Source organism: Simochromis diagramma, unplaced genomic scaffold (assembly GCF_900408965.1).
Source record: "Simochromis diagramma unplaced genomic scaffold, fSimDia1.1 OVJJ01000291.1, whole genome shotgun sequence".
Lineage (NCBI taxonomy): Eukaryota > Metazoa > Chordata > Actinopteri > Cichliformes > Cichlidae > Simochromis > Simochromis diagramma.
This window is the reverse complement of record NW_024386805.1, coordinates 1-72,089: the sequence shown is the minus strand read 5'-3', so window position 1 is coordinate 72,089 and position 72,089 is coordinate 1. Positions and strand designations below refer to the sequence as shown.

Sequence of the window (72,089 nt, the reverse complement as noted above, 5' to 3'; positions counted from 1 at the left end):
ACATGATAGCGTGGGGCTAGATCTCACAATGGGTTCACCCAAAACCTTGGCTGATTGAGACCCACACCCGTTTTCACGGAGGAGGAGGAGTTTCACATCCTGAACATGTGACAGCCTGGTTTAAAGGGACCAAAAGTAACTGGACACCTGATTCAGTTCAGGTTTATTCATCCGCTCCAAACCACAGCAGCAGTCACCTCCAGGGAACCAGCTGATCCATGTAACTGGGGACAGACCACAGCCCAGAGCACTGGTTCATGATGTGTTTGTGGACTGTAGGTTGTTTGGATAGAGATGAGATGTACACAGCAGTCTGTCTCTAATGTTTAATGAAATGTTCTGAAGATGATAATAACTTGTGATTTTCTTTTGAATGAATCTTTAATCGTGTTGTAGGGCCTCTGACTCTCATGAAGATTTTCACATCAATGTGCTTTTCACAAAGATATTAACAATGAAAATGACGTGCAGCCCTGAACTACTCATGCGTTAACTCAGCGGTTCCCAACCCCCGGGTCACGGACCGGTCCGTGAGTCATTTGGTACCGGGCCGTGAGAGTCGAGGCTCGGTGTGAAATTGATGGTTGATAGGTTTGTAGCATAAACCTGTTCGCTGGATCGTTCAATACAATCACACACACCTTGTGTATTGTGATTGTGTGTGTGTGTGTGTGTGTGTGTGTGTGTGTGTGTGTGTGTGTGTGTGTGTGTGGAGTCAGAGTGTGACCCCATAAACGACTTCCCTAAACCTGCTGGTCTGGAAGTCCAGCAGTTCATCTAAACAAAAGGCACTTAGACTAAAACAGACATCCTACCACAAAACAATAAGAAGGTAGCACCTCTCCCATGATCCCAGGACGTGGGTGTGAATGCCAGAAGACTCTGGAGTCACACAAAGTCTTTAAAGACTACTATCATTACACAATTGGTTATACACCTCTGAGCATATATGGTTAGATATTCCCCAATAACAATGACAATGATAAAATATAAATCCAACAATGGTTTTCAGGGTTTTTATCGTTACCTTCGTTTCCCTGGGTCTTTTCCCGTGTTGTAGTCGTGTGTCTTATTTTGAAAGAAATGTTTACGCGTTACCATAGCGACCAGAGAGCATTAAGGGAGCAGACAGGTGCATCCAACCAACATTTTATTTTCCCTTATTTGATTTATGGACCTAACTGCATGAACTGGACTTTGGCTTTAATGCTGCTCCTCTTCATCATTGCTGTGTTGCATTTCCATCATTCTGCTGCTGGATTCACTGCAGGCTTTAACAAACACTCCTTTGGGTCCAGGCCCAGCCACGTGTTTGTAAGCTGCTGTGCTCCTCACAAATAAAGCCTGAAGCAGCTCAGACTGTTAGAACCAGCACTGAGCCCTGTTACAGTTATAGTGTTAGAGCAGCGGCTGCAGCCTACAGCATTTAAACTAGCTGACAGTAAACACATCAGTCCAGATGTTACCACATTACTTTGTGATGCTGAGAGTTAAAGGAGACTGGCTGATTAAAATCCCATTCCTTACATCACCGTCCTCTGCTCTGACTGGTTTCATTTAATCACAATCAGAATACTTTTTGATCCCAGGGGAAATTATTTAGGTTACAGTGCTGCAGCACAAACAGGAACAAAGACACAACACACTAAGTAAGAAATAGCACAACATACACAATATATACATGCATATATATACATATGAGTCACCTATAAGTAATATGTGAGTGCTGGGGTCTATGACAGCAGGCAGGTCTGTATTTATATCCAGGCTGACATGAACAGCTAGTAGTTCAGGGTTCAACACTCAGGAAAGTGTGTGACCTTCCACACTGACAGAAGATGCTAAACATGACTTTAAACTGTTGTTTGTTAAAGCCTCACAGATCTGAGAGCAGGGCTCAGTGGGTACATGAGCCTTTATACATGAAGGGTTTCTGTTTCCAGGAGAGGAAACATGTGATCCAGCTGTGTTTGGTCACATGGATCTGCTCTGCATGGATCACCTGACTAAAACATGTTGTTATTATTGTTCTTACAGTCTTAAATCGGTACATCAGGCGGGTCACATGACACCCGGGGGTGACAGCAGCATCTTTCCTCTTTAGAAAGCTGCTCTCTGTCCCAGGAGCTGTTGTCACAGTAACAGCAGGAACAGGAAGTCACATGCTCTCTGCTCTGTGATTGGCTGCTTCTTATCTCAGCTTCCTGTGGAGGTCTGGGTGGAGGTCTGCTGATAACGCACACCAACAGAAGTGTGACTTTCACTTCCTGTTTATTGCTGTTGTTCTTAAAGCTCTCAGACGATGCTGCAGCGCCCCCTGCTGACACAAACTCCTCCCTCTGTCTCAGAGGTCACAGGTCAGCCTGCTGCAGAGGGTCTGCCTGTTCATGGACTTCCTGAGACAGACCCGAGGCTCAGTGTCAAAGCTGGTTTCTGATTGGGTCAGCATGTGCAGGCTGCCATGGTGTTGGTGTCACCACTACAGACAGCTCAGGTTCTTCTGGTTCTTCTTTGATTTGCTTCTATAGCACAAAGGTTGACACCAGTCTGGTCCAGTTAGCATCTGAATCCATAAACGTGTGAGCTCGTCCCACCAGAGGACGTCAGCATCATGGGGATAATGTCTACAGCAGGAAAACACAGGGACAGTTGGGTTTGCTGCACATCTGGAACACACAGTTAGCTCAGATATGTTCATGTCGCTAACACCAATACAGTGACTGAGTGCTCTATAGCAGCTAATGCTAACAACTGTAACACTGCTGTTTGTCATGGTTTTCAGACCAAATGATAACAAAACGTTGGGAAAAGTGAAATATTGGAACATGAAGTCATAAATTATTACATTTAAACAACAATAATACAGCTAAATTTCCCCTGTTGGCTCATAAGCTGCTCACCTGGATGCTACATCAGTGCAGTCCTCTCTGAACATTAGATAATCAACACACACACACTTATTGTTGAGAGGCTGACTTCACTAAACTCACAGAAACTCTTAAGAAGCTCCTCAAATGATGACTTTGGAGTTTTGTGTCACTGTCAGTGTATAAAAGCTAGAAAAGGAAGAAAAGCAGGAGAAATGATCAAAGTGCTGCTGTGTGCAGGAAGAACTACAACATGTTAGTGAGAAACACAAACAGGGTGTGAAACACACTCCAGAGGAAACGCTGTGTGCAGGCTGTCTGTGACTTCCTGTATCTCTGCCACAGACTGGGACAGACACCAGTGAAACCAGTCACTGTGGTCATGTGCTTGTAGCCAACAGCCTGTGATGTGAGGCTGCTTGAGTCAGTCGTCTGCTTCCACCATGTAAACCTTGGTGTCTCCTACATGCACAGATGTTTCCTACAGACTGTGCTGCTCCAGCTGTCACACAGATGTTGAATCAGCAATATCTGTGTCACGTCCTGATGCAAAGCAACAGAAGAGCAACGTGAGCCACAGTAAGTGATGGAGGATGAACTGGTCCTGTCTCTGTTGGTGGGCTCGTATACTGGCAGGAAGGAAGCTTCTCTGGGATTTCTCCCTCAGCACCAGTGAAGCCTCTGTTTCTGTCACTATTGTCTCTTTGAACTGTGATTATTTTGTGCTTTCACAGCATTTTCCTGTTTCATGGTGTTTTAGAAGCAGCAGTGTGTGTGAGCTCTCAGGGCCACCGTCCATCCTGTATACTTGTTGTTTGTAGTGTCACCAGTGCAGTGATGACCACAGGGTGGCGCTGTGCTGCATCACAGGCAGCCTGAGCTGGGCCTGTTCCATATAACATATATATCAGATGATGATATGAAACATCGTTTGTTTCATGGTGTAAAATATGTTACATGGTTGTGATGCTCACTGTAGTGTCTGTATTAAAGTTCTCTCTTTCTCTTATATTTAATATAACCACACTACGGACGCTCGTTAGCAACAACGCCGGTAAAACCATCGCGTGGCTCCGCCGTCCGCTTCTTTATTTTCCACAAAAACCTTTCACAATAAAGCTCAAGATCCTATTGAGACTTTTCAAAATAAAACGAATGACATGAAAGAGCATGCAGAGAGTTTAGGGATGAAAAGCCAAAAAGAGCCGTCAGGGGCTAAAACATGAATGTCACAACAGGCTTTTCCCCGCAGCACGCCGTGTGATAAATACTCACAAATACTCACAAACGTGTCGTTTCATGCGTCGGTCAAACACTCGACGCCCAGCTGGAAACACTTCAGGGAAGTTCATCTGCCCGAGATTCAGAAAAGTCACAGAAAATGTCAAATTGTTGTGATATAGATGTTTATCAAATCAAATCACTTTTATTGTCACATCACATGTGCAGGTACACTGGTACAGCACATGTGAGTGAAATTCTTGTGTGCGAGCTTCACAAGCAACAGAGGTGTGCAGGATGATAGGATATGAGATCATGGTCACAGCGCAGCCCCAGTGATGTTAAACACAGAAGGTTCAAACCTGTCGTTGCTTCATCAGTGTGGACGTTTAACAATGGATGTAACCATTTAATTATGGTTACATAATTAATTATGTAATTAATTATGCAAAATGCAAAACGCTCAGCTGTGTCTCCAATCAAAGCTCTGTAACTTCAGAGGTGATGTTCATATGTTGACTAATGGTTTTCTTTCATTTTTGATGTACTGCAGAATATTTGTATAAAATCCAGGCCAGGAAAATCTCCTTCATGTGTTTCTGTGTTTTGTCTTCAGCTACGTTGACACAAAGGCCTCTGCTGTGACGCTCACACCTTTGATAAAGTCTGGAGAGTGTCAGCTTCCTGTTTATAGATACAAAAATATGTAATGTTGTGAACTCTGGCCGCAGCGGCGCAAGAAAAAGGAGAATTACGGGAAGCACTCACAACAGGTAAAATGTCTGTGAAGGTTCTCAGTCATCCAGGTCATCGTAGTCAAAGGAGCTTGCAAAGAAAAGCGTCTGGACTTCTTTAAGTTCACAATGAACACACCCGAAACTCTGGCTGATTGGGTCCCAAACCCAATTTCACACCTTGGCTCAGGTGATTAGAGGATCATCAGGGGGTCCTTTTGTCCCTCTGTGGGGGTCACTCACACTAGGTTTATATCTGGGACTCTCCACCATTTGACCTTAGAACTGAAGAAGCTTCTCGGATGAGAGGTGAAACGTCTTCAAGCAACTTAAAGAAGTCCAGACACTTTTCTTTGCAAGCTCCTTTGACAACAGGTAAAATCAAAATAACAAAGTAAAGTAGGATAAAATAAAAACCAACAAAAGAACAACACAATATACTTCCCCGTACTGTTACTGCTAACCTCTGTTAACCTAGTAACTCTTACCTTCTAACTGACAGCTGGTCAATAAACGAGCTCCATAAACGCTCCATATTCACCTTTACATGGAATATAAAGGGAAAAGAAGAAACACAGTGCTGTGTCAGCGTTAGACATATAGATATATCCTTGCTTTTAATACATTTGAAGGTGGGTGGGAGAGGTGCTTCTCCGCGTAGTCTACGGTCTCTTTGGGATCGGTAAAGCTTTTCCTCACATCACCATGGGTCACTAACAGCTTTGCAGGGTATAGCAGTCTGTACCTGACGCCGGTCATCCCACGTAGTCTTCCTCTCATATTTGCAAATGCGGCTCTGCGTTTCCAACAGAGGGAGGGAAATCTGGGAGGATTTTTATTTTAAAAACCCTTATACATCAGGTTCTTGTTCTCTGCAGCTTTCAGCAGAATTTCCTCACCAATGTGGTAGTAGTGCAATCTCAAGATGATGGGCCGAGGAAGATGACTTTGTTTGGGACGCTGGCGAGTCGCTCTATGTGCTCGATCGATGAGTGGCTTCTCCTCGAGAGATAGCGCCTCCGCCAACAGGTGTGAACCAACTCAGTCATCTTGGGTCCCTCTGTGCCTTCTCCTGCAGTTCTTAAATTATTCCTCCTGGAGTGTCTCAAGAGCTCCACATCTCTCATCTAACTTCTTTACCTCCGCAGACAAACGCTCCACAGTGGCCTGGAGAGTGGCGATGGTGTCAGAGTGGTTCGAGGCACAGTCCTGCAGTTCAGTCAAAGTGTTATCATGCCTGGCCACGTCGCTTTTTATGTCCGAAATTGAGGGCTGGATGCTCTGGTTCAAGGATGATATCTCGCCTCCTATGGTGGTAGAAATCTCTAATATGCAAGTGTCCAGTGCTAGTTAGTTAGTTCTAGTTCTAGTGGTTAGTGGGGCTTTATTTGATGATTCTAGTGTGTGTTACATTGTTGTCATATTGTTGAGTCGCAGAGCTGCACAGTGTTACAGTTTCTGTAGAGTCTGGTATAAGGAACTCAGATCCCTCTGTGAATAATGTTCACTGAAACTGATCTGTAGTTAATGAACTAGTCAGGATTTACACTAGAGAACGTTTCTGCCATTACATGGCCTGTATTTGTAGAGCGCTTTACTCGTCCCTAAGGACCCCAAAGTGCTTTTTTGCCCAAGGACACAACGACCGAGACTGTCCAAGCCGGGGCTCGAACCGGCAACCTTCCGATTACAAGACGAGCTGCCAACTCTTGAGCCACGATCGCCCCACATATTGTTGTCTTTTGTTGCAGACACCAAGTGTTGAGATCCTGTCTCAACCTCCTACATTCTTCCAGCAGGTTACACATTATTTTTGTATTTGGAATCAAATATATGTGTCAGTTGGGCCTAGTGCAGGGGTCAGCAACCTTTAACACCCAAAGAGCCTTTTGGACCCGGTTTCCACGCAAAGGGTCAGGGTTCGGGAAAACACTGGGAGCCGCAAATACTTTGTGACATCTAAAATGAAGATAACACTGTGTATATTGTTTTTACCTTTATGCTTTGTGTGAACAACTACAGTGTGTTGCTTATGAAATCCATGAAGTGCTACAGAGAAAATTACATTTGATTTATGTAATGAACACATTTTGAGCTCTTAAAGAAACATAACAAAAGAAAGCTGAACTACAATGATCCATGTAGCAAACACAAACTGTTATATCGCCTTTGGGCTTTTGGAGCCTTGATCCTGACTTTTAAAAAAAGCGCGTTCATGCAAACATCGTCGGGTCTGCCGTGATATGTTTACAACGGGACTTCTGCTCCTGAACCTCTGCGCACAGCGTCTGCAGGTAAGGTAACTTTATTTATACCCAAAGGCAAGGTAAATTTGCTTTACAGAAAAATGACAGCATTTGACATCCCTTTAAAAACACACATACCTAGTAAATATATAAAACTCACTGTGACACATACTTTAATATTTCGAATCAAAAACAGTTCTTATTTAATTCAGTGACAGCAACGGGGACAAAGCTATTTTTATAACGCTTTGTCCTGCATCTCGGAAATAGAAACCTCCGTCCTGAGGGAAGAAGCTGAAATTCACCCCTTAGAGGATGGGAACCATTTTTAAGGATTGATAAAGCCATCCTCTGTACCTGCTCAGAGTACAGGGAGGCTAAACAAGACTGTGGCTCACCTATCAGACGACTGGACCATCTCACTCTCTGATTCAGAGAGTTTTTCTCTGTGACAGAGGTCTGACCGAACCATGCCACCAACCAAAAGGATAAACCAGACTCAATGAAAGAACGAGAAAACAAAGATAAAATGTTTTGGTCAATGTGGAAATGAACAAGTTTCCTAAGGCAATAAAGGTGCTGGTGACCCTTTTTACAAACTGATTTGCAATTTTGATCAAAGTTCAGTTTTTCATTGATTATGGTCCCAAGATATTTATATGATTGTACTTGCTCTATTTTCTGACCTTTAATTAAAGTGACTCCGTGCCCATTTTGTTGCTTCCTAAAATCAACAACCATGTCTTTTGTTTTAGATATGTTCAGCTGGAGATAAGACTCCTCCCACCACTGAACAAAGTCATCAATGACTGGGCCGTGGTTAGTTTCACCCTCTTTCAGTAAGCTGACAATAACAGAGTCATCTGCATATTTAATAATGACCCTGTTTTCATGTCTGCCCTGACACATGTTTGTATAGAGAGTGAATAATAAGGGCGATAGGACGCAGCCTTGAGGAGAACCTGTGGAGGAGAACACTGGGTCAGACAGAACCCCATTTATTCTCACTCTTTGTGACCTGTCAGTTAGAAAATCTAAAATCCAGCCCAGCAGGTTTTTCCTGATTTCAAACTGTTCTAAAAGTCTTTTAATTAAAATATGGGGCTGTGTTGTATTAAAAGCCGAAGAAAAATCAATGAAAAGAAGTCTTGCAAAAGTCCCTTTACTCTCTACATGTTTAAGAATCAGATTTAGTAAAGTCAAAAGTGCGTCCTCCACTCCTCTGTTGGGCCTGTATGCAAACTGCATTGGATCCAGCTGACCTTCAGTCTCTTCATAATCACATTTCTGAGGATTTTTTCAAAGACTTTCATGACAACTGAAGTGAGGGCAACAGGCCTGAAGTCGTTTAGATTTAGGGACAGGAACCACGACTGCTTCTTTGCAAAGAGAGGGCACATGTTGTGTTTGCAAGGATTTGTTAAAAATAACCTGAAATATAGGACTGAGTTCATCAGCACAAGATTTAATTAGGCGGCCACTAATATTATCAGGACCCTGGCTCTTGTTCACATTGACTGTATGAAAGGCCTTTTTAACATCGCTGAGTTCAATGATAAAGTGCTGAGTATCTCTCAGTTTCTGTTTCAGTTCCCAAATATCCTCGCTGAAATCAGAAGAACTAAAACGAGCATAAAACACGTTTAAAGCATTTGAAAATCTCTGTCTGAATTAAAACCATCTAAAATGACCTGACTGCTGCTCTGGGGATTTTGAAACCCTGCTATGGTTTTCATACAAGTCCAGGCAGACCCAAAAGTTTTTGCAGCAAATTTGCTTTCAAGAAGGTTTTTGTAGCTCTGTTTTGCTTTCAACATCTCGATTTTCATTTCCTTGGTAGCTGTCTGAAAATCGGTAACAGCCCCTCTTTAAAGGCCTGTCTCTTTTTCCTTAAACAGGATTTGACACTTTTAGTGACCCATGGCTTATTGTTAGCGTAAATTTTAACGCGCTTACGGGGTATAATCATGTCTTTACAAAATACTGCACAGGAGCTAGTAACATCCACCAAAGCGTCGAGATCATCTCCACAAGACTGAAGACGGGGCTGTACGAAGTCACTTTATCTCTACAGGACTGTAAGCTGTCGTCTGTGAGGCGTGAGCGTGTTTGTTTGAACACAGTTCACGGTGGAGCTGCTGACATAATGTGGATCCGAAGATCCATAACTGGCCTACCTGGGGCTGAAAGTCTCCATAAATGCAGGCGTTTCGGCGGCTACACCGGCTTCCACGAGTGTGACGCTTATTTTGAGAAAATAATAGAATATAAATTTATTTTTATATTTCAATATCACAATAATCTTCCAATGTAGAACTACAAGTTAAAAAAGAACTAACATAAATCAAATACACTTCAGCTAAATACTTCTCATTTATTTCCATCTTACATGCTGTGACTGCAGCCATTCCCACATCTCTGTGAATGGGACTCATGGACATGGATCAGTGGTTGTTGATCAATGGTCCTGAGAATCTGCATAATTAAGATGAAGGAACGGAGCTCCCAGCCCATCGTTCCTGCAGCTGCTTTCAGTCTTTATGCAAATGTCCTGTTTGTAAGACTGAAACCTGCAGCTGAGACTGAAGACGTCACCTGATGATGACGACACGTTTCTCCCACAAAACGCTGCGTCCAGATGAACAGAACCAACAGACTCACTTTCCTGGATGATTGAGATGCATCAAGACTTCATTGTGTGTTACTTCTCATTCAGCACAGACACATTATTCCTGTTAGGTCATGTCAGCTGTCACTCAGTACAAGCACAACTGTGAACAACACAAACTTCTCTTCAATGTGTCACAGAAACACTAAGTGTGAGAGCCTGTATGACACACAGGACAGACTGTAAGCTCTGCTGGCTGCACAGCACTTTGTAGCAGTTTTCCAACATGTCCTCCACCCGTGATGTCAGTGGTGGGACCCCAGTCACAGCACTCAGCACCACCTCCTTTAAATGTATTTTATAGCAGTTACTCCCGTTACTCGGTGCAACGCTTCTTAAATGTGTTTTTGCAGGATAAAACACAGCAGGTGGTGTAGAGAGGACGTCAGCTGACGGAGCAGAGGGAGGCAGACTGTGGATAAATGACAGAGTGAGAGGAGAGCAACCATGACAGAAGCACAGGTGTGGCAGATAGAAGTGGCTTTATAGACACTTATTGTCAGTCCTCGTGCATGCTGTGGAAATAAGTGTCTGTGTCATGAGGTGACATGTGAGCTTATCTTTGGTCAATAAAGCTGAACGACCAGTTTTCACTTTGCTTGTTACGCTTGTTTAGTGACGTCTGGGTTTCTGTGGAGCCCGAATTTTGATGAGTTCTGGTGAAATCATCTGAGATCATCTGAGCATCGGTGAAGAGTCAGCAGAGAAAGTGTGGGACAGAAGTTTGCTTTGGACACATGGACTGAAATCAAAAACTAACAAACAGGATTTCCAATGGACAGTATGGAGAAGTGAAAGTACACAAAGGCTGTGCTGGAACACGTGTGTTACACTTTTTGACAGCTGAGAACAAAACACAATATTTTGCATCATCTCTGCAGTGTCTCTTCTTTCCTCTGCTGTTGTGCTTTTAGCTCCAAACTGTTTCAAATGGTTTGTCAGCAAGCTGACCTCTGACCTCTGCAGTACTAACTCCTGACCCGTACAAAGAGCGGGCGTTTCTGACCTTTGACCTGCAGCTGTATGTCTCTCAGTCTCAGTTCTTCTCTCCGTCACTGATGGAGCAGGTGTAGTTGCTGCTGACAGTCAGTGGTTTGTTTTCTCAGAGTGAGGCTGAAGTCTGAACTGTTCAGAGCATCAGGTCTCATCAACGTGCGCTGCTGTAACGCCGCTTTGTCCTCTGAGATCACCAGGTATGAAACCTGAGTGCTGACAGAGCAGCATGTTCCCCCTCATTCACCTCCACCACCACAGCCAAGGCATGCTGGGAAACTGAGGACACACAGACGGAGAACTGAAGTGTCTGCTGTGTGTTCATCTCAGAGTCCTCACAGGTGACACATTAGCTCCAGAACACCAAGCCAGGTGTTTGAAGCCTGACAGGGATTCTTCCCATCCAGAGGGAGGATTTAGCTGCACAACAATGAACATTAGTGTGTAGTTTAGAAACACAGACTGTGCCTGCACTGCATCTAGTGAAGAAAACTGTTACTGCGAGAGAACGAGGCTCCTTTAAAGCAGCTGATATTAAGGTTGAAAAATCAACAATAAGCTGATGTAATCAACGTTTCACAAAATGGTCAGCAGCTAAAATCTGGAGCCGTTCTTTGGTGGTAATTAACAGTTTGTTTTTGTTAGCTAATTATGTAATTAAAGGTAGCAGCAGAAGCCTTGTGTTGAAAGCCCATTCACTCACACATTCACACAGTATGTGTGTGTCTGTGTTACACTGTGGACATCCCTTCTGTTGGAGCGCCATCTTGTGGCAGGTTTAAGAAATGTTATTCAAAGTCAAAGTCAAAGTCAACTTTATTGTCAATTCTGCCACATGTACAGGACATACAGAGAATAGAAACTTCGTTACTCTCAATCCCTAGATAAAATAGAAAATGAACATTTAAATATAAGAGTGATTAAAAATGCAAGTAAAATATTTTAAAGTAAAAAAATTAAATAATATAATACAATTTTACATATAACAAGAAAGCTATACAATATACAATATAAGGGTAAATGACATTGAGTGCAAACCAGGCAGAGTAGTGCAAATAGGCAAATAGTGCAAATGGAGATTTGGTAATGTACGGTATGAGATAGTGTAACACAAAGTCTTATGAGGTAATGGCAGTCCAATGCTCCACAAAGTGACTGGTAACTGGTGCAGGCCAGTGAGTGAGTCAGAGAGTGTGTGTGTGTGAGTGTGTGTGACAGAGTTCAGTGAGACCGTGGAGGAGAGAGGGGAGAGGGGGCAGAATCGGGAGGGAGTTAAGCTTCCTGACAGCCTGATGGATGAAGCTGTCCTTCAGCCTGCTGGTCCTGGCCTGGAGACTCCGCAGTCTCCTCCCCGACGGCAGCAGCTTGAAGAAGCTTTGCATTGGGTGCGTGGGATCAGCTGCTATGCTATTCTTGTAAATCCAAACTGATGCACCTCCATAGCAGACTGTGGAGGCTTTCAGTGACATGAAGACTTGATTTATACTGTCATATTCTCCTGTTACACAAAGCACAGCACGCTGAACATGGATGAACTGAAACTCCCAGCATCTGACTGAGGAAAAGCACAAATCATTCTCACACTGACTCCTGCTTGATTTTAGATTTGCTTTCAAATCCTCACACTTTCATATGAAGCACTAAATGGGCTCCAGACTGTTTATCTCAGCTTCCTGTCAAACACACTGCTGCTCACACCGAGGCTCAGTTTACTCCTCCAGCCTGGCTTAACCTGCTGTCTGTTAAAAACAGTCCCACACTCCTCTGTTTAATCCTTCTGATCAGACTCTTTGATTTTGTATTGTTTTTACCTGAAGTTGTGTTTTTGACATGGTTCTGTCTGTGAAATAAAGCTCACACACACACTGCTACAGTCCTTCATACACTTAGAAACGAAGCTGCTCCTTTCCTCAGTGCTGACACATAAAGAAGAGTTGGTTTTATATCCAACACGTCTCTGTTCCAGAAAACAGCTTCAGCAGCCTCTGAGTCTGAACTTGGAGTTGGTTATAAGCCACAGGCCTGTGTGCACAGCAATGAGGAAATATAATGCAGTAAGTGAAACATGGATGTGTGTAACAGATTATCCCAAAGGTTGATTCTGTTCATCTGGACGTTCTCAGTGAAACATTTCGTCTCTCGGTCAGGTGACTCCTTTAGTCTCAGCTGACTGCAGGTTTCCAAACCTTTGTCACTGGATCACTCACTTCATCTCCAACGTGTCCCTGACACAGACAGCTGGAGCCGTTACAGCAAAATCATTGATCATCGTTTTTAGAACATTAGCTGGTGTTGGTGGGCAGGCTAGCAGTGCTAATTGTTAGCACTAGTTCTGCTGCTCTCCCTTTGTCTCTGTTATTGTTGGTCTTTAGTGAACAATATAAAGTGTCTTCATGAGACTGTTGCCTAATGTTCAAATGTAGATAACACCACCTGCACCAACCTGTTACACAGCACAACCCTCTGGTGTAGCTTTGGCTGGAGCACATATTGGCAGCTCCAGTGACATCACCACTCCATGGTGACATCATCTCTACAGACTGTGGCTGTTACATATCCTCACCTGGTAATAATAAGACTGTCCTCAGCTGCACACAGCTCCAAGATGAACAAACTGAAGTAAATACAAATTAGAGTTACGATAGATTGAAATCTTGTAATCAGAGCTAATTCTTAGTGAAACTCTCACAACATCATATCATGATCCTGGGTTAGTGTCTCGGTCTCAGATCACAACATCAGCACAGGCTTGGCTTGGGTGAGGTATTGAGTGGTTCTTGTCCATGACAGCTGCAGGTACAGTGCCATCAGCCATGCTGCACCACATGTCTGCCCAGGAACATTAGTGTGGCTGAGTCTCATGTAAACATTGTGCTAAAGTGGTGGGAAAGTGGCTGCAAGCTGGCTGCACTGTGTCCAATACTCTCAGTATGATATCCACAAACCTCTGAGTGTCACAGAGTGGGCCTGTGCTCAGCTCACTGTGCCCCATTCAATTCTACTTGCATAGTTTTACAAGTAAAATTAAATATACAAGTTGCTCAATGATAAGTTATTGTAGTAACAACTAAGTCCATGGTTATTATTTGTTAATAGTAGCTTAAAGCTTCTGCACCAATCATGGAGCAGCAGGTTTAGAGCATGTGGATCTACAAAAGTAAGTCCCAGTAAGATGGGCTGAGCCTTACATACTAGAAGAAACATGTCATTCCCAGCAGATGAAGCGCCCTTTAAAGCAGGATCTCACTTTAAACCTAAAGAACTTGCTATGAGCATGCAGTGCATTCATGGTTATTATTCATACGATTGTGGGGAGCTAATAAAGTGCAACTATCACATTACATTTTATTATTAAATTGTTGTTAACAATCCCTTCACTTCTGCTTATCTAATTCATGGTTGCAGGGTGGCTGACAGCTTCCATTAGGCAGGAGGTAATGTCCATTCTGGCCACAGTGCAACCCACAATGTGTAACTGACACTATTATATTGCATTATGTCACATTGTTACATCTTTTTAATAAATGATGACAGTCAGCTGAATTTGCTGCCCCCTTGGTGGAGGACATCAGGATCAGCAGCTGCTGCTCCATCACAAACACCACAGAAGAAGAACAACACTGGATCAGATTATCTGGACGTGTTTGACAGGGACAGTGTTCATGTTCATGGACATCAGGACAAAAACAGACGATGGAAACCTGCCAGATTTGAGCTAAACTGCTCATTTCCATGTGTAGTCCCTGGGAGGTTACATGACCAACAAAGACACACAAGCTGTGTCCCAAAACGTCGGCTGCATCCTCCGGAGGCCGCATTTCAAGGCCGATGACGTCACAGACAGGCGACGAAGGCTGTCCTGATTCCTCGACTCCTTCAAATGCGTCCTTCATTTCCCCGAGTTTGAAGGATGGGTCGGGTGTGTCCTTCGTGGCCCACCATATCCCAGAATTCATAGCGCGGCCCAGCCAAATTTCAGCTGCCAACAATGGCGGCCGCTACTAAGTTTTAAAATTTAACGAGGGAGTACTACTTACTTACAATGAATTCCTTACACTATATAATTTTCCCGTCAGTGTTGGGGAATTCTCAATGGTGCTTGGTGCCATACCCTCAGGGACTTTAATGTTATATAAAAACACTGACAGCTCAATATCTGCCTCAGTCACTCTCCCTGATCCAGCTGAGTCAGCAGTGGGAAAAATCTGCTTTTCACAGGAACTTGGTAACAGCAATAAGAGAATACGTAGTTTATTCCAAGAAGATATCATGTCTCTCCCATATATAGAATATCTTACTGGAACCGACATGTTCCAGATATCACCTGGAAGACAGTCTGGATGATCCCATAAATATCTAATTGTGAACAAGGTGAAGGAAATCTCATATAAAATTCTTCATAAATGTTACCCAGCCAGTCACTATATGGTGACATTTAAAAGAGACATAAATACTAATTGAACTTTCTGTGGGGATCATCCAGAAACTGTGGCACATCTCTTTTGGTTCCTCTACACAGAGATTCTGGAAGAATTTAGCAGTTTTGTTATTGTCCATATTTTAAGGGAGTTTTTTACGATGGAAAATGTTTTATTCTTTTTCTTTAAGTTCCCCAGGAAGAATGATAAATGTCTTTTTATAAAATATTTGTTAATACTTTTAGCTATTTTATATCCATAAATGTAAGTTTATTAATAAAACACCATATTTCTGCCGTTTTATAAGGATATGAATTGTACATACAATCAATTTCAGACTCAACCAACAAAAAGCCTCTCAGAACAATATTTATATGTTGATTTTTTTCGCCTACTCATATCATAATTTTTTTACTCCTGGTTCTGTATGTTCATGTTCTGTTCTTTTGTAAACTTCATCTGTTTGTATGTTGTATAGGGCTTTGGAGCGTGATGTCACGGGGGTGGGCGTGGAAAGGATTTTGGCCCGATCCGCCATTTTGGGGTTCGTATTTGCTGTGTGGTCGGCTGCAATGTTCGATCGCACGACCAGCAAGAAAATAAGCTTGAAAATGGTTTATCTTTTCATTCTTTCCCAACCTGGAAGCAACATGAGGCAGCTCGTGTATCGATGTTACCAAACGAAGGCGTCCAGCCTGGATAGCAGCTGTGAGACGAGCTGACGTGCAGTTCTCTTCCATCTCCAAATATCTTGGTGCTCCAGACAGTTTCATTCCGGTAAGTTCTAAATATGTTCATATCACTCTTTATAGCCTATTAGTTTTATTTTCTATGCGCTCTGAGGTCATAGCAAATTAGAACAAACATCCTACTGAGTGATTTTGCAGAACTACCTTCTATTTATAGAGTTGCTAATTATTTGGCATTATTGCAGCAAACCAGCCTATGAAATGGATGAAACACATCGTGACTGAGTTCCAGCGCTACACGAGGGACCTGCTTCAAACATACCACCATGCCAATCAGATTACTACCTCCATGTGAGGGTGAAGAGGTGACCCTCCTGGATAAGATGGTGAAGGTTTGCTGCGTTTTGGTGAACAGTGTGATAATAAAACCCGGGAAAATGAAACCTGCTCCTGTTAAATATTCTTAAGTATTGTGCTGTTAAAATTGCTGTATTTTTTCAAAAGATACAGTAAATAATGTTAGTAGTGGGTGATATCATGTAAACACTCATGATTTTGTGTAAACATTTTGTCATTTGTAAACTATAAATGACATGGATTCTACATGTAACTGATGTGATGTTCTATAAGGTGGTTTTAATAAAATAAAAAAGAGGCAAAAATTAGTTTGTTTCTTTATTCAACGTTTGAACAGTGGGACTCAGTCAGTACATATTCAGTAAATGCAAATTATTTACACCGCAGTGCACTACAGGCATAAATCTAGACCCCTAGAAAAAACATTATGGCATTATAGCAGTGACAACTCCTCCACAGTAGCAGGTCGGAGTTTTCTGTTTTGAGGACGGCTCCTTTTACCTGTCACTACGGATGGTCTGTTTATGCTTTGATCAAGAGCCTTTTTTTGGGCAGCTAAAGAGGAGAAGTCTATCTTATGGCCAACCTCTGGCTGTATCTTGGTCACATTACCCAGCAAAACCCAGTATGCAGGTTCATCTGTAACAGTCCTTGTGCCACAGATCAACACTTGCTTCTACATTAACCCTTTAAGACCTACCATAGAACCAAGTCCGCCAGAGCTTATATTATATTTTTACATGCTGTGGAGCCATTTTTGGGAGCATTTCAAGTTGCTATACATCAATACAACCATTATAGCCCAAACTTTAATAATATGTCTGCATTAGGTTCATAGTAATTACATAAATTGCAAAAAAGTGCAATAAAGTACAAAAAAATTGAAAATCGTTTTTGTTTTTTTTAACATATATTTCTAGTTAGAGAAATTTAAGAGGCTTATCCCTCAAAACTGTAAATACAAAAAAGTTGCACAAAATAGTTTCCCACCACAGGAAATTTATTTTGAGTGCCTTCATAGTTTTATTTTTGAAATACACCAATTTTCATATACTGCAGGAAAAACGAAAATAAATATTATAATGCAAATTTGCAAAAAAGCAGCATATGCATCAAAATAAACTATTTCCAGCAGTGCAATATGAGTCCTAAGCATCCCAGAAACGACACAGAAAGTCATAACCTGAAACATAACTTTTAAAAACACAAGTATAGGCTCATAAGGCCCCGATCGTAAAAAACTAAATTTCCGCAAAATGACGTCACTTCCGGTTTCGGCCAGTTCATGGCGGACATGCGATAGTTCACGCTGATGGACGTAGGAAGTGTTACAAACAGCTGATCGGATCGGCAAAGCGTGTTTCTGGAATATTATGTTTTTGTTGCTGCAAGTGCTTTTTATGCAGTTTTTGCAAAGCTGTATGTGGAAGGAAACTGTGACCGAGGACAAGCTGATGGCATAAGATGTAAGTACAACTCCTCCGGTTTCATATGCAAAAAAAATTATTGCGCTAGCTTACGTGGTTGCAGTGCTACCGGGATTTAAAAATAGTTACGCAAAATGGAGCGTGTCAGCTCCAATCGGCTTTAAAGGGTTAAACAGAAGAGCAGCGACATGGCTGCAGGTCTCTGCGACTCCGGCCATACAGCTGCAGTGGGCGACTTCAACCTTCCCTGTGATGCTCACAGTGACCCATGGCTGCAACGCTGGTTCATTCAGTCTTTTAACAGTGCAGGACCTGAAACACACACAGACAAAGTTCATTTAAAGACAAGAACTAATGAGCCAAGGCCGACACAAATGTGTTTCATCTACTTTATCATAAATGTAACAAAGTGTTTAGAAAGTTAGCACATACATGTAATTTTTCATTTCTTTATGTGTCCATCTATAGAACGCTGCATGTTATAGTGTAAATCTGCCTGTTCTGTCAGAAACCTGCCTGCAGAAAATGAACCTAAAGTATGTAATGCAAGGATGTCATCACTTTCAAGATGGAGAAAGCATAAAGTGACAATTATGAATCACTTAATATGATAAGAAGATTCTGCAGGTCATTAATCAATGTATAAAACTAAAATAAAATGTATTTTTAGTGACGCAAGATACAAACATGGAAGCAAGATGCACTGTAAACCCAAACAAGTTGACTGAACTTAAAACTTTTGTGGAAACTGATTACCTCAAAAGATTTAAGTACACAAACTCATATCTTCTAAGTATGGGGGTACTCAAAATTTGTATTTATTGTTAACCTAAAAATTTTAAATTATATTTTATATTTTATTATTTGAGCTTTACTCAAAGACTGTATACTTTAAGTTCAATATTTTTGTGTTTCTTGTAGTTTATTATTTTGATGCAACACAATGCAATTATATTACAACCTAAACTCAAATTATCTGATTATTAATTAAAAGATATTTATGTTTCAATGTTTGAGTGTAGACTACTAAAAAAAAAAAGTACGGTAAACTGATGGAGTTAAATCCACCCAAAGCCTGTAGTAAACTTAAAGTGCTTAAAGTGCTTCAAACAAAGTGCTCAGTAACAGAGTGCATGTCCTAACAAACATTGCCTTATATTCCTTAAGAGCATGTAGGCAGGGGTTTCAGGGGTTTGCCGTCATCAAGCCCCATGAAGATATTTTGGACAAAGGCAAATGTGTGAACCAGCTTCCTGGGGTAGTCTAAATGCAGAGCATAGATCAAGCCAAACAATAAAGCAAATGCATTTGCAAATCTGGGAATATCACGCATCACCTAGTCGCCTTTCACCACAACAGCCATGCTTGAGGAAGTAAAATGGACTGGACTGGGAAGCGCTGTCGGTAACCACAGTGAGAAGGGCAACTGAAGTGTCAATGAGGGTCGACTCATCCAATGCGTCCGCCTGGAATAGACACAGTATCAATGGTAAATGGCCTGTATTTGTATAGCGCTTTACACATTCAGTCATCCACAAATTCACACACTGGTGAATGCAGCTACATTGTAGCCACAGCCACCCTGGGGCGCACTGACAGAGGCGAGGCTGCCGGACACTGGCACCAGCGGGCCCTCTGACCACCACCAGTAGGCAACGGGTGAAGTGTCTTGCCCAAGGACACAAGACAAACTGCCAACTCTTGAGCCACGATTTCCCCAATTAAATAAGTAAGGTTGGTTTGAGAGAATGTGACAAGCATGACCTGTAATCTAGCAAAACATTCAGCAGTGTAGTGGGTTACTTTGTAACGAGTTAGGGTACTCTACTTTTTTTGAAAAATGTACATTAACGTGTTAGCTTCTTGCATTACATAATTTGTATTTTTGTTATTTTTCTAAAAAAAAGTAATTTTTTATTTCATGACTTTATCTCAAAAAGAAACTAAATCTTGACTTCAGCCTGGTTTTTGGGCCACCTGCAGCATAGCCATAGTGCTGTGATACGCCTGTGCCCTGCTCCTGACCTGTGTGTGTTTGTGTGTGAGGGTTTTCTAAAGAGAGGGTATTTTGTTTGTACAATTTGGTAGCTGCTAGGGTATTAAATTGTATTTTAAAAAAATCCATAGCATTTTATCTTACTGGCAGAATTTAAGTAATGCAAAAATACACTTACATTACATGTCTAAAAGAATTCTGGGTCCTCCTCCCACAGGTATACAGGAAGGGCACGAAGTACTGCAATGCGTTTCACGTTGATATCAGGCGCCTCCTAAAAAGGGAAAAGAAAAGTTCATTTAACGCAAAGTTTTCAGGTGTCATTCTTTGGGGAGAATACATGTTTATGAAACTGCATGACATCAGACTCTACTAAATTTTGGAGACTTTTCTTTTAAGATACAACCTTTCTGTCTCTTGTGACAGAGAGTCTGTTTCTTAATCATTTGACAAAACCCCTACACAGTATTTTAAAATAGTGTTCTCCAGATCAGAGCTGTAATCTATATAGAACATGGGGTTCAAAGCAAGGAAAAATTGTGTGTTTATCAGTGAAACTTTTAATTTGTGTTAATTTTATCATTATCAATATATGAAATCTTCACCTTAAGGGACTTAATGAATGGTTTCTTCTAAAAATTAGAAATGATTGAGTCATTTCACATCATATGAAAATATTAATTTTTAATACAAATTTGGCCCTATAAAAATGGAAACTCAGTAACAAAGATAATGGAGATTCTCTAAACACGAGCGAATATCACAGTAAAATTGTTGATTGTGATTTACACATTGGATGTATCCTCAGTGATTTGGTACAATTATACAACATTTTATAAGAACTGAACAACTGATGAAACAACTTACTTATGTGACCACATATGAAGTGTTATAACTTACCACAAAAGGTGAACTGTGCCACTGACCCTTGGTAGATCTGCACATGATAAAAAAAAAATGCATTATAAATACTAACACAGCTATTAATAATTAGGGGTACATTTAAGATGTTAATGTCACAAAATAAAATAGACTGGTAGAAAGAAGTACAAGGAAATGGTAATGGGGGGAGCCATGATTCAGTGTGACAAAGCCAGGGCATGATTTAAAAAAAAAAAAAAACAGGTTGTCACGGTCCTGGGTCAGTGACCCAGTGTTTTGAGTTTCTTGTGCCTCTGAGTTTTTTGTATTATGTTCTTAGTTCTCTTTGTTGTCCCAGCATATTCTTTAGTAGCTGCCCTCTGTGCTTCTTAGTTGCTCTGTCTCCCCTAGTCTAGTTTGCATCTGTGCTAATTCCTGTTTTACTTTGAAGGTCTGTGTCTCATGTGAGTGTATCCTACTTTGCTCCCTTGTCTCGTCAGTTCTGATTTCTCCCAGCTGTGCTCTCCTTCTGTGTCTCATTCCCCTCATGTTTCTCTGAGTCAGTGCTGTGTCGTCCCTCGAGCTATGTGTTTCCTCGTGTGCCTCTCTGCAAGGTGTGAGTTTATATTTTCCCAGTTTAGTTTTGTATGCTCGTTTTCTGTGACCAGCAATTAAAGCTGTGATTTTGAGTTCATCCCCTGAGTCTGAGTCCTGCATTTTGGGTCCAACTCCTGCCTGCCGCACAGCGATTCATGACACAGGTCTTAACCTAAAAATGTTCTAATGGCCATGAAGAAAGGTCTCTTCAATAGATCTTTCAACTCACCTGTGTTTACTGTCTCCACCTGAAATTAATTGCAGTCTGAATTTTTTTTTTCTGTTTTTTTGTCTTCGGTCTTCAGGCTTGGAAGAAAAAATAAAAATATTGAAAACCTTATTAGCACACTAAATATACAACACCTTGCTATATTTCAATTGTTTTAGATAGAAGTTGCCACTGCTAGCTAAGTCACTTTTGAATGATGCTAATGAGAAGAAAAAAACCTGCCGAACAATGAGGCTGCTGTTGTAAAAACGCCAACTTTCTTGCGTTGGCAAGGGGTCGTTAAAACATCACTAAGACCAATTATGTGTGATTCTTAGTAAAACTGTGTTTTAATCGGGTAAAACAGACGACATAATCTATGTTTGAAAAAGAGCGCGAACAACAATTCACCACCTGGATCTGTGCTTTTTAACACAACAGCGCATTCGAAAAGAAGTTCTTGCCTGCAACATATTAATATACTTGCTCTTTTACGGAAAAAATAAACATAACAAAGGTTCCGTTTTACTTACAAGTTTCTCCAAATGTGTTCTCCAGTCGCTCGAGAAGGGCAGCCATATTGAACAGAATTTTCTGTCAACGTCGTTCAGGTTGGAGAGAAAACGTCATGACGTCATGACGTACACATGCGGAGCTCGGAAAAAAAACATTTACTCAAAAATCATAATTAAGAAAGCAGTATTTACTCTTAACTTCTAAGCCATGTACAATTATAACTGTTTGAATCGTTAACCGAACAGAAAAGTTTTAAGTTGTTTTAACTTTGTGAGCAATTTCAATTGTTATATCCACAAACTTTATAAGTCAGGTAGACTGTTGGGGTTTACAGTGTGTGTAATTAGGATTATTTATAATAAATATGAATAAATTAGTGCAATTTCTTTAACCATAGAGAATAACAATCCTTCAGGACAATGTCACATCAATGCACTGAACTCACTATGTTATCCCTCTAACAGCCTCCACATGTTCTCACTGTAATTTCCCCTCATGAATGAATTTATGCTGCACTAATCTGAATGTTTGCAGGGAAATCAAACGCATTTCACACGCTGTACTCGAGCTGACTTACCTTTGTTTGAATGACGACTTGTACGCGCTGACTCCACAGACAAGGTACAAAAATATATCAGGCGACGTCAGTAGCGCTAGGTGTTCGGGGTTTCTACTCCACGGCCGTATTTCATACGGGTCCACATTTCCAATGCACGCTATTTTCTGCAAGTACCGCTGCTTCGCCTCTGGACGCAATCGGTCTCTATACAGTTCATTCTCTTTTGAGCTGCTTTTAAGCATCTTTCTTGTAGTCGTCGTTCCAACACAGTGTGTTTCTTTTGATTCGTAGACCCCGAAAATGGCGCTGCGCTCCCACAATGCATTGCGGCGTGACGTCAACTCCAAAGCCCTATAACCAAAATGTCTTTGGATAGTCTTTGTGAATGCAAACAAAACAAAAAAAAAAACAATGGTATTAGCTGGCCAGCAAAATAAAGAGAGTGTATGGCACTGAGTGCGGGCGTGTGTGTGAGTACTTCGGTCCAAATAATCAAGGTCCGGATGGATGAAGGGATGGCAGCCGCTTGTCCTTTAATGGTACCAGTGAGACAGCACAGCAGTAAGGCAGCACAGCAGCGAGGCGTCTGGCAGGAGAACGAACAATAGTCTTTTTTTAAGGCTACTGCAGAAGGAGATATTCCCCGCTAGCTCACCCAAGCTTGCTCTCTGGCACAGCTACAAGCCACGTGAGCTCATAGCCCCTCCCGCTAGGATGTACTACCACAGTCGACTGTCGTAAAGCAGCCGCAAACCAATAGGGCTTTGGAGCGTGATGTCACGGGGGTGGGCGTGGAAAGGATTTTGGCCCGATCCGCCATTTTGGGGGTCTAAGTAAGGAGCGAAAGCATAGCCATGGTTCGTACTTGCTGTGTGGTCGGCTGCAATGTTCGATCGCACGACCGGCACGGGAATAAGTTTGGATTGTCTTTTTATGCTTTCCCAACCTGGAAGCAACATGAAGGAGCTCATGTATTGGATATTACCAAACGAAGGCGTCTAGCCTGGATAGCAGCCGTGAGACGAGCTGATATCAAGTTCTGTTACGTCTCCAGATATCAGTTGGTGTGCTGAAGACATTTTCATTCCGGTAAGTTCTAAATATGTTCACATCACACTTTATAGCTGAATAATATCATCGTTGGTGGTCTCGGAAGTTATAGAAATTGCGATCAAACATCGAATGGAGTGACTTGATTGGTTGATGTAAAGACAATAAATGAAATGAGACAGGAAGGACACAAATTGGCGTTAATAATTTGCCCGATTATCAATGTGTTAATTTGCATGTACTTTACAATTACGGGCATATAATATGATAACGAAATTTTAGCAGTTCAATAATAAGTTTGTATAACATTAATTATGGTGGGGGGTGGAAAATGGCTATTTCACTCAATGCACTCCAGCTGACTTACTTTGACGACGTACTCAGAGTTTGGCGGCTTGAAAACAGCCAAATCTTGCACCCAGCCATTTGTAAATTGGATGTGCGCCTCCAGTGACTTGTAATTACGAAACTGGTTCGTTGTGTAAGCGCTTACTGCATAAACAAGATACGTGAAGATATCGGGGTAGGACAGTGGCGGTAAGTTGTCTGGGTCTTTACTCCACTGCCGTATTTCATATGGGTCCAGATTTGCGATGCACTCTATTTTTTTCAAGTACCGCTGCTTCGCCTCTGGACGCAATCGGTCTCTATACCGTCCGTTTTCTTTTGAGCTGTTTTTAAGCATGTTTCTTGTCGTCGTCGTTCCAAAACAGTGTGTTTGTTTTGATTTGTAGACCCCGAAAATGGAGCTGCTCTCCCACAATGCATTGCGGCGTGACGTCAACTCCAAAGCCCTATAGCAATTTAAAAAAACTCAAAATCATTGAAAAACATTTTATAACACTCAATATACATATATACTGAATATCACACAATATCAGATAACCAAATTAACACTGGGTTACATCTACATTCACAGAGTCATAGGATTGAGCCTGGTTTGAAAAGCAGGTGTTTAATGCAGCTGCTTAGAGTTCACACACAGTAGAAGAATCAGACTTGAGTCACATTTCAAACACTGGAAAAATACTCAGCAAGTAACAATGAAAACACCACAGACTCAGTATATCCTGTTCAGTCCTGTGTTTGATATGAATGTGCTGTTCAGAGAGGATCTCATGTCCTCTTTTACAAAGCCTTTGTTTCATGATGTTTGTGTATAAATGAATGTAGGTGTGTTTCTAAGTGTGAAGGAGCCCTGGGAGAAAAGACTGAAGCTTGTGCCAAAGAACAAACAGGAAAGAAAGATCAGCATTAATGAAGACGAGCACAGAAGGAGCCCAAGCACGTGTTGCTTTTTCAGATTTCTCTAAAAGTGTGTGTTCATTTGTTCCATCCTTCACAACAAACAACAGCTGACAGACACACATGCACTCTGTGTCACTTTACAAGGGCTAATGAAAGTGGACACAGTAAAGGGAGAGCTGGACCTGCTCTACACATCCTGCACTCTGTTAACAGACTTTATTCTGCAGCATCAACAGATGACGTATAAAAATGTATAAAAAAGCTGTTACTTTGCTGCCAGGTGGGAAAAGAAGCCTAAAGCTGAGTCTTATTAAACATCTGCTGCACGAGAGAGTTTCATGGCCCTGCTTTATCCTGTGCTTGCTGACCACCTCGTCCTGAAACCTCTTCATCATCCTCACAGTTGTGTGAAGAAAGAGGGAAGCAGGTGGAAACCATCTGTGCTCCTGTGTTCACTTGTGTGTGTGCGTCTATGGTCATATCTAATGTGTACCTACAGACAAATACAAACACAAACACCTGGCATTGCACAAGAGTCTCTACTGGAGCAACCTGTCAGATGTCAGAGATGTGATTAGAGGGTAAAGTGGACTAGTGAGAGCATCTATGTTGTTGTTGTCTGCTGGGGGACAGCATCAGCTCCAGAGATGCATCAGGATCAGCAAACTAATCTGCAAGGCTGCAAGTGTCACTGAAGGAGTTTGAGTCAGTGAGGGACTCAAACTCTTTATTCTGTGAGCTGAACACAGCTGTCAGCAAAACATCTGTGATGGGACATTTCTTTATTTCATGATCACTTTGTCACTTAGTTCTGTGCATGTAGGACAGCATCACATGTGAGTCTCATGCTGCTTCACATCTTTGTTCGACACACACACAGTTGTAAGTTCATGTGGGTAAAACCTTTTATTGAGTCTGTTTGTCATTGACCTGATCGACCTGTAGCACCTACCAGAGGGAAGGGGTGGGGGTGGAGTGAGTGTCCAGGGGTCCTTGAGGACGACATTGCCAGTATATAAATGTCTCTGAGGGAGGTTAGTGTGGGGCCCAGGGCCGCTCTGCTGCCCTCACCACCCTCTGCAGTTTCCTCTTGTCCTCCACAGCAGCTGAACCACAGTGTGCAGCAGAAGGATCTCCATGGTAGAAGTTCATTAGCAGTTTGTGATTAGCATTCTTACGTAGATCTCAAATTAAAAACCAATGATTGATGCAAAACTCATTTGTTGCTTTGGGTTTGTTACTTTCAGTTTATTTAATAGAAACTTTTATGTCATTTCTTCTTCCATTGACCTGAATCCTCACAGTTTATAGAAGGGGCCCTGTTGATGTGGAGAAACATCTGAGCACATGTGATGTGCAAGTTAAGAGCATTTGAGCATCTCATGGTGGTTACCTCGGAGACTATCTGTCACTTTGTGTAGAGCCACGCCCACAGCGCACAGAATCCATGCGTACGACTAATTTGTCCACCAGGAGGCATCTTGATGCTGTCATCATACACAAAGGCTTTTGTACAAAGTGTTAAACAAACTGCAGCAAGTGTGTTCAAGACTTTTTCCCTGTCTTATTTCTCTTTATTACACATAATCTATGGAAACGTGTGCTTTGATTACTTTGCATGTGTGGATTTGATGGGTTGTTGCCACATCTGGTGAGATTTTCATGTCAACAGCACCTTCTGAAATATATTTCTGTAGAAAATTGGTGACACTGGTGACATTCGTCCAATAGCCGCTCTATTTAAACCCCATAACCACACTGGGTAGCAACCTCACCACTACATGGCCACAGAGATTTCCACAGTCTGCACCTGTGTGGAACAGGAACACGACACAGAAATGTGTTACAAAGATCTAGTCTGGTTAAATATACAGTTTATCTTTCAGGTTCATTTCTTGGATGATTTTGTAAGAAACAAACTGCTTGAATGGCGACTAAATGAGTTGGAGGAACGATTTGAAGGTAAATTATTATTACTTGGAGGCTTTTTTGTAGCAACTGTGACACTTAGTAGTAGAACTGACACACAAAACAACAACTACACTAACTATATAGTCTGCAACACACCCAGTGAGCTTGATTTGAAAACCTTTTCTGTCTTACTGACATCACTGAGTTCATCCCTGAAGTTGGTCCAAAGATTCAGACGCAGTCTTGGGCAGTTAAAGGTGAGTCTGTCACGGGTCTCTGTGACCCAGCATTTTAACTTGTTGTGTTTTATAGAGATTGACAGACCACGTGACTTTCGCGCATTGCATGCCGTGAACTCCTGGCAAAACAATCCAAGTACCGCATCAAATGCAAGCATTTGCAGCACCGCAAAACGTTCATTCTTCAGTTCCAATAAATTCTTGCTTTTTCTTTGCCCCCCAAAAAGGTATGTAGAAAACAAAGGAGAACAATGCCGGTCCATACTAAGACAGACTTGATGAAAAGTCAAAGAAAAGATACGAGGAAAAAAATCAAACCAGTGAAAGGGTCAGACCCTTACGAGCACACAGAGGGACAAAATACGTTAGCGTGCTGCCCAACTTTCACCACGCTCATATTTATAATTATACGGTTCTTGGAGTGAGTGCATACACTCATGAAGTTTAGTAACTTCAGGTCACTGCAACAAGCCCAGGTACAGTTTACCGACGGATGGGTACAGGACCTTGAAATGCACCGTGTAGAAAGTAAAGACCATCGTACGTATCATAAGTTTACCAGTCTCACAAATCGTCTTCATAAATACACATTCGTTAACCGTTTATTAATAGGACCTTTGAGCTCAATGGTAATTAATTAGTAGTGGAAATAATTTCTGGTAGCATTACAGAAATGTAGCAGTGACAATAATATTGTATGCTGTAATCATACTGGGCAATTAGTGATACAAAACAACTGTTTTATCCTGTGAATAAAATGTTTTTGTCAATGTACCATAATAACAGAAGTGAAACGCAATATTGTGTCAGGACAATTCACTATTTATGCACAATAAATAAAGGAGCATAGCGCGAAAATTTCTGTTCAGCGCCAGACTTGCTTGTAACCTATATCACCAATTATGTTAAGAAAAATGACGCATTAACTACAACAGTATACTGACCTTTGTGGAAATGCTTGGAGCAGACTAACCTGTGAGCTGGAGTGTTCTGGGACGTTATATTTGGTCTTTGAATGGCTGCAATCCAGTCGCCTTTGTTACTTCGGAAACATGGCTCGAACAATTTCTCTTCAACGACGTAATCCGATAACAACCGATCTCTTTACCCGTCGGCTTTCCGTGGCTGTTATGCGACCGGCTATTGCAGTTAATAATACAACAGCTTCTTGCCATTTTTTGTGTTTCTTTTTATCGCTGTATAACTGATTTCAATTGAAAGCCTGCGTGCGCTAGTACCTCTTGCCACGAGTTCCCAGAATTCTTTGCGGTTTTACCCCTGAGTGACGTCACATTTTCAATCTCTATGTTTTGCTTCTGAGTCCTTAGTTGTGCTGTTTTGTGGCAAAACTGCCCTTCACTACTACCTCTCCCACCTGGAGAACAAAGAATGCTACATCAGGGTACTTTTGGTTGGTTACAGCTTGACTTTCAATCCTGTGATCCCACAAACTCACTCACAAGCTGGCAACACCCGACCTGCACCCTCCACCCTCTACTACTGGCACCACTCGGCCTGCACCCTCCACCCTCTGTGACTGGCTACACTCGGCCTGCACCCTCCACCCTCTGTAACTGGCACATCTCGGCGTGCACCCTCCACCCTCTGTAACTGGCACATCTCGGCGTGCACCCTCCACCCTCTGTAACTGGCACATCTCGGCGTGCACCCTCCACCCTCTGTAACTGGCACATCTCGGCGTGCACCCTCCACCCTGTGTGGCTGGCTACACTCAGCCTCCACCCTCCGCCCTCTGTGACTGGCTACACTCGACCTGCACCCTCCACCCTCTATGACTGGCACCACTCGGCCTGCACCCTCCACCCTCTGTGGCTGGCACCACTCGGCCTGCACCCTCCACCCTGTGTGGCTGGCACCACTCGGCCTGCACCCTCCACCCTGTGTGGCTGGCTACACTCGGCCTGCACCCTCCACCCTCTGTGACCGGCTACACTCGGCCTGCACCCTCCACCCTCTGTGACCGGCTACACTCGACCTGCACCCTCCACCCTCTATGACCGGCACCACTCGACCTGCACCCTCCACCCTCTGTGACTGGCACCACTCGGCCTGCACCCTCCACCCTCTGTGACTGGCACCACTCGGCCTGCACCCTCCACCCTCTGTGACTGGCACCACTCGGCCTGCACCCTCCACCCTCTGTGACTGGCACCACTCGGCCTGCACCCTCCACCCTCTGTGACTGGCTACACTCGGCCTGCACCCTCCACCCTCTGTGACTGGCTACACTCGGCCTGCACCCTCCACCCTCTGTGACTGGCTACACTCGGCCTGCACCCTCCACCCTCTGTGACTGGCTACACTCGGCCTGCACCCTCCACCCTCTGTGACTGGCTACAGGGCTTTTTGACTGGCAGACAAACACTGGCGTCCCTCAGCCCCATCCTCCACACCCTGGTCACCCATGACTGTGTCACCTCCAACAAAGACAACATCATTTTGAAGTTCACGGATGACACTGCAGTGATCGGTCGCATCACTGGAGAGGACGACGTGGCTTATAGGAGAGAGGAGGCTGGTCTGGTGTCACGGTGTGAGGACAACAACCTCACCCTCAACACTGATAAGACAAAGGAGATGATAGTGGACACGAGGAAGAAGAAGAGGCCTCACCAGCCGCTGTTTACCCGGGAGCGTGAAGTGGAGAGGGTGAGCAGCAGTACCTGGGCGTCCACATCAGTGAGGACCTCACCTGGACACTGAACACCACACAGCTGGTCAAGAAGGCTCAGCAGCTGCTGTATTTCCTGAGGAGGCTGAGGAAATTTGGTATGTTGGCCAAGATCCTCAGCAGGTTCTACAGCTGCACTGTGGAGAGCAACCTGACCAGCTGCATCACTGCATGGTACGGCGGCACTACTGCTATGGAGCGCAAACGCCTGCAGAAGGATACAGTCACGCTGGAGAAGGATGAAGGAGTCTGACCTGAGCCAGTGTTGGACATGAACACATCAGCACTGCTGTCAGTGAGCCTAACGACAGCCGTTAGCATCATTTCAGTGTTTCAGTCATAAAAACACTTCCTGTCACTGTGGTGGTTACAGTGACATCATGCAGTTTGTGCTTTGACCTCCAGAGGGCGACAAATCAGCACAGACAGAGAGCTCCATTCAAACTTTGCTGCCATCAGGAATAATTCTTCAAATATAATCATCAGTGTTTGAGCAGTTATGATATCAGGGACAATCTAGACATGTGTGACAATACTGAACATGTCACATGACACACCTTAGACATCATGTGATCCACTCTCAGTCTGCACTTTCAGTCATGACTTCATGAATTTATGATCAGTTTACTCCTGAAATATTCAAATGCTGCAGGATGAAGAACAACAAAGTGCTGACACACGTTTGTGTTTCAAACAGGAAAACCAGCAGAAATAAATCATCTTTGGACAACATGACAGAGATTAGTGAGTTTCCAACTTGCACTTGCAGCACAGACAGATTCTGATGTTCGTGGTTGTAAACGTGTCCTCAAACGCCTCTCTGACTCTTTCCTTCCTGCTCAAAGTTCCTCTTTTCTGAACTTGGTGTTTGTGCCTGACGCTGATCGTCTCCGTGTGAAGGTAACGTTAGCAGTGTGTAATGTTTCCTGGCTAACATCAGCTGTGTGCAGCTCAGTTACAGCACAAATCTGCCGCTCCATAGTTCACGGTAACGGACTCATGAGGTCGACCGTTAAACGCTCTCCCGCCATTTTGTCTGTGTGCGCGGATGTGTACGTTTTTGTTACCACTGTCATCTCATCAATAGCCTATTTGTAAAAGATCTCTGTTCATAGTTTAGTTGGATTTTAAAACTCTGTAGTTGGACAGTTTTATTTTGGACTGATGCTAAAATTCTTGCTGATTGTTTCTGTCGAGGTTTTGTACTTGACATCCGCCATTTTGGATGTGATAAGCTGTAGAGAGTGCGTCCAAAAAGAGAAACCAGTAAGAGAACCTGTTTTATTAATAACCTCTTGCAAATAGAACAATATGAAAAAAACAACAAATAGGATAAAAACTTTAAATCACTTGAATTTTTAAAATCACCATCATCTGTTAACACAAATTTGATCATTTCAAATTTTTGTTTTCATTTTCTCTTCCCAGTTACTTCTTTCTCATTCTCTTCATTCTCCTTGTCACCTTACGTCTCACTCCTTAACTGAAGTTATAGTTCTAACATAAGAAGTCCCACAAACGTCCTTTATTTAATCTGTGTTGTCACAGTTATTATCATCAGATCAGACATGAGACCCAGACAACAACATAAGTTTACAAGCTAACATCATGTAAGCTAACATTAGACGATAGCATCATAAACTTTGAATTACTTTGCCTCTGATCAACAGTTTGATTACATTCTCACATCACAGGTTTATTTGCTAAGTGTGAGTCCGCCCACATTAGATCCACTTTTCAGCAGGTGGAATAATTTGTAGTACTGCTGTGTTTAGCAGCATGTTTTGCAAATTACTGCATTTTGTTTGACTTCCTTGTGAAATCCAACTCACCCAATAAAATTACATAATGTATAAATAAAAGCCAAATAAAAGAAAGAAAAAATAAAATCCGCCTGGATCTCGGTACCTCCAGGAGCAGCTGGTCAGCTGACCTGAGACTGACACGGTGTGTGGAGATTAAGACGCTCAGAGAGCTAAAGCGGGGCAAGACTGTGAAAGCATTTAAAGACAAACGGCACAAATTTTAAAATGAACTCTAAAAGACACAGGCAGCCAGTGCAGGGAGGCCAGCACAGGGGTTATATGCTCTCTTTTACAAGTTCCTGTTAGGAGTCGTGCAGCAGCATTTTGAACCAGCTGCAGACGTGAGAGCAATGACTGACTGACCCCCCACATAAAGTGCGTTACAGTCCAGGTGGGAAGAAATAAAAGCATGGATCACTGTTTCAAAATGCTGCTGTGAAAGAAAAGATTTGCCAGTCGCCTTAAATAGTTGGGTTGCGGTCACGTGGTTCTGATGACGTGCGGAGGCAGCGCGATTTTTGAGTAAACATGGAGGACACTGTGGAGAGTCAGGAGAGCAGCTATTGTGCAACTTTAGACCCCGTTTCTCGGGAGAGATATAAACAGATAGTTAAAAAATATATCGGACGTGATCCGTATTCTTTGAAAATGTCCGAATACACCACAGAAGTAAAGGATTTGCCTACTATCGAGGCTGTGGATATCACCAACTACTTGGTCCTCCAGACTTCTTACTACACTAGGCAGCAAATGAAAGCTTTCAAGAGTCTGGAGGCGTACAATTTTTTTGTCAGCGGGTGGGTCCACAACCTTGGAACAAAACGTCTCCGTGATGGATACAGTTTGGTGTTTGCAAGGGTGAGTGTTTGTTCTTATATTGCTTTATCTTAAACACGCTAACAGTTAGCGGTAGCGGCTTTAACGTCAACAAACATGCCACATCCTTAGGACTTCGTTAGAGTGACAGTTGTTTGTTTCAAGGTAAACCATTCTCAGAGGTCTAACGAGACACCTCTGAAGACTTGGGTAATTGCAAAGGAGGATGGAGAAGTGATTGCAGCTCATTGCAATTGTATGGCAGGGTTAGTAGCCTAATTAAGTAGGATGTTATTGCAATGAGAACACACACACCTAGCATTTTGCAGGTGTACTTCAGTAGTAGTGGGGAGAGAGTGTTTTCTTTTAGCTAAGAATTCATCAGCTAAGAATTTGTGTGATTGCCTTAGATCCCTCATGACACTCAGATGCATTTTTCAGATAGAGGGTAGAACTATTCAGTCATGTCATCACCTAGATAATGATTTCTCTATAGGCTGTTGAGAAAGAGTTAATGAATAAACATGTTACTTCAAATAAAGTGCCATTGCACATTCACACTCAAATCCGGGCTCTCAGCCGTCTGTTGCATATCCAAAATCGCCTCTGCACATCGATGCTGTTCTGCCTTAAGCTTCATTCTTTTCTCTCGTTTGAGAACTGATTCCGATCTGGGTTTTCGTTCGTAGCCGAGATTGACCGTCGGAGCCCAGTCCTCCGACTCTTCGTCATCCAAAGCACTTGGGCAGCCTATAGTCCCAATCAAGTCAATATTAGACTACTAACTTAAAAGCACTAAGTAAACGAGAATTTAACGACAACCTAATGCTAATAAGTTCGTTTGCAAACATAACATTACCTCTGACGAAGGGGTCGCTGCAGACACGGGCATTGGCAGACTCTGCTCCTCCCGACTGTAAACGTAAATTTAAAATCCATTTTTTCCTACGTTTTTCGGTTAGAATTTTCCATTTTTCTCCTCTTCGTTGGGCTATTTTTGGTACCCTAAAATACCGTTTATCAGTTTCTCGGGTCGACCTACTGGAGCATCCGTAAACACAACAGGACATAGGCATTTTGCGTACTGTCTGTCTGTGATTTTGCGCTTATCTTTTTCACTTCCGACCGCCAGTCAAATTTCGCGCTTTACATCGACGTCACGTCTACGTCAAATGAAACCTAGCTATGATGAAAACTGGACTTCACCACTGCTCTGATTTGGTTCTCCAATTTCAAATCACGTCCAACTTAAAACCAAGATCAGTAACAACAGGTTTAAAATAAACTTCTAGGGGTCACAAATCTACAGAGGAGGACTCACAGGGACCACTGGGTCCAAACACCAACAACTCTGTTTTCTTTTCATTAAAATTTAAAAAGTTTAGAGCCAACCAAGCTTTAATGCCATCTAGGCATGTCATGAGAGGTTTTATGCAGATGCCACCCTTCTGCTTCAGTGGCAAATGAATTTGGCAGTCATCGGCATAACAATGAAATGCGATCCCATGCCTTCTAAAGATGGAACCCAGAGGCAATAAATACAGTAAAACGAGCAGTGGCCCTAAAATTTAACCCTGTGGGACGCCGCATGACAGAGGAGCAGAAGATGATTTGGAACCGAGAAGGCTGACAGAGAAAGTTCTGACAAATAAACTTAACCAATTGAGTGCAGTGCCACCAACATTTTTGGTGTGGCGAGACGAGGTAGAAGTAAATACTCTTTGCAGTTTTAAAAAGGACAACACTACCCTGGGAATTTCACCCAGAGAATACTGAAAGTAACACTAAATCACCAGAAAGGCACTTAAGTTCGCTATACTCAGTCCAGAGACGAGGTTCAATGATCAACAAATTAACAATTTATTAATAATTATTTAAAACACCATATAAAAGCACAATCATAAATATTCAAGTACAAATATGCTTAAAAAGGTATTCAGAGCTGAGGCTTACCAGTGGAGGGGCAGGGATGCCACACACAAACTAAAGAAAGAAAACACACCCAAAACACAAGTGCAGCACACTATCACACACACTCACACTAATAAACTAAACAAGGCAGGTGTGTACACTCAAGGGATCCCACCACCAAGGCACCCTAGTCTCCTCCACGTCGGCACTCCGCATCTGAATAAAAGAAACAAAGAAAATTTTAATATATTACAACAAACTAATGTGTAGCACCGGGGGATAACCCAACTGCAAGACCACACTGGTGATCTACAGCTAGAAAAAGGGCCTTCCACCAGTGGTGTAACAAAAATCCAAACTACAAATCAAAAGCAATAAAACAACATACAATCTGGATAAAACTCTAAAATCTGGAGCAAACGGAATCGCCGTACTGCTCCAACTTGCCGTCACGCAACGACAAGTTAACAGTCAATCAATATACACCCCAGCTGACTCCAATAACCGGCATGCATATGGCCCTTGTCCACGCCGACGTCCACTGTAAAAGCTGACAGCAGCGGGGAAAGAAATCTCACAACGGGAACAGACGATAAAAGCACAGCAAGGCAAAACAACAGCACTTCAGTTCGCGTAGCTTGGCGCAAAACTAAGGCCCACACTTCCTGCGAAACATAATAAATAATTACTATAAAAGAACAATAGAAGGCAGAGAGCGTAACAAAAGTTGATTACGTACCAAGTAAGCCGTGTCATAGAACGTAAGCAGAATAGCTCAGGAGGCTTCTATAGCTACGACCAGCCGCGATGGAGACTTCAGAGGAGTAACCCACAAACGATCTCTACCACACCGAGGAAGTCAGGTGACCAAAAAGGAGATCACAGGCAAGCGATGCAGAGACACTCAAATGGCCACTATTTATACCAGTGCCCCCTAATGGCTGGAAGTGGGTTGGACCGAGGGATAACATTCATCCTGCCACATTGGGAAGGTTAGTTTTAAAATGTATTCCATTACAGAATACATGCCCCAAAATGTATTCTGTAACGTATTCCATTACGTTACTCCATGAGAGTAACGTATTCTGAATACTTTGGATTACTTAACATATTATCATGCTGTTTACAACTACATGATGTTAGGTAATCTTACACGGATGGATTAAGTGGCAGAAACACACACGGGCACAGGATAGTTGTGATGCAAGTTTATATACCAGAATAGGGAATATTTACAAGGAAGGGGGCTATATACAGTGACAGATAAAAATGTGCCAGGAGAGTAACACCGAAGAGATGAGATGAAGCCGAGGTATGCAGGTAGGCAGATGACGCACCGGAGCTACCTGACAACGAGGAACAAAACAGAGTTTACGGAGTACCGTTGATAGCCGAAAGTTAAACAAAAGTGGACGGGGAGAGTTGGAGAGCTTACTTGAAACACAAACTACAGCTGCTGCAGTGATCACAGCCTGATGGAACGTAGCTCTCCGTCGCGGATCCACAGTAGCCAACACCAAAAACGAGGCAGGCGAGCAGGCAGCGGAACAGGCTAAAACAAAAGAGAAGCAGGCAAAAAGTGGATCCTTAAAACATGCAGCTCCACAGCGTGGAATCAGCAGATTCAGCTTGCACTAACACGTTACCACTTGTGACAGCAGCAATACTCCGACACCAGACGTCCGTGACTCGGCTCCATAAAAGCGCTCACTGATGACGTCCGATGTGCCGCAGGTGTGCCGGAATGCCATCAAGCTCCGCCTCGCCTACCTATGCCAAAAAGGAAAACAAAACCCAAACAACAACAATACACCTACCCACCACCTCCTAACACATGAATGTACTATTGCTGTGATTTATTACTATTACTGAAGGTCCGCGGCTCCGAACCGTAGTAAAGGACCTCTGGCTAATACGTCGGGTTCGTGTCGGGCTCGTAGCCGAAAAATAGCTTTACTCTGTTGTCTGGGTCAACTTTGCTAGTGAGAGACAGAGAGAGGCATTGAAAGGCTGCTGCAACTGAACTTATTGTTTCGGAGGAAAACACGAACACGGTGTACAGTCGAGTCTTAATAGCTTACTTACAGCTGGGCTCGTCAGGCACTCTTCTTGGCTGCAGTCGTCATTATTATATTTACATGCTTCCAGCTCCCGTTTCTGCTCGATGACAGCTCGTACTTTTCCTTTTTCTCCCTCCCTCGCTCACAGACACATAACGGGTATGACGGTCCATTCTCCCTGCAGCACGGACTACACTGCCCATCAGGCTACATGCTTTAGAGCTATACCTGTAGCATTCTGCCTGTTAGCTTAGCACAACAACAACAACAGCAACAACAAAAAGGTGCTCTCTCACCCAGGAAACGCGCAGAGAGAGAGAGAGGGTCACCCTGTAACCATGGCAACCGTAACGCTGCCGCCTGGAACAACAGCAGGTAGCTGTCAAACAAAACCCAAACAGTCCTGACCCGCGACAATATGAAACAGGAAAGTACCGCAGTGTAATCCATTTATTTCAACAAAGTAACTGTATTCTGAATACCACCTTTTTAAACAGTAACTGTAACGGAATACAGTTACTCATATTTTGTATTTTAAATACGTAACGGCGGTACATGTATTCCATTACTCCCCAACACTGGCCACCAATACCCACCACATCACTTAATTGAGGAATTATAGTATTGTGGTCTTCAGTGTCAAAAGCAGCAGTTAGGTCAAGCAAGACAAGAACAACATGGTTACCAGAATCACATGCCAGAAGGATGTCATTAAAAACCCTTAATAATGCAGATTCATTGCTAGGAAGGGTTTTAAAACCTGACTGAAAATAGAATAGAATAGAATAGAATAGCCTTTATTGTCATTGTACAGAGTACAACGAAATTGGAGTGCCACTCCCTTGGTGCAAGTTTCAATAATAAATATAAATGTAAAATATAAAAAGTACAAAAAAACAATCGTAAGTACTCAAACAATAGTATGTACAATATATACAGGATAGCAGCATTAATATAATGACAGTATGAATAGCAGCATAATATAATGACAGTGACGGTATGGAATAGGTTCAATTGTTTTTGTGCTTATTTACTACGGTGATAGCTCTGGGAAAGAAGCTATCCCTGAATCTGTTTGTCCTGGTTTTATGTGACCTGTACCGTCGGCCTGACGGTAATAGTTCAAACAGTTGGTTGCTGGGGTGAGAGTGGTCCTTGATGATATTGCCAGCTCTGCTGAGGTACCGAGAGTTTGCAGTGACCTCCAGGCTGGGCAGAGAGCAGCCAGTGATCTTCTGGACTGTGTTGATGACCCTCTGCAGTACTTTCCTGTCTGCAGCTGAGCACCCTGCATACCATGTTGTTATGCCGTACGTTAGGATGCTCTCTATGGTGGCTCTGTAAAATGTCACCAGCAGCCTCTCCTCCAGGTTGTTCCTCCTGAGCACTCTCAGAAAGTGGAGACGCTGCTGGGCCTTTTTAACCACCGCCGTGGTATTTGCAGTCCAGGAGAGGTCATCAGATATCTGCACGCCCAGAAACCTCATGGAGTGTACCCTCTCCACACAGCTCCCGTGAATGTAAAGTGGGGCCGGGTCTGCTCTGCCCTTCCTGAAGTCCAAGATAAGTTCTTTAGTTTTCGTGGTGTTCAGTTGGAGGTTGTTAACTGAACACCACTCAGTCAGTCTGTTGACCTCATCTCTGTAGTCCGACTCATCCCCCCTTGAGATGAGTCCAACCACCTCAAGGATGCCGTTATCATCTAGTCATCTTTCAGTTGACTAAAAACAATTTTCTCTAAAACCTTGGAAACTAAAGGCAGCTTGGAAATAGGCCTATAATTAGCTAAAACGTTGTGATCAAGGCCAGGTTTCTTAGCCTTTTGAGGTCCTCACCAAGAAAAAAAGCAATGTAATTTTCTTTTTTGCATTTCTTATTGATTTGGGTGAGTAATAACCACAATCATTTTTTTCAATAGACCCTGTAGTTTTTAAAATATTGATCTGTACCAAGCGGTTGAGTGTCATGCAAATACAAGTACATTAGTGTAACGGCGGATATGTAAAGCTAGCTCATATTCACGTAATATAACGTTTGTGCTTTTATTTTGGTAACTTCCTGTGCAACCGGAAGTAAATGGTGTAACGGTAAACAACTTGATGTGCAAAAAGGACGGAAGAAAACGGAAAACTAATGCTAACGGAGAAAGGGGAGAGAAGAATATAGTTAAATTGTACAAAAACGAATGGTTCTAGCTACAGTCGACAGGGGAACAAGGTTCGTAATGTATATGATTTAATTGGATTTAATCTGAAATGCATAATATGTATTATATAGTTTAATAGAAAACGTTAGACCAGTGTAATGAGCGATTAAGATGGTGTTACATGAATAATATGGTAATTGTTTTATTTGTCTGTCTAGCTCTTACGTTGGTTCGTTGTCTGATACACGGCAAGGAATAATAAAGGTCATTCAACAACCATCAGTTCTGGCCTTCTCAGTTCAACTGGATGCTACAATTAAATAATACAGTTGAAAAAAATTAAATAAAGTGCCGAATTAAAATTAAATGAATAATAAAACCTATCCAGGGCATTGGATACAGTTTATTTCTAGCAGCATGCCAGTGAACATTGCTGTTTTCATTCCATCAAAGGACAGTATAATATCAAACAACAAAATACATAGTTTTTTCATCTGCAAATGTGAAAAATGTGCTACAGCACAAAATACTCACATTCAGGCCACTTCTGATTGAATGCTACTGTGCAAAATCATTTTTGTTTTTTTAAAAAAGAGAAAAAAAAACAGTGCAAATCAAGCACATCTGCTTGTGGTTTTGGTCATTGGGGTATCAGGGTGTAGCATTTATTCTGTGGTCTTGGAGAGCTGGATCATGTTAATCAAATTAACACTTAATTTGATTTATCAACAGCAATGGATAAACAATGATTTCATAGCAAATAATCAACATTAATAACATTTAGGTTATGTTAGCATTAGCACCATGAAGGGACAAATCAACTGTTCGGCTGACTACTTTTTTAAAAAAAAAATTAAATATTTAATTTCACTTTTTTAATGCTGTCAAGTGACATACATCTGTTTAGTAAGTCCTCTAACACTATCATATATCAAAAATTATATCTTCCTATCTTAGTTTAATCAAAAACACTGAAAATATGTTGGATGTTTTTTTTTGTTTCTGACTTCCTGTTTGGGAGAGGTATAAGAAGAGCCAACCGTTTACATTCACAGCACCTTCTGGTGGATATTTTTGGCATTACAGATGTAAACCAGGCCATCTGTCAGCTCTTTGTTACTTCGGAAACATGGATTAAACAATTTCTCTTCCACGACGCAATCCGATAAAAACCGATCTCTTTATCCGTCGGCTTCCTGTGGCTGTCATGCGACTATTGCACTTAATAATACAACAGCTTCTTGCCATTCTTTGTGTGTCTTTTTATCGCTGTGTGACTGTTTTCATGTGAAAGCCTGCTTGCACTAGTACCGCTTGCCACTCGTTCCCAGAATCCTTTGCGCTTTTACCCTGGACAGACGTCACATTTTCAGTCTCTATAATGGCAGTTGTTGATGGATGTGGCTCTGATGCAGCCGTGGTAGCTGCTGATAATCACGATGCTATCAGGTACTGGCAAAAAGGAGGAAATCTGTCTTAGCACATTTGCGCCGCTGTGTGTTTTTGTGGTCTTCTTTTGGAACTATTTCAGTGAGTTTTAGTCGGAGTGCGGTGAAACTTGGTGTTTGGAATCGGTGATAGCTCTGGGAGCTAACTAGCCTTTCTTTAGCCGGTTACATGAAGTCTGTTTGGTTTTGTTTGTTTATGGACTTTTGGGCATTTATGTAACTACTCTTTTAATCATTGCTTGTTTCGTGTGTTTGGTGGTTGTAGAAATGTTTTCTATCAGACTTTAGCAGAGATTTCTGTGGATACCACACATGTCACACATGTACGGGAGCGTGGGGCTTATTAAAGTAAAGTTGTAAGAATCAGCAATTTATTTAAGCTTTTCTCTCTTTTTCATTTTCTTTTGCTAACTGTGTTTAACAGGAACGTGGTCATTGAGAGCATCACAGTAGATGCTGCTGTTTCCTGTGTCTGTACAGAGTTTGATCTTCAGCAGATGATGTTCGTCTGTCTCTGCATCTGTTTCTCTGACTGCAGCTGTGTTTGGAACATCCAATCCTCCAACACCTCAACTCTGCTGATCCTTACTTACTTATTTATACTTATTTTCCACCCTGATTTACGAATAAATTCTTTACAAATCCTACCATGTGAATTCATGGATTTTTTTTTCACATTCTGTCTCTCACAGTTGAAGTGTACCTCTGGTGCAAATTACTGACCTCTGTCATCATTTTAGGTGGGGGAACTTGCACAATCGGTGGCTGACTAAATACTTTTTTGCCCCACTGTAAAATCAAAATTCACGTTTTATGCAACTAAAGTGTTTCATTATGTAGGCTACAGAACATAATTCAGTTATAGACGATATATGAAACATGTATACTTACTGCATTTGAATCATTTAAACCATATGTGATATAAACACCTCCACGTGTGTTTGAAAAAACAAACGCTTTGATTTTGACACCCCAAGAAATCTTGATCTGCACGTGTTCAGAGTAAGAGCCGAATAAACAGCAGCAGAAGCTGATTGATGAACAGCTGAATGACATATCAGCTGTAGCTGCAGCATCTGCACAGAGTTTGATTGGCTAACGCTGATTTGTTTGTTTTTTCAAACAGGACAGCAGAGAGAGAGAGGAGGAGATGAAGAGTGCAGCAGATTGATGAGACAGTGAAGAAGAGGTGAGCATCTGACAGAGCAGAGCCAGTTTAAAGGACCCTCACAAGCTCACACATGACAGCTTCATCAACATGGAGCTCTGAGTGTTCATTAAAGGATCATTGGACGCTCTGACACAGCTGACTGCAGTCTTTAGCTGTGAGCACACAGTGTCTCACATTTACATTCACTTCCCTGTCAAACTCAATAACTTTAAACAGCTGCTGTTATCAGGTGAAGATAGCAAAGCTTTCAGGGCTGAGCCCCAGTGTTTCAGGATAATGGCCCCAGAGACCACAGTCAGATATGTGGGGAAGGATTTTAAGTTTAAAACTTCCTTTAAGCACTAACAGCAGAGACGCACAAAGTCGCAGACAGGGAACAAAGTATTTTAGGTTTGTAAGGTCAGATTATTTAATCATTATACTGAACAAATATCTGAAAAAGTAAAAACCTCTATTATGATGAGGTTATCACTACATTCACATGTCATCGATGTGTTCTTTCACACAGATCAGTTTCAGTGTGTGTGGCCCGTACACTAAACCATGACACAAATTCATATGATGTGACACCCAGACTGTCATGGTCCTGGGTCGTTGACCCAGCGTTTTGTGTTTTGTGATTATTTTCCTCTGTTCTAGTTATTCTGTGTCCTCCCCCCTGGTGTCCGGTTCGGGTCCTAGATTTCCTGTTCTATTCTGAAGGTCTGTGTCTGTTGTCATTGTGTTCAGCTTGTGTCCTCCAGTCATCATGTGTATTCAGATCAGCTGTTCTTCCCTCCCAGAGCGTTCTCACTCCCGAGGCGTAACATGTCGACGTTTTGTCACGTCCCGCGGCGTTCCTGAGGAACGCGAAAGGAGACCTTCGGCGTTCTTATGGTACGCGGCGGGTTATGGCTGGAATCCAGTGCAATGACGCTCCCGCGGTAATAGACGTTCCAGCCCTGTATTCCAGCCCTAAACCTAACCTTATCCCTAGCCCTGACCATAACCTTATTCCTGACCTTAACCAGGACTTTAATGATGTTAAATAGCGTGTTTCTAAGCGATTTGAAGAAAAAGAGCGAACATGTGTGGATTCAGTCCACACGGTTCTCATATTTCCTCTTTTTTCCGAGGTCGTCATTTAGGAACGTGGTGGGTAGCCGAAAACGTAATATGGTGACGATTTGTCACCTAGCGTAAAATGTTACGCTTTGGGAGTGAGAACGGGTTGTCCCTCCTGTGTGCGATTACCCGATTACCTTGTGTGTGTGTGTGTGTATATATATAGTGGGTGTTGGTCTGTGTTCGTTGTCGGCTCGTCTGTGTTTCTTGGTATCCTGTTCCTTAGTCTGCGTCTCTCTGCTCCGCTCTCCGTTTTGTAAGATTTCAGGTTTGCTCTTTAGTTTATCCCAGTTTAGGTTTGTCATTACTCATGCTTCGTTGCCTGTTTTTTGCCACTGCCACCTTTGAAAATAAACGTCACTCGTATCATCAGTTTGCTGCATTTTGGGTCCTCCTTTTCCTCCACACCACACGGCTCCCTCCGCCAGCCGTGACACAGACTGTGTTCACTGTTTCTTTTGGTAAAATCATCTTCTCGTGTTTTTATAGAACGATGATGGAAGAACCTAAAGAACAGCAAGTCAAAGCAGCTCCATCAGCAGGTAGGAGATCAGGGGTTGGTATGATGAGACGTATGGATGTATAGACTTCAGGCAGATTCTTTTTTGTAACTGTGATAAGTACATAAAATTCACGAGTTGTAACCTGTCCTAATCTTTGCCTTAATCTTTCTGTGGGACATTAATATAACATGAGAACTTCCAGTCTAAGGAGTTTGGCAGAGAAACAACTGGACTTTTTTGTACTTTGAACCCACATATGAGGTTAAAACGATGCCACCTTAAAATGAAACTGAAAAAATATTGAAACTGAAACAAATGTATTGAAAGTGAAAAAATGATAGTGAAAAAACATAAATATAGAAATTTAAAGAAAAAACTCACTGTTCATGTGGTTTTCACACTTACATCGTTTTTTTCCCACGTACAGTTATTTTTTCAGCTTCAATTAGTTGGCACTGCTTCGGCATCTGAGGGTGCGCTTGAGGAGCGGGGCTTCAGAGCCACATATATGAGCCACATATGTTTGCGCACATTATATTGCTGACCAGTGACTGTAGAAATCATGGACGACCTAATATCTGCAGCAGCCGCAGTCATGAAGAAACTTGCGTATCTCTGAACGGCACATAGAGCGGGGACGCTGAGAGGAGGTCCAGCGTTTACCGACTGTTTCAAACTGACAGACTCAGGTGTTCTTCAGCAGAGATGGGCAGTAACGCGTTACTTGTAACGCGTTACTGCGTTACTAAAACCGTGATTTTTTTTTGCGAGAATGTCTCATGACAGGGCAACGTTTGTGACAACAGCTGTGTGCAGATCAACAATGGATCATATATCGACTGCGGGAGAGAGTATGAGCGTGCAGCGTTTAAAGCGTGGAAGTACTGACCTTACTTTGAGTTTGATTCCATAAAAAGTGACAAAAACATTAGCGTCCGTTGTGCGTGGGAAGAAAACTTCTTTTTACAGCGAAAAAAACCCCTAAACTTCCAAGTAAGCACCGAGTGCGCAACGACGTAATGGGAAACTCACAGAGCTGCCATATCCTTCCACTGACCGCTGCGGCACACCTGCACCAGGGTAAACCTCCGCCTACCCTGCTCCTGCTTTACAGGTGAAAATAGAGCAAAAGGACCGCTGAGTCTTTGACTTAATTCATTTTCTGCTGTGTTTTACTTGCATCTATTTGAAAGACTGAGTGTAAACACACAAAAAAAAAAAAAAAAATTATGTGCTGGAATGTGCAGAAAATAGGTTTAAATATTAAACAAATTTCTTCCAGTCAGTGAATGTTGCATATAATTACATTTCTGCTTGATGGATAAAGTTAAAAGATTAAAACTAATAAAACAAGTTTTAAAAGGGGACTTTTCCATTTGATTACATTTTGTATGATGGATTATGTAGAAAAAGTAGAATTGGGCTGAGAGATCTATCGCTTTATCACCTATTCAGGTTGTAAATTGTGTTTTTAAAAAGTAACTAAGTAACTAAGTAACTAAGTAATTAATTACTTTTGAAAATAAGTAATCAGTAAAGTAATGGGATTACTTTTTTGGGGAAGTAATCAGTAATTAGTTACTGATTACACTTTTCAAGTAACTTGACCAACACTGTTCTTCAGTATGTACCTGACAGAAGGACCTGAGAGCCGCCACAATATTTTTGTAAGCTAATCTGTAGCTAACATCCTTAGCTAGCTAGCTAAGATGGGCACTCGGCTATCGGCAAAACTTGTTTTGTAAAGTTTGTTTAGCTAACCTATGCAGGTGAACGAAATGAACAGAAACGCACCGGGCTGCTCAGTCAGTAACTAACCACAGTTACTGTACTTTTATTATGAGTATTACACTGTAAGAGCAACAGGCTGCACTCTGCTGCAGCTCCTGTGCAGAGCTGATTATGAAATATGTGCAAACAGCAGCATGTTTTCACTCTTTTGCCACATCTGTAAGGATATTAACACATATTTTAAAAAAGGCTTGCACTTTAGTAACCCCTCATTAATCATTAATTACGGATTAAATAGCAAAGCCTAATATTTATGTACTCAAACCAAATACTTGGTTTGGCAGCTTAAGTTAAAATGTGTGTTTCATTTTTCCTCGGATTACATTTTTAGCACTGACTCTGTGTATTGTTTTTACTAAGTTTGTTTCAAATATTCAGGTTAAATAAAACAGTCTGAATCATTCTTATTGAGGTAAGTTCACAAAGTTACATGTGCAGTACAGCTTACATCCTTTGAGAGGGAAAAAAGCATTAATATTTGTTATGATACCTCTGTATGTTGGTGACCACGGTGCAGCAGCAGACTGAACCAGGACTGAAACCTGCTCTGTCTGCTCATGTATGCAGATTCACATTCACAAACCACCAACAACTCAAAGGTTAACATTATATTGGAAAATCTGTTGGTATATACGGCTTTAAAAAATAAACAGCTCGTATGTCAGCAGAGCTGAAGAACTAAAGAAATGTAAGAGAAGAACTTCAGATCCTGGATGTGTGAGGACAGAAGGATCAGCTCTATTTCAGATTTGAGATAAACTTTATATTTCAGTTTGTGATGGTTCTGTTCTCTTTGTGATTACAGGAGCTGCCCTCAGATTCAGACCTCAGCACCACCCAGTGACAGCAGACAGATCATCCAACATGTTCACATGTTAACTGCAGAATGAACTGATGCAAACAGTACAAAGGTTAAAGCACCACATGTGCTGTAGTGAAAGCTGCAGCTGTTTTATTGATAAAAACAAAGTCAAAAGGATTAATCACCCATGTATCATATGAATGTTGGGTTTTTCTCTGTATCTATTATTGTACGATCTACTGTACAATATAAAGCACCTTGAGGCGACTATTGTTGTGATTTGGCGCTATATGAATAAAATTGAATTAAATTGAAATGTAACTGTGTCACTATATATCAGCATTAACAGGACCTCAGCTTGGTGTTTCACAAAGCTGCTGATCTCAGACCTGCACAGCTTCCGTTTTAAACACTGAATGTACTCAGCTGCATGAAGAGCACGTTTGAGTTTCTCTGACACAATTAAATAAAAACTGATGAAGGTCAAAGGTCGTCACTTGTATGTCGAACTACAGACTTGTCATCTGGAATTCTTTCACAGGTTTTTTTTTGCCAATAGTGTGTTAATTAACATAAAGTCATTCAGAGTCATTTATACCAGAGTAACCAGAGAGGATGATATATTTTTAAGTATATAACTATCCACAGGACTGAATATAATATCTCTAAGTAAAAGTCCAGAGACTCTGAGGATTATCCAAGTATTTATAACATTACACAAAGCAAAGTTCTCCATCACACAACGCTCAAAAAGAGATTTCTACGCCGAGTATGCATCATTCTCAGACTCCTCTCATACTGCCAATAAACTCTTCCAGCTCCTCCTCCCCTCCAGGAGGCGCTACAGGAGCCTTCAGACTAAAACCAGCAGGTTTAGGAACAGCTTCTTCCCCACAGCTGTCACCCTACTGAACTCAGTCCCCGCTGAGCCTTTCCATCCACACTCACCTAACCCTTCTACACTCCTCCTCCCAGTGACCATGATCCTTTCATTATCAACATTCACCACGTTGGTTACTGCTGTAGTTTTAGGACACTGACATGGTGTAGTCTCTGTTATAGTGTGTACACTGTTACAGTCTGTTCAGAGAGCTACGCTTCCACTACTGTAGATATTTTCATAGCACTCTGTAGATCTTTTTACCTCACAGTGTTTCATCTTTATATATGTATATTTGTTCATAGTATACCTGTATACTTGCCCGTCTGCAGAGGTGGGTAGTGACGAGTTACATTTACTCCGTTACATTTACTTGAGTAAGTTTTTGGAAAAAATTTTTACTTTTAAAGTACCCTTTTTGCACGATACTTTTTACTTTTACTTGAGTACATTTGTGAAGAAGAAACGGTACTTTTACTCTGCTACATTTCCAAAATTTGACTCGTTACTTTTTAAAAAATAATTAGTTTAACACATTAGATAACATGCCGCCAGTGGAGTTTCCGGTAACTTTTTTACCAATCAGATGTGGCCATGCAGTCACATGACCAGCTTGAAACTGTGGCGGGCAGAGCGGCCCAAGCATTTCAAAGTAGCGGACACACGGAAAGAAGACACACATGAAAACATGGCAAAGCCAGTTGTCTACGCTAGAGCTGAAGAGGATGAACAGCATTTTCCTCACATACAAAGAATGTTTCGCTTAAAAGCAGCACAAAAGAGCAGCTATGTCTTCAGTGAGAGCCAAAACAAACCAACTTCCATCCATCCATCCATCTTCATCCGCTTTATCCGAGGCCGGGTCGCGGGGGCAGCAGCCTAAGCAAAGAGGCCCAGACCTCCCTCTCCCCAGCCACCTCCTCCAGCTTATCCGGGGGAACACCAAGGCGTTCCCAGGACAGCCGAGAGATATAATCTCTCCAGCGTGTCCTGGGTCTGCCCCAGGGCCTCCTCCCGGTGGGACATGCCTGGAACACCTCACCCAGGAGGCGCCCAGGAGGCATCCTTGTCAGATGCCCGAACCACCTCAGCTGGCTCCTTTCGATGTGGAGCAGCAGCGGCTCTACTCTGAGCCCCTCCCGGATGGCCGAACTTCTCACCCTATCTCTAAGGGAGAGGCCAGCCACCCTTCGGAGGAAGCTCATTTCTGCCGCTTGTATCCGCGATCTCGTTCTTTCGGTCACTACCCACAGCTCGTGGCCATAGGTGAGGGTAGGGACGTAGATCGACCGGTAAATTGAGAGCTTCGCTTTTACACTGAGCTCGCTCTTCACCACGACGGACCGGTGCAGCATCCGCATTACTGCAGCTGCAGCCCCAATCCGTCTGTCGATCTCCGGCTCCCTTCTCCCATCGCTCGCGAACAAGACCCCGAGATACTTGAACTCCTCCACTTGGGGCAGGAACTCATCCCCGACCCGGAGTGGGCACTCCACCCTTTTCCGGCTGAGAACCATGGCCTCAGATTTGGAGGTGCTGATCCTCATTCCCGCTGCTTCACACTCGGCTGCGAACCGTTCCAGTGCGAGCTGGAGGCCCTCACCCGATGAAGCCAACAGAACCACATCATCCGCAAAAATCAGAGATGAGATTCTGAGGCCACCAAAGCGAAAGCCCTCCGCCACTTGGCTGCGCCTAGAAATCCTGTCCATAAAAATTATGAACAGAACCGGAGACAAAGGGCAGCCCTGGCGGAGCCCATCACCCACCGGGAACGAGTCCGACTTATTGCCGGCAATGCGAACCAAGCTCTTGCAACGGTTGTATAGGGATCGAATGGCCCGTAGCAATGGGCCAGACACCCCATACTCCCACAACACCTCCCACAGGACACCCCGAGGGACATGGTCGAATGCCTTCTCCAAGTCCACAAAACACATGTAGACTGGTTGGGCAAACTCCCATGCACCCTCAAGTATCCTCGAGAGGATAAAGAGCTTTGGTGGTGGTCCCCATCTTTAAGAAGGGGGACCGGAGGATGTGTTCCAACTACAGGGGGATCACACTCCTCAGCCTCCCTGGGAAAGTCTATGCCAGGGTGCTGGAAAGGAGAGTTCGTCCGCTAGTCGAACCTCGGATACAGGAGGAACAATGCGGTTTTCGTCCTGGTCGCGTAACACTGGACAAACCAACTTTTCAGCGTGAAACAACTCAGTTCATGTAACCTGAGGAAACGGTAAGTTTTCTCTAAATATCTTTTAGCTGTGGTTAGCTGGATGTCAGTCTTATGTTACAGACGCTGTGTCGAGCTCGAGCTGCGAGTCATATTTTCGGCGCTACGTTGTAGTGAGATAAGTTTGTGGGTATTTTGTCCAGCTTCAGCTGTCCTTTTAACTGCTTGTTGGTTAGCTAGCGTGAGCTATAAGCTAACAGCTAGCATGGCTAATGACGCTAGAGTTCCACGCGCATGCAAACAGCTCGTCTCTACTGCTTTAACTGTTAAAACAGAAGGCAATACTGCGGCTGACAGGGTTTATTATGTGAAACAGCAGCTTGTTTAGTTTAAACAGTCTGCATTAAGCTGGGCAAACACTGTGCGATTTTTTTTCAGTCGCGTTATTCAGCTCCTGCTCAAACTGTACAATTAAATCGCAGAGGCTAGAAGTTCATAGGTCACAATGTACGGTCTCACACTATAGGGCCTGATGCTCTGATGCGACCTGAGTGCTCAAACTGTGCATTCATAACATGAAGCTTATCATACAAAATCTGTCCCTCGCTCTCCCTCTCTCTGTCTTACAGACACACACACCATCAACTTTGCTAAATTACTAATGAAAAACATTGACCAGGCAGCTGTGATTGAGTAGCAATGTCCATCCAACTCTTTTCATGGTTGTTGTAGTCATAATAATTTTGTGAGGCCACATTGAAAAGTGTTGGATACAGAAGCGTAGTACGGAAGCGTAGAGCCGCCACCCAGGCAAAAGAAAAATAGAGCTATGTCACATTATAACGTGAAAAGTTTATTATTATAGTATACTATTGTTCTAACAATATTAGATATATATTGTTCTAACAATATACTTTTCATGTTTGTACAATATACTATCATTTAGGTACAATATACCTATTACAATATACATAATTCTCACGTTCGTACTTGCACTCCTTCTTATTTTAAACTTAATCTGGAATGCAGGATATGAATGACAAGATTTTGTTTTTCATATTTTTCATTATTTTTCAGTTTCAATTTTTTCTTCAGTTTCATTTTAAGCTGGCATCATTTTAGCCCTACACACCCTAAAATGTAGTATTTGTTGATGAGATGTTGAAGTGTTAATTGAACAAAGTTAGAATACAGTGGAACCCCGACTTACGAAATTAATCCGTTCCCGAGGGTCTTTCGTAAGTCGAAAATTTTCTTAAGTCGAAACAGCCATTGCACCTTTTGAGTGAGGTGATGCTGAACGATAGGCTAATTGCTAACTAGAACAACAATATGTCGTTCAAGTGGAACAGCGAAGCACGAGTACGGAAGCCAAGGGGTTGTCACATGATTCGGAAGGCCTTGTGGGCATTGTAGGCTCAGCCAATCAGAGCCAGCGGATTTCGTTACACCGGCATTTTGCCGTACCATGGGCAGAAATATTGCCGTTCATTGCCTTCGTAACTTGAATTTTTTGTTAAATGGGGTATTCGTAAGTCGGGGTTCCACTGTATTTTTCACATGATTTTGACTGAGAAGCATGTTTATGTCTCTTTCTTCTTTCTGTAGAGGAGGAGCTTGCCAGGGTACGGTCAGCCTTTGTCTGGAGGGTAACAATAGAAATCCTTAAACTGCTCCTTGAGGCCCTTGTAAGTGATGGTATCTTAAATAAATTGGAGGAAGAATCGATACTGGAGGGGAACCCACTCAGAGCAGACAAGGCACGCAGCTTGATCGACACAGTGAGGAAAAAAGGAGACAAAGCATGCAAGATAACAATCAAGCATCTTCACATCAAAGATCCTTCTCTTTTCTCTCAGCTGCGTTTGAACTCTGATCCATCTGCTCAACAAGGTGAGGTCATGCATCATATACCATGAATAAAAATGGTCACCTTGCAGTTTGTTGAGATGTGAAAGTGAAACCTCAGAATTCATTGTAAGAAAAAGGAGAGGGCAAGAACGTCATTCTACGACGAATGTTTGGATTTGTTACATGCCTGCAAATGTATTTTTTAAACTACATGGAGGAAATTTGATGATCATCATAAACCTGTGAAACTACTTAGATCGAATGTGAGCTGTATTTAATTAAACACAAGTGTTCTTTACTTTTAAAAACCATGTATACTGATTGCCTTAAAAAAGAAAAGTCAGAGTGTTTCTCTAACAAGATGACACTCTTTAAGCATCGGTCATTTGACTTAAATGTTTAATGAAAAAAATGCCACATTTACATATAATAAAGGAGATTGTGGCCAGAAAGGGTTTACATTATCTTTTGCCATTGTAAATTACGACAAGAATTAAATGTGAATTACTGAATCTCTCTCAGATGCTTCTTTAAATAACATAGCAGTGGGGAACATTATGACACTTCAATGTTGTTATTTTTGGTTAGAAAATTTGGAGAAGAGGCACAGAAAGCAGAAACCTGTTTAGCCTGCACATGTTGGCATCAGGTACATATGAAAAGCTGCAAAGCAATGCAGATGTGGAGGTTCAAAACATTTAATGTGGCTGTTTTCAGGAATTACATTTAGGAATTCCTGAAGCCCCTTTTTGATTCCTGGTAGAATGAGTATATTAAAAACTTGATAGGTTAAATAAAGGCCAAAGTACATCACATAGCTCCTTCAGACCAGATTTGTATTTTTCCTTCTTTTTTTCCTTTTTTTGATTCAGATGCTCTTCAGAAGTGTCAGCCTAAACTCAAGTCTCTCTTAAAGAAGAAGTTCCAGTGTGTGTTTGAGGGGATCGCTAAAGCAGGAAACCCAACCCTTCTGAATCAGATCTACACAGAGCTCTACATCACAGAGGGAGGAACTGCAGAGGTCAATGATGAACATGAGGTCAGACAGATTGAAACAGCATCCAGGAAACCACACAGACCTGAAACAACAATCAGACATGAAGACATCTTTAAAGACTCACCCAAAAGACAGGACCTGATCAGAACAGTGCTGACAAAGGGAGTGGCTGGCATTGGGAAAACAGTCTTAACACAGAAATACAGCCTGGACTGGGCTGAAGACAAAGCCAACCAGGACATCCAGTTCATATTTCCATTCACTTTCAGAGAGCTGAATGTGCTGAAAGAGGAAAAGTTCAGCTTGGTGGGACTTGTTCATCACTTCTTTAATGAAACCAAAGAAGCAGGAATCTGCAGCTTTGAAGACTTCCAGGTTGTGTTCATCTTTGATGGTCTGGATGAGTGTCGACTTCCTCTGGACTTCCACAAAACTACAATCCTAACTGACCTTAGAAAGTCCACCTCAGTGGATGTGCTGCTGATAAACCTCATCAGGGGGAACCTGCTTCCCTCTGCTCACCTCTGGATAACCACACGACCTGCAGCAGCCAATCAGATCCCTCCTGTCTGTGTTGGCATGGTGACAGAGGTCAGAGGGTTCACTGACCCACAGAAGGAGGAGTACTTCAGGAAGAGATTCAGAGATAAGAAGCAGGCCAGCAGGATCATCTCCCACATCAAGACATCACGAAGCCTCCACATCATGTGCCACATCCCAGTCTTCTGCTGGATCACTGCTACAGTTCTGGAGGATGTGCTGGAAACCAGAGAGGGAGGACAGCTGCCCAAGACCCTCACTGAGATGTACATCCACTTCCTGGTGGTTCAGGCCAAAGTGAAGAAGGTCAAGTATGATGGAGGAGCTGAGACAGATCCACACTGGAGTCCAGAGAGCAGGAAGATGATGGAGTCTCTGGGAAAACTGGCTTTTGATCAGCTGCAGAAAGGAAACCTGATCTTCTATGAATCAGACCTGACAGAGTGTGGCATCGATATCAGAGCAGCCTCAGTGTACTCAGGAGTGCTCACACAGATCTTTAAAGAGGAGAGCGGACTGTACCAGGACAAGGTGTTCTGCTTCATCCATCTGAGTGTTCAGGAGTTTCTGGCTGCTCTTCATGTCCATCTGACCTTCATCAACTCTGGACTCAATCTGATGGAACAACAACAGAGAATCTCGATGTTGTCTAAGTTAATTAGCAAACCAAAACTTCAATCTCTCCACCAGTGTGCTGTGAACAAGGCCCTACAGAGTCCAAATGGACACCTGGACTTGTTCCTCCGCTTCCTCCTGGGTCTTTCACTGCAGACCAATCAGACTCGCCTACGAGGTCTACTGACACAGACAGGAAGAAGCTCACAGACCAATAAGAAAACAGTCCAGTACATCAAGGAGAAGCTCAGTGAGAATCTGTCTGCAGAGAAAAGCATCAATCTGTTCCACTGTCTGATTGAACTGAATGATCGTTCTCTAGTGGAGGAGATCCAACAGTCCCTGAGATCAGGAAGTCTCTCCACAGATGAACTGTTTCCTGCTCAGTGGTCAGCTCTGGTCTTCATCTTACTGTCCTCAGAAGAAGATCTGGATGTGTTTGACCTGAAGAAATACTCTGCTTCAGAGGAGGCTCTTCTGAGGTTGCTGCCAGTGGTCAAAGCCTCCAACAAAGCTCTGTGAGTACATTTGTACTCATGTCTTTACTTTTAACATCCAACTGTGTCAGTAATTTATTTCACCAGGCTTTCTGTCTTTGTATGAATTCGTAAAGTTTTGGGATTTCTCCAATACAACTGTGACCTCTTTGATGCCTTCAGAACTCGGTGAACTCGAGACACTGGATTCACCATAAACTCTGATCATCACTGCTGCTGTTATGTTATCAGTCTTTGTTTAAACACTTAGGCTGCATGTGCCTAATGTTGTGATACTTTATATTCACATGCATGCTCCTAGATTCATTTCTACTGCAGGTCTATTTTTAGTCACAAATATTGGTGAAACACTTGCTTTTACATGCATGGTGGGTCCTGCATTAAAGAAAGCATTTGAATTACTCAGTGAATCCTGGCAGCCAGAGAAACATCCTTAGTTCCACTTTAAACTAAACTCTGCTTCGGTCTTCCACAGTGTGTTTGTTGTTTCTTTGTTGTTGTTGGCCTGCTCTCTCCTCTCACTCCAATCTGGTTGCAGCAGATGTTTGTCCGTCCCTGAACCTGCAGACTTGGGTGCAGCACCTCAGTTCATCTTCAGTCTGAAACCAGCTGTTGTAGCTATATCCCCTCAAGCACACCTTCCCTGGTCATCTCTGCTGTGGTTGCTATAAAATTTAATCTTGATTTTAAAAAAAGAACAAAAAAACTAAAGTCAGGCTTGATGCCATTTGTTGGCAGCATGGTGCCTGTTTGTCTTTGATGATAAACTGCAGCACAATCTAAAGCAAACCTTCTGACTTTATTGACTTTATGCATGTATATATTCTTCCTGTTCACCTTGGACACACAACAGCTCTGTTTGTTGTGATTGGATCTAGAACAGCCAACATATCCTAATCTAGATGATTTCTAAGGTGGTATCTGGGAGGAAAAGTTAAAATCAGCTTGGATGGCCTGTACTGTATGATGGCCTTGGTTGCACCACATTGATAGCCATGCAGGGTGGTTCACTCCTTGTGCAAGAAGACCGAGGAGTGAGCCACCCTTGTTCAAAGCTTGGCCATTCAAGCTCACTGTTTTCCCCTTGTTGGTTGATGATAGTACTTTTTTTTTACCTGACTTATAGTCATTATTGTCTTCAAATTAACTCACACACTGCTGACTGCTGTAGCTTACCTGGCTGAGTAGGTGACCCATGTACTGAAGGTTAGAGTCGTGACTCCAGGGCCTGGTTTGAGTCTGCCCAAGACCATTTCCTGTGTGTTATTCTCCTCACTTCTCCCTCCCTCCCTGTCTTCTTTGTCCTATACAGTGAAGACAAAAGGCCTCAAGTTGTGAAAACTCTTCCCCTTCATCATCTTCCATCTTTCTCATCTAAAATCCCCAGTATTCTCTGAGTAGAGAATCTTTTCACAATCTTGAATGATAAGGATCCAAGTGGGTAAAGTTATTTATTTGTTGTGTTCCTATTTGCAGCTGGGATAGATTAAGAAAAACTATCGGCTGCCCAAATTACATCCAGTTTAGAAGACAAACATTGAGTGAAGTGTTTGTTTCTCATCATCCTTCACAACTCATCAACCAGGTGTCACAAACTGCAGCAGGACAGTACAAAGCATGTCATACTGGATGGCTGCAACAACCAGAGTTTTACCTACCTTTGGTATTTCGTGACAGCATGAGCGTAATATTTACTGAACAGAGTCGTCTTCTGTAATCTTTTCAGATTCAGATTCAGAACACTGTATTTAATTTCAAGGGGCAATTAGGATACTGACCTTGCCAACCGTACATACAATACACAAACATCACATTGGGGAGACAGGTCAGGCTAGGTAGCTGGCCGGTCAGCCGCTAGAGCAGCGCTAGAGACAGCCGGTGTAGACAGCGCATCCGGGCCTGCAGCATTTGCGCTGGTCCCCTCGACCCACCGTCTGCACCGGGAGGGGATAAGCATGCTTAGGATGGGAAGGAACAGTCTAAACACCGTCTGTTATCAGGGTGAGATTTGTTATGTTCAGCTCCAGCCTTGAGACCACAGCTGGCGCCGGTATGTTGGCCGCATGAAATGATGGTGGCTTTTCTTTGGTGCGAACAACTGCATGTCAATTTCACAGCTGATCTAACAGTCCGTCACTCGTCTCTCAATCTCCCGTTGGAGAGCCACGAGCTTCTCCGAGAGGTTATCGGTTTTGCGCTCAAAGAGCAAAGTCTGAGAACTCACGACCGCCATGAGCTTCTTCAAGATCTTATCCGTGCTGTGTTCAATGAGCCCATTTTGAGAAGTCACGACCCGTCCCATTGTTTCAGTCACAGCGGGCAGCCTTGTGGGGGTTTGAACAGCTGATTCTGCTTTCTTTAATCTTCAATAAGCCAGGGCCAAGCCAGCTCAGATCAGCAAGAACCCTTTGCTGCTGTGAATGTCCGTGCTGCTATATTTCAGTATCAGGCTCTAAATGTACAAATGGATCTGAGAAGATTTCCAATCATGTTTCTACTAGATTTACAGTTTGTTTTCATGTCTTCTGACTCAGATGGTGGAGCAGGTGGAGCTTACAAGGAGTAAGTGCTGATATAGAAGAAGAGTTGTGTTTTAATGAAGCTATTTAGTTCACCAATAATTGTAAAATCATTTGGTTCATGACCCCCTTGGCGGACTCTCCCACAGGGCTTAAATCTGGGACACTCACTCTCATATGGCTGAAGTCTGTTTGTACACAGGCTAATCTGGTACTCTCCACCATTTGACCCTAGAAATAAAGAAGCGTCTTGGATGAGAGGTGAAAGGTGAAACGTCTTCAAGAAACTTAAAGAAGTCCAGATGCCTTTTTTTCTAACCTCTTTAGATGACTGCGAACCTTCACAAACACCTGATCAGTGGGACTCTCAGAGCTACCAGCCCTTTGCTACAATCACAAAGCTCTTCATTGAAATCAATGATATCAAAGCTGGAATCAAATGAGTCCAAGTCTTCTGCTGATTCAGCATCACATTCATCTTTGCTCCTTGTTCTGCATCCCCACCATGGACTTCATTTCTTTCAAAGCCAGCCTTGAGTGTCCTTTATTCAACCTATGCTCTGCTTTACTTTTAGACCTGATTTTAGCTGCTTTAGCTCTCTTTCAACAAGTTTCTGTGCCTCGATCTTTTTCTTCTCTCCCTCATAAGAAGACAGCTTCTTCTGACTGAGAACATGTTGGAGTGATTTACTAATCCAGGGCTGCTTATTGGGGAAAATACTTCCTGTTGTCAAAGTAATCCCCATTTTTCCAAGAAAAAAATGCAAGTAGAAATAAATGATCTAAGTGAGAACATGAGCCTTTAAAAAGGCTCTTCTGAGGCTGCTGCCAGTGGTCAAAGCCTCCAAGAAAGCTCTGTAAGTACATATGTGATCATAGCTTTAGCTTCTAAATGTTTATTCTAGTTAACACAGATCAGGTGGAACAACTCAAATAAAATATCAAAAATATTAAGTGGTCATCGGTACTCAGTTTGTTCAATACTGAATACAATGGAGCACAAATTGTCCACGTTTCTGAAATATTTCTGGGTGTAACTGTCACCAAAGTGCAATTTAGACCTGGCCTGTGGTTGTTATCTAAGTGATAATCATCAATTCTACTAAAACAAATACAAAATAAAGAAATTTGACACATTCTGTTGATATCAAAAGCCTACTGAACAATTATGTGTTGTTTTACTGCTGTTCTCTCTTCACTTCTTCTCCTCTGATTCTCTCCACATGTTGCTCTGCATCAGTGCTCAGTTTCCTGACAAAACAAGATTAAATATTGCTAAATATAATAGTATCTCATTACACTTCAACATAAGTGTTTTATTTTTGTAATAGTTTATCTGTTATTTTTCAGACTGAGTCACTGTGACCTGTCAGAGAGAAGCTGTGAAGCTCTGTCCTCAGGTCTCAGCTCTCAGACCTCTAATCTGAGACAGCTGGACCTGAGTAACATCAACCTGAAGGATTCAGGCGTGAAGCTTCTGTCTGAAGGACTGAAGAGTCCACACTGTACACTGGAAACTCTCAGGTGAGATCAAGCATTTTTCTTTCATCAACTGACAGAATTAGCGGATTAATAATAATGCAGTCCTCTAATAAGAGGAGAAGTGGAGGTGTTTTGAAGGGCAACGTACTCTTATGTTAACAAGACAGGAAGTAGTTCCTGGGAACTGCTTCCTTTGTTATTGTTATTATCAGTAAGTAGAAACATGATGGTAAAACATTGATGAGTTTGCAGAGGTGAATCCACAGCACACAACACAACAATGCTGTTGCGTGCTGAAAGCAGACTTCTCACAGATTCTGAGACTGCAGGTTTCATCACTGTCCAACCAAAATTCACTGAACCAGCAGTAAATGAACGTCCAAAACTACACTTCATGTTTAAAAAACAGATGATCAGGGGGATTTGTGTTTACATCTTTTTTTGTGTAATCTGTTCACCTGCTGTTTCAGCTGTTTGGTGGTTGTTGAGATGGTTTTGTGAACTTTTAGCTGAGATTCTGACGTTTCTGTAGATACCACACATGTCTAATTACTTTGTAGAGCATGAATGGCCATAACAAGGTTTTTAACAGTAAGAAAAGTTGTAAAACTTCAGAAAATATAGTTAAAAGTCCAAAACCTTCTGCGACTGGTGGCTTGTGGTAAGGAGCAGATCAAACGAGTAAAGAATTACTTTATAATTATAAATGGCTTCAACAGCACATTCAGGTCTGTGAGACTCATTCAGACACTGAGCCGTGGCTCTGTGCTACATGCGCATATTTCTGCATCTCTGCCATTCAGACACACTTTATATATAGTTTATTTTATGTAGTATTCAATACAGAACTGCACATTTAGTCTTTTTAAAGGCAGAAAGTTTTATTCAGTGTTTTCATAAAAGCCTTATTTCTATCCATTTACTGCTATTAGGAAGAACACGTGAGGTTTAAGACCTGGACCAGTTTGAAACCTTTTGTCCTCCACAGTGGAAAATGGGTGGAAATAAAAATGGGTCTCACTTTAGCCAGCTCCTAATTTTATCAGTTCTACTCTCAGCGTCTCCTGTATATCTCCTATATAAATGTTGCACTCAGCTTTGTGGTCTCCAATATCACTGAAATGCAGCCAGATGCTGCTCATTTTGCCTTTTCACTCTTTCCTGACACGCTTGCATTTCAGCACAGCTCCCATTTCTCTGTGTACTGGTCTCTACCACTACCCTTGCTGTCTATGGGACATTTCCGTCCTCTTTCACATAATGGTATGATCCCAGTCTGTCTCTTAAAGTGTTTGGCCACATGGTTTGCTCATCAGAATAAAGTCTCAGCCGTGCTCACATTGATTATCAGCAAGCCTGAAAATTCATCAATATTTGACATATGAAATTATCTCAAGGCATGGATTTGGCCCACGGGCCATATATTTGACACCCCTGGTTTACACAGTTTGGTATTCAATGTACAAGTGAGTTAGCTCTCGGCTAACTAGCAGGCAAGCTAACTGCTGGGACTGCGTCTTTCTAACAAGAGCGTCAGACACTCAGACTGGTTTCCTTTGTGGATGATGATGTGTTCTCACACTGATCCTTCATGCTGATGCTGCCATCCACCCACTGCTCCTGGATTCCTCATCATCATCTCCATCAGCCCTCACAATACTCCACCTTCTTCAGCTTCATGTTCAGGAGCCTGGATGGACAGTAATTCTTTCCATGGGTTATGGTGGGACATTGAGAGCTGGAGTCAAACAGCAGTGAGAAATGAAAGACTGATTCATTTCTATTTAGTCTTGTGATGTGCAGCTTTGTTCAGAGCATTAAGGCCCAGCAAAGATTACTGAGGTCATAGAGTCCCTGATGAAACCTGTGTGCTTATAGAAACTGAAACCAGACGAACCAGAATAGAAGGACATTAGAATGAAGTGTCAGCTACACAAAGGCAAAGCTTTTCAGTTGTTGGTGTGAGTTATTTAAATGGAGGATGGAGTCAGACTTTAAGCTGCTGGACTCAGTCACTATATCCTGTTGTCCTCATAGAACCTGGACACACAGACTCACCTGTGACACAGTGACACACAGTGTGGGCTACACATACATTAGAAAGTGGATCAGTCACACTTGTGCAATCATTTGTTGTGCTGGGAAACCATGAACACTGTGAATCACATTAATGGCTTTGTTACAGCAACATTCAATCATGAGTTCAAAAGTAGTGTATTGTGTACTTATTTTAATAGTACTGCAGTATGAGAAGTGCAACATTCAGTGTGCAGAAACAGATCAGGTGCTTTCTAACAGCAGTGTTCCCTTTAACACAGCAGCAGTTCAAATATTTCTGTCAGTCTGAGCTGAAACATGAATCTAATCAAATATCAAATCAAAGTTCTTTGCCTCTGCCAGGACGTTAACATTTGATCTAGTTTTTTACAAAGTTCCCTCAGCGTCCAGAGCCACCAACATACCTTTGATCAACAGCAAGTGAACATTTATAAATGTGTGTTTCCAGAACAGGAAGCAGCAGAACTATTGTTCTGTTATCAGGCAGCAGCACAAACGCTCATCAGCTCATTTACTGTGCAGGACTTTGAGTTTGTGAAGTGTGTGTTTGTGCTGGATTTCCTTTGGAGAATCTCAGTCAGAAACAAGACAAAGAAAAACTCTTTCAATAGTCCAGGTTGAGTTGACAACATGAACTGCATTTATCTTCCTCTGACTGACATGTTCTTCCTCCTCTGCACCGAGCCAGCTGCTAAGACTCACAAGCTCATTGACATTTTCTGATGATAAAGAAACTCTCTTCTTCTGCACAATATGAGCAGCAACAGAGAAGAAGCTTTCACAGGTACAGATGTTGCAGCTGTGGCCAAGTACATGTGCTGCATGTTGGAGCAGCACTCTAATGGACAGGCCTCTGTACTGATGGTGGGCTCTGCTCTGTATCCACCACACTGTTCTCAGCTGAGTCTTCCTCCTGTTCACACTCTGATGAAGCACCAACAGGGCCAACTTCTTCTCTGGTGGCTCGGATGTTGTTGCTTCCACAGGTTTCCCTCCAACAACCCTCTGTTCCTGCAGTAAGTTCAGTAAGATCTGGGTAAACACTTGAGCTCCTTGAATCTGGCTCCAGCAGCAGTTTTCACATATACAATGTTGGCTTTTTGCTTGCGTGTCTCCAGGTCTGTTCTGAATGTAGACTTGAATTTGACCACGTAGGCGGGGTCATCATCTGAGCTGTCCATCACCTGAGAGAGATGACAAAACACAGAATCACAGAGCATGAAACCAATGTTTCTCCTCCCAGAAGTTCAGTCACAGACCTGCAACAGAAACAAGAGTCAAAGATTCAAATGACGCAGAGCTTTCATTTACTTATATCCACAAACATGTCCTCTACATATTCATGCTGTATTTACACACACATACAGAGGCTGTTTGTCTCTCACACACAGACAGGACACTGAGAAATACATCATGTTAAATATACCTGCAGGCTTCCAGCTGTGCACTTTGTCCCTGTCAGCTGTGATTGCCATGGCAACCTTGGTGTTGTGTGCGATGCAGGGACGTGTTCAAAGGCAGACGTCTGGCAGCAGCATCATATTTGATGCACTATCTGTACTGAGTGTGCTGACTTTATTTCAAATGTCCCACTGCTGTGCAACATGGATCACATGTTCTGCACGTTTCTGTAACTCCCAGGTAACCATGGTTACACAGCCACGCCCAGTAGTCTCCAGAGAGACCAACAGCTGGTTCACGTTGTAACACCGTGGCTTTCGTAGTCTCTCCTTTTTCTACAGCTCATGTGTTCTTCTTGTGATGGTGCGTCTTGAGGCTCATACATGCCGTCATTTGTTGATCCTAAGAACGTTCCTCAGACCGACTTCTTCAACAACAGATAACTTTAGTTGTATCAACACTGCCTCCTGGAACAGTTTAAAATGAACATGTCAAAGATCTGTACCTGTCTCCATGTTTCTGTCTCCGCCCCTTTCTTTCTGTCCTGGGTCATGTGAGCGCTGCAGTAGTATTAGGCCCACCCTCAATGCTCCCATTGGCTGAGACGCATAATGACGCCCATTTCAAGCCAGCACTGATCAACATCCCTCCTGTGACCCATGGCTTTTATATTCAGAGCCAGTGAGCACTTTCACAATAATCATGATTTTAAAAACTGTGATTAAAATAATTGCTGACGTTAATCAGTTAATGAGTTAACGAGATAATAACAGGTTAAGTTGCCCTAATAATTAGACTTTGGTGACAAACTGATGTGATCTCCATGTTTCCTTTGTTGGACTGTGAGCGAGTGTCAGAACTGAATGTACTGAGTAACACGTAGAGTTTAACCCTTTACAGCCGATCGGAGCGGGCACGCTCTGTTTTGCGTAACTATTTTTAAATCCCAGTAGCACTGCAACCACGTAAGCTAGCGCAATAATTTTTTTTGCATATGAAACTGGAGAAGTTGTACTTACATCTTATGCCATTAGCTTGCCCTAGGTCACGGTTTCCTTCCACATAAAGCTTTGCAAAAACTGCATAAAAAGCGCTTGCAGGAACAAAAACATAATATTCCAGAAGCACGCTTTACCTATTCGATCAGCTGTTCATAACACTTCCTACGTTGGAACAGACGTCAGCGCGAACTTTTGCATTTCCGCCATTACCTGCCCGAAACCGGAAGTGACGTCATTTTCGCGGAAATGTAGTTTTTTTTTACTATCAGGGCCTCAGGGCCTATACTCGTCTTTTTAAAAGTTATCTTTGACTTTATGACTTTCTGTGTCGTTTCTGGGATGCTTAGGACTCATATTGCACTGCTGGAAATAGTTTATTTTGATGCATATGCTGCTTTTTTGCAAATTTGCAGTATAATATTTATTTTCGTTTTTCCTGCAGTGTATAGAAATTGGTGTATTTCAAAAATAAAACTATGAAGACACTCAAAATAAATTTCCTGTGGTGGGAAACTATTTTGTGCAACTTTTTTGTATTTACAGTTTTGAGGGATAAGCCTCTTAAATTTCTCTAACTACAAATATATGTTAAAAAATCAAAAATGATTTTCAATTTTTTTGTAGTTTATTGCAGTTTTTTGCAATTTATGTAATTACTATGCACTTAATGAATACATATTATTATAATCTGGGCTATAATGGTTGTATTGATGTATAGCAACTTGAAATGCTCCCAAAAATGGCTCCACAGCAGGTAAAAATATAATATAAGCTCTGGTGGACTTGGTTCTATGGTAGGTCTTAAAGGGTTAAACATGTGTCAGTTCCAGTTTTAGAGCTCTAAAGTGCAGCTATCATGTTAGGAATATGTTAGGAATAGACAGGAACACTGAGCACACTGAGGTCAAATCTTTATTTTACCACTCGCTGCATTCTTGATGTTCATGAATTCAGCAGCTTCATGATTGTCTGCAGCATTAATCTCATATTTCCTTTAAAAGTGTTGGTAAATGGCCTGCATTTGTATAGCGCTTTTCTAGTCCCTAAGGACCCCAAAGCGCTTCACACTACATTCAGTCATTCACCCATTCATACACACATTCACACACTGGCGATGGCAAGCTACATTGTAGCCACAGCTGCCCTGGGGCGCACTGACAGAGGCGAGGCTGCCGGACACTGGCGCCACCGGGCCCTCTGACCACCACCAGTAGGCAAACACGGGGTTAGTATCTTGCCCAAGGATATTTGGCATGCAGCCAGGAGGCAGCCTGGGATCGAACCACCGACGTTCTGATTAGTGGCTGACCTGCTCTGCCACCTGAGCTACAGCCACCCTCAAAGTGTTGTATTTGACTGTTTGATGTTCTTTATGATATCTGGCACCAGTTCATCTGTAGGCTGAGCTCAGTCCATCCATTTAGTGAAAAGATGTTTAAAGGTCTCCTCGTTCTGTGAGCGTGCACAGATCCTGAAGCAGAAAGCCTGGGTTACAGAGAAATGATCATCACTGTGATGATGCTCATCATCTCTGACTGGGATTTGAGGTTTTGTCAAAGCAGCAAAGAAAGCCTGGCTATGTTGGACTGGGTGTGGCAGCAGCTCCCAGTTTGAGTTCAGGAGACAGACACCCTCTCTACTTTGAAGATCAGCTTCAAACTTTCCTTTTTGATAAAGCTTATAGTTCGAGCTGGATCAGGTGACCCTGAACCATCCCTTAGTTATGCTGCTATAGGCTCAGGCTGTTGGTGGACTTCCCATGATGCTCTGCTTTCTTCTCCCCTCTTTTCACTCCTGATGCTTTTATATGTCACTACTGCATGTCCTTAACTTTTGTCTCTCTGTTTTGTTCTTGTCTCTCTGAGCTCATCTCTTCTCTTTCCCCTCACCCTGCAACCAGTCATGGTAGATGCTCCTCCTGGAGCCTGTTTTCACTGGGAGGATCTTTGTGTCAAAGGGAGTTCTTCCCACCATCACCAAGTGCTGCTCACAGTGGAGGCTGTTACCTTACACTGTTAAACAGCTTCAGATGACTGTTGTTGTCTGTTGGGTATTGTCACTTATAAATAAAGTTACAATGGATGGATAGATGTTATTGTGACAAAGAGAAAACAACTGTTGACAGATAGATTGTTGTTTTGTGTGTCTGCAGTCTGTCAGGCTGTCTGATCACAGAGGAAGGCTGTACTTCTCTGGCCTCAGCTCTGAGCTCCAACCCCTCCCATCTGAGAGAGCTGGACCTGAGCTACAATCATCCAGGTCCCTCAGGAATGAAGCTGCTCTCGGCTGGACTGAAGGATCCAGGCTGGAGACTGGACACTCTCAGGTATGGAGAGAAAATCTGATAGAGGAGGAAGAGCTGGAAACATTTCCTGTGTCTTTCACTCACTTCCTGTTTGTTTCCTGCAGATGACACATGAACAATCACACATGCAGGAATATTTTCAGGGACAGACACACTAGTCTAGCTGGATAGTTCATGGATATTTATGTAGGGGTCTCCAAGGAGTCTGTTTGCAGGAACATTTAGGTCACAGGTGTACCTGATATAGATACCAGTGTACCTAATAAAGTGTCAGCTAACATTTGGAAATGGAAGCTTAAATAATGACAAACTGTACATTCACAGCTGAATTCACAATAAATTTGTTCTCAAGTGCACATTTTTCTGTTATTGTTCTCAAACAACAGAATGAGAATGAAATATTGATTCTAACAGGGCCCATAAACAGCATTAGCTTAGCAGCATTAGCTTATCAGAGTTTCCATCATGGTCACACAAATCCTTAGCAGAGAAAAGTGGCCTACTTAGCAATAGCTGCTCAAGTTGTATAAAGAAAGGGAAAACAGTATTAGCATTAGCTGCTAATGGCAGCTTACTTAGCATAAACTCTTCACATCTTTATAATGCAAGGGAAAGGAGTCACTCATGGAAGCCTATTTAGCATTAACGTCTCACATCATTATAACACAAGAGAAAAGGGTATTAGCATAAGCTACTAATGCTTATTCACCTCAAATTAGCTTTAGCTGCTAATGGTAGCCTACTTAGCATTAACTCCTCACTAATATAATGCTAATTCACATCAAATTAGCATTAGCTGCTCATATTGTTATAAGGAAAGAGAAAACGGTATTAGCATTAGCTACTAATAATTATTCAGCCCTAATTAGAATAAGCCTCTAAAAGCAGCCTACTTAGCATTAACTCCTCACATCGTTGTTACCCAATGGAAAAGAGTATTAGTATTAGCTACTATCATTTTTAATAAGTAAGAGAAAACAGTGTTAGTATTATTGAATAATGCTAATTCACACTAAATTAGAATTAGCTATTTACAAGAGCTTACTTAGAATTAGCCGCTCACATTGTTAAAAAGTAAGGGAAAACAGTATTAGTATTAGCACATAATGCTAATTCACGTCAAAGTAGCATTAGTTAATAATGGCAGCCTACTTAGCATTAACTGCTCACTAATATAATGCTAATTCACATCAAATTAGCATTAGCTGCTCACATTGTTAAAAGGGAAGGGAAAACAATATTAGCATTAGCTGCTAATAATTATTCACCTAATTAGAGTTAGCCCCTAATGGCAGCCTAGTTAGCATTAACTCCTGACATCGTTATAATGCAGGGGAAAAGGGTTACCATTATCGGATAATGCTAATTTACATCAAATTAACAATAGTTAATAATGGTAGACTTCGTATCATTAGCTGCTGTCATTCTTACAAAGCAAAGGAAAACAATATGAGCATTAGCCACTAATGGCAGCCTACTTAGCATTAACTACTCACTAATACAGTGGGGCAAAAAAGTATTTAGTCAGCCACCGATTGTGCAAGTTCCCCCACCTAAAATGATGACAGAGGTCAGTAATTTGCACCAGAGGTACACTTCAACTGTGAGAGACAGAATGTGAAAAAAAAATCCATGAATTCACATGGTAGGATTTGAAAAGAATTTATTCGTAAATCAGGGTGGCAAATAAGTATTTAGTCAATAACAAAAATACAACTCAATACTTTGTAACATAACCTTTGTTGGCAATAAATGAGGTCAAACGTTTACTATAGGTCTTTACCAGGTTTGCACACACAGTAGCTGGTATTTTGGCCCATTCCTCCATGCAGATCTTCTCGAGAGCAGTGATGTTTTGGGGCTGTCGCCGAGCAACACGGACTTTCAACTCCCGCCACAGATTTTCTATGGGGTTGAGGTCTGGAGACTGGCTAGGCCACTCCAGGACTTTCAAATGCTTCTTACGGAGCCACTCCTTTGTTGCCCGGGCGGTGTGTTTTGGATCATTGTCATGTTGGAAGACCCAGCCTCGTTTCATCTTAAAAGTTCTCACTGATGGAAGAAGGTTTTGGCTCAAAATCTCACGACATGGCCCCATTCATTCTGTCCTTAACACGGATCAGTCGTCCTGTCCCCTTGGCAGAAAAACAGCCCCATAGCATGATGTTTCCACCCCCATGGTTCACAGTAGGTATGGTGTTCTTGGGATGCAACTCGGTATTCTTCGTCCTCCAAACACGACGAGTTGAGTTTATACCAAAAAGTTCTACTTTGGTTTCATCTGACCACATGACATTCTCCCAATCCTCTGCTGTATCATCCATGTGCTCTCTGGCAAACTTCAGACGGGCCTGGACATGCACTGGCTTCAGCAGCGGAACACGTCTGGCACTGCGGGATTTGATTCCCTGCCGTTGTAGTGTGTTACTGATGGTGACCTTTGTTACTTTGGTCCCAGCTCTCTGCAGGTCATTCACCAGGTCCCCCCGTGTGGTTCTGGGATCTTTGCTCACCGTTCTCATGATCATTTTGACCCCACGGGATGAGATCTTGTGTGGAGCCCCAGATCGTGGGAGATTATCAGTGGTCTTGTATGTCTTCCATTTTCTGATGATTGCTCCCACAGTTGATTTTTTCACACCAAGCTGCTTGCCTATTGTAGATTCACTCTTCCCAGTCTGGTGCAGGTCTACAATACTTTTCCTGGTGTCCTTCGAAAGCTCTTTGGTCTTGGCCATGGCGGAGTTTGGAGTCTGACTGTTTGAGGCTGTGGACAGGTGTCTTTTATACAGATGATGAGTTCAAACAGGTGCCATTCATACAGGTAACGAGTGGGGGACAGAAAAGCTTCTTACAGAAGACGTTACAGGTCTGTGAGAGCCAGAGATTTTCCATGTTTGAGGTGACCAAATACTTATTTGCCACCCTAATTTACGGATAAATTCTGTACAAATCCTACCATGTGAATTCATGGATTTTTTTTTCACATTCTGTCTCTCACAGTTGAAGTGTACCTCTGGTGCAAATTACTGACCTCTGTCATCATTTTAAGTTGGGGAACTTGCCCAATCGGTGGCTGACTAAATACTTTTTTGCCCCACTGTATAATGCTAATTCACGTCAAATTAGCATTAGCTGCTAGCATCAGCCTACCTAGCACTAGCTGTTCACATTGTTAAAAGGGAAGAGAAAACGATATTAGCATTAGCTACTAATAATTATTCACCCCTAATTAGAATTAGCCGCTAATGGCAGTATACTTAGCATTAACTCCTCACATTGTTATAATGTAAGGGAAAAGAATTAGCATTATCTAATAATGTTGACCTTGGCCCACTGGAAAAGTTCAGAACTAAAGATTTAGGAGTGTTTCTCGATAGCTCTTTCTCATTTGAGAAACAAATGAATTCTGTTATTAAAACCAGCTGTAAGGTTTATATTGTTGATTGTCATTTATGCTTAGAAATATTTACTCATATATGCTTAGAGTTGTATAATCGATTGCATGATGATAGAGGTTTGATCCTGAGTAGTCTGTAAAGACTCTGTGTGCCTTCCAGAGTGCTCTGGCATGCACACACCACTTGGGGCCATGAGAGAGGTCGTACCCTCTCTTACTGATTTATGGTGTAGGACAGGGGTCTCAAACTCAATTTAGCTGGGGGCCGCTGCAGGCAGAGTCTGGGTGAGGCTGGGCCGCATTAGGTTTTCCACAAGAAAGGCATGGTTAAAAAATTCCAATCTTCTCAAATCTCTTTATTTTTATTTTTTAACACAAAATATGAAAAATAAATAAACAAATTAAGAATTAATAAGAAAATAAATCAATCTGTAATACATAAATAAAATAATAATAAGATATTTTTATTCAGTGAACTTATGTGTTTTTTTCAGTCTTCTATATCTGCTGTGTTTAGATTGAAATGTCTGTATTAACAGTTCTATAACCTTCTTCTGAACATGAATGGAACACTGTAGAAAATGAACTGTTCTTCTGAACATGGCTTCTCTTGCCTACTCCTTGCTGCTAGAGACCTGGCAGCGTTTCCTCTCGCATAGTCGAGGCAGATTTGGCCGGAGGGAGGAAGCAGTTGCGACCCTCAGTATGTCTTAAAGATGATCATCCGTAAGTCTGGACCTGTACTTGGACTTATTGAAGTTCAAAGTGGAGAAGAGCTTTTGGCACAAGTATGTGCTACCAAAAAGGCACATGGTCCGCTTGAACATTCGGGAAAGCCGAGGGAAACTAGGGCTCAATTCTCTCAAAAATTGTCCAAGCTTGTCTGCTTTTCCACTCACCTCCCTGAACTTTGCTTTGAGTTCAGAGTTGCACTGCAGCTCAATGAGCTCCATTTGAAGCACAGAAGGGGCATCTTGCACATCAAAGGAGAAGGGGTCCGCAAAAATGTGAAAGGTGGCTCTGTGTGTCTTGAAGTCAGCAAATCTGTGATCAAATTCCTCCTGTAGCCTCAAAATGACATCAACATACTCGTCAGCACTGAATGGTGTGCCTGCATCCACGAGTGCCTTGCATGCTGGGAAATGGCAAAGGTTTGTCTGAGAAAGCTGAGCTTTCCAGAGCGCCAGTTTTGTGGAGAATGCTCTCACGTTGTCATAGGCAGCACTGACAAGTTGCCTCTGGCCTTGTAACGTCTTGTTCAGGACATTAAGCTCATGTGTCATATCAACAAGAAAAGCTGAGTCCATGAGCCATTTGGGATCAGTTAGCACAGGAACACTAACTCCATCCTTCTCCAAGAAGGCTTCACTTCTGCTCTCAACTCAAAAAGTCTCTTTAATACATTTCCCCTGCTGAGCCAACGTACCTCAGTGAAGTCGAGCACATCCCCATATTCTGACTCCATTTCCTCTAAAAAAGCACAGAACCTTCGGTGCTTTAAGCCCCTGGATCTGATTTGGTTGATGCATTTCACAACAATAGACATCACATTGTCAAACTTCAGGCATTTGCTGCAAAGGACCTGCTGATGGATGATGCAGTGCAGAGCAATGGCCTCCTCCACGCCTTCCTCTTCCAGTTTGTTTTGTGCCACCAGTCCATTTTTCCTCCCTGTCATTGATGGCGCTCCATCTGTTGTTATTCCAACAAACCTCTTCCATGGCAAACCAACATTCTCAATGGCATCACACAGCTTGTAAATATCTGCTGAGCGGTGGTCTGGCCATGCATTGGAATTACTGTGAGCAGCTCCTCCATCACTTCAAAACTGTCATCAACACCACGGACATACATTGGGAGCTGGGCAGTGTCGGTGATGTCTGTGGTCTCATCAAGAGCGACTGAGTATACACTGAAACATTTGGCTTTCTCACACAGTTGGTCATAAATGTCACTTGACAGGTCAGAAATGCGATCTGCTGCGGTGTTGGCAGAAAGGCTGATGTTGCTAAACTGACCTTTCTTTCCCGGACAGACTATATTTGCAGCCTGCAATATGCACTTTTAGACAAATGCACCTTCTGTGAATGGCTTCCCTGCTTTAGCAATCATCTCACTAACCACGTGGCTCCGACTGCTGCATTATTCTCTTTGGTTGCTTTCTTGGAGAAATCTTGCTGCCTCAGTAGATCTGTTTTAAGACTGGCAACCCGGTTCGCTCTCTCGTCTCCCTGGTATTTTGCATCCACCTCAGCATGTCTAGTTGTGTAATGACGTTTCAAATTGTATTCCTTGTGCAGCGCAACTTTCTCTGTGCAAATAAGACAGGTCGGGGTGCCCCTGTGCTCAACAAAGAAATATTGCATTTCCCACTTTTCCTGAAATTGTCGGTGCTCATCACCAACCTTTCTCTTCACCGCAGGCTTTGAAAAAGACATGTTTGGGGCTATGTGGCATTTATAATTCTACTTGGTGTCACTGTCGCATTGAAGTTTCAATCAAGCGTTTAGCCGATGGACGGGGAACGTCTCAACGCGTAGAGAACGTCATTTCTGCTTCTTTTTCTTGCAACCGTAGCACGGCGATCGGCAGATAAAAAGCCGATAGCAGTCTCCTTTGTTTTTACGCTCGATGTTCATGTCTTTCATGACGACACGAACACCGTGGCGTTTGCAGATGGTAGAAAGTGCAGGGATAGCGAGTGCAAAAAAGGCGACTGCTCACGGCGCCGGGCTGTTGTTACGGGAGAAAGAAGCGGAAATGACACCGTGACATATAACAAATAACATCAGCTGAACTGAACTGAAACAGTGAACTAAATATCTGAAATCTTTCCTTCCTTAAAAGTTATAATCCTACTTAAGTTATAGTGCAAACGCTTAAGCAACAAATATACTTGATGCTAATTAATTAATATTTCCCTTTGATGTTGCAACTATGCGGTCACTTCTGTCTTTAAACAAAATAATATTTTCCAGTTACAGAAATCATAAAGTCCAAACTAAAGTGCTACTGTTGCTATATGCATTTTATATAAATCATGGATGATGGTCCTGACATGAAGGAAGAGAAAGTTACAGGTTGCATCCTTTGACTTTGTCTCCGTGCCTTTGGGCGATTTTCAGAAGGACAGATGTTTCTGTTCAATTCTTAAATCAATTTTTTCAAACACAAACACTATTTTAAAGCTTCTAGAGAGTAAAATATTAATGATAATTATAATAACAATAATAAAAACAAAAGCTCTCAGATCCATCAAACCAAGCAGCAGAAAGAACAATAACTGAAGAGAAAACTTTAACCTTGTAGACTTCATTATGTTCCAGCTGCTCTACAGACGCTGTGACCTCGAACTTAAGCAGGTCGTAACGTATGTGCAGCTCAATAACTTCATAATCAGACCCTGTGGTATTTAGGCAGCAGAACAACTAAGAATAACAACTACAAATAATGTTTTTAGGTTTCTACATGTTTCTTTACATCTTATTATGTTACAGATTAAGTCATTTGTTCATACTTACTTTGTTTGTCTTTTCAGTCTTCATGAGGGTCAGGTGTGGGGAAACGCCCGCCCGGCATTTCCTCATGTTAAAGTCCTGCTGATGTCACACATGACATCAGCAGGTCAAACCAAGTGGAGGGGTTTGTTTGTCCATAGAGATGCTTCCTTTTGTTTGTTTTAAGGTTTAAATGGATTTGTTGAATGTGTTTCTTTTCATCAATACTGCCATTTAGTTGCGTAAATGTGCATATTAGAAGTGTGAAGAGGTTTTGTGTTTTAGATCATCTGTGCAGAGTTTTAGATCCCTCAGTTTGAGTGAGTGGTACTGGCTGGGCAATTGGAGGGAAATTGATGGCCCTATTTAAAGCCAGTCTCTACCATAGTGATGGCTAAATGAAGCTTTCTGAAGCTTGTATTGAAAAACGATTCATTACTCGAAGCTTTTCAACACAGTCCTCTCTGGTGGCCAAAAATATGAAGAGCAGCTTGAATCCACAAAAGAAAACCAACTGCTTCATAATGACTGCTCACTCTACAGAGTGGAGTTCTGTCTGATATCGGGCCTCCGTTGTGTTGTTTTGAACGTGTATTTTTGGTGATAAAAAATGTTTTTTATTTGTTTCATAAATAATGTTGACCACTAAACTTTCCTTGTTTAAACATGCACCATTGTGTGGTCTTTCTTTGCTTGTGACTTCTTGATGTTGGTAAATACAATAATTGAAAAATACCACGTTACATATAACATACATATAATAATGCACATTATGGAGTATGCTTCTGCTGTGAGGTCCTGCCTCCGTGTACTTATGCAATTAATCGCTAGACAGGTATATTTATAAATAATATTATATTAGGGAAATTTTCCCAGACATATTTTTGATCTGGGGGTAGAACTGATTGTGAACTGGATGTTTATAAACTTGCAAATTAAAAACATGATGCATTTAAAGTAACCCTTTTTCATTTTTATTTAAGAAGAAAATTTATTCTAGTGTTTGATGGCCGAAACTGTTCCTTTTCGTGGAGAGGAGGTCGATTATCTTGTTAATAATTTCACCTCCTCACTACGTACGACTCTGGATACTGTAGCTCCTGTGAAAACTAAGGCCTCTAATCAGAAGTACCTGACTCCGTGGTATAATTCTCAAACACGTACCCTAAAGCAGATGACTCGCAATCTGGAGAGGAAATGGCGTGTCACAAATGTAGAGGATCATTATTTAGCCTGGAGAAATAGTTTGCTGCTTTATAAGAAAGCCCTCCGCAAAGCCAGAACATCTTACTATTCATCACTGATTGAAGAAAATAAGAACAACCCCAGGTTTCTCTTCAGCTCTGTAGCCAGGCTGACAAACAGTCAGAGCTCTGTTGAGCCAACCATCCCTTTAACATTAACTAGTAATGACTTCATGAACTTCTTCACAAATTAAATTTTTATCATTAGAGAAAAAATTACCAATAATCATCCCACAGATGTAATATTATCTACAGCTACTCTTAGTACCATTGATGTTAAGTTAGACTCTTTTTCTCTAATTGATCTTTCTGAGTTAACTTCTATAATTACTTCCTCCAAACCTCCGTGTCTTTTGGACCCCATTCCTACAAAACTGCTCAAAGAAGTCCTGCCATTAATTAATTCTTCGATGCTTAACTACTCATCCACCCCTATCTCTCAATGATCGGCTATGTAACCACACGGCCTCACGCTGGCTGTTAGTGTGTTAAACCTTTTTCCCCTTTTAACCAAAAATTTTATCTCCTCAGCAACCCAGAACGTCGTAGCTGTTATTACTTACCCCTAGGTCCCC

At 42.3% G+C, this 72,089-nt stretch overlaps 1 protein-coding gene and 6 long non-coding RNA genes across 7 annotated transcripts; 4 read left to right on the top strand and 3 right to left on the bottom strand.

Moving 5' to 3' along the window:
- Positions 1 to 2,507: 2,507 nt before the first annotated feature.
- Positions 2,508 to 4,615, bottom strand: LOC120730601. The gene is made up of 2 exons (XR_005695153.1): positions 2,901 to 4,615; positions 2,508 to 2,624 (listed from the first exon to the last, which is right to left on the bottom strand). It is a non-coding gene; the product is annotated as an uncharacterized LOC120730601 (long non-coding RNA).
- Positions 4,616 to 4,697: 82 nt separating this feature from the next.
- On the top strand, positions 4,698 to 5,381 carry LOC120730600. The gene is made up of 2 exons (XR_005695152.1): positions 4,698 to 4,861; positions 5,198 to 5,381. It is a non-coding gene; the product is annotated as an uncharacterized LOC120730600 (long non-coding RNA).
- A 13,288-nt stretch (positions 5,382 to 18,669) lies between these two features.
- On the bottom strand, positions 18,670 to 22,128 carry LOC120730598. The gene is made up of 5 exons (XR_005695150.1): positions 21,816 to 22,128; positions 21,304 to 21,380; positions 20,517 to 20,553; positions 19,795 to 19,890; positions 18,670 to 19,086 (listed from the first exon to the last, which is right to left on the bottom strand). It is a non-coding gene; the product is annotated as an uncharacterized LOC120730598 (long non-coding RNA).
- Positions 22,129 to 33,954: 11,826 nt separating this feature from the next.
- LOC120730597 lies at positions 33,955 to 35,793 on the bottom strand. Its single transcript, XR_005695149.1, has 2 exons — positions 35,465 to 35,793; positions 33,955 to 35,375 (listed from the first exon to the last, which is right to left on the bottom strand). It is a non-coding gene; the product is annotated as an uncharacterized LOC120730597 (long non-coding RNA).
- A 1,924-nt stretch (positions 35,794 to 37,717) lies between these two features.
- LOC120730599 lies at positions 37,718 to 38,818 on the top strand. Its single transcript, XR_005695151.1, has 2 exons — positions 37,718 to 38,306; positions 38,454 to 38,818. It is a non-coding gene; the product is annotated as an uncharacterized LOC120730599 (long non-coding RNA).
- A 1,561-nt stretch (positions 38,819 to 40,379) lies between these two features.
- Positions 40,380 to 51,097, top strand: LOC120730611 (caspase-1-like). The gene is made up of 5 exons (XM_040027030.1): positions 40,380 to 40,872; positions 42,448 to 42,500; positions 49,716 to 50,000; positions 50,831 to 50,973; positions 51,074 to 51,097. The coding sequence occupies exons 2-5, from the start codon at positions 42,452 to 42,454 to the stop codon at positions 51,095 to 51,097; spliced, it is 501 nt and encodes a 166-aa protein (XP_039882964.1). The 5' UTR covers positions 40,380 to 40,872; positions 42,448 to 42,451.
- A 1,483-nt stretch (positions 51,098 to 52,580) lies between these two features.
- LOC120730596 lies at positions 52,581 to 63,269 on the top strand. The gene is made up of 3 exons (XR_005695148.1): positions 52,581 to 52,628; positions 56,477 to 56,650; positions 63,221 to 63,269. It is a non-coding gene; the product is annotated as an uncharacterized LOC120730596 (long non-coding RNA).
- The last annotated feature ends 8,820 nt before the right edge of the window (positions 63,270 to 72,089 follow it).

Excerpts from the sequence above, each read along its gene's own strand:
- LOC120730611 (XM_040027030.1), top strand. The coding sequence starts at position 42,452 with ATGATGGAAGAACCTAAAGAACAGCAAGTCAAAGCAGCTCCATCAGCA. Across the intron at positions 50,001-50,830 it reads TGATCCATCTGCTCAACAAG|ATGCTCTTCAGAAGTGTCAG; the intron begins GTGAGGTCATGC and ends TTTTTGATTCAG. Across the intron at positions 50,974-51,073 it reads ACATCACAGAGGGAGGAACT|ACTCACCCAAAAGACAGGAC; the intron begins GCAGAGGTCAAT and ends ACATCTTTAAAG.